The 72,089-nt window shown below is 40.9% G+C and overlaps 4 pseudogenes; 1 reads left to right on the top strand and 3 right to left on the bottom strand.

The window, feature by feature from the left end:
• Positions 1–379: 379 nt before the first annotated feature.
• On the bottom strand, positions 380–9,314 carry LOC139083203 (very long chain fatty acid elongase 2 pseudogene; annotated as a pseudogene).
• A 20,053-nt stretch (positions 9,315–29,367) lies between these two features.
• Positions 29,368–30,458, bottom strand: LOC139083202 (olfactory receptor 8K3-like; annotated as a pseudogene).
• Positions 30,459–41,200: 10,742 nt separating this feature from the next.
• On the bottom strand, positions 41,201–42,133 carry LOC103545091 (olfactory receptor 8J2-like; annotated as a pseudogene).
• A 16,139-nt stretch (positions 42,134–58,272) lies between these two features.
• Positions 58,273–58,751, top strand: LOC103542584 (small ribosomal subunit protein uS15-like; annotated as a pseudogene).
• Positions 58,752–72,089: the final 13,338 nt, after the last annotated feature.

Here is a 72,089-nt window from a genome sequence, read left to right as displayed (position 1 = left end):
GTAAATTAGAATATAACTGTATCTGGAAGATAACATTTTGGTTTAAACATTTTAGTCTGAACAAAACTAACATTTTATTTGATGACCTGCTGTGAAGAAAAATGCTCCCTGCTGCCTAGCTTTGTATGTGTATAAGGTGTTATAAAGACAGTTTCTGGAGAGGGGTTCAGTCTGTGTGGGGAGAAAGGGAGAAGGTGTACCAGTTCAGAGGTCTACAGAGTTCAGCATCAGCTCACTGTTGACCAAAGCATTTAGTTAAAATGTTAACCTAATAGCAATATGTTAATAATTCCAGGTACAAATGATTTATAAACTCAAAGGAAATTCTCCTAAAAAAACATGTAATTTTCAATTCAATCTTTCCTTTAAAATAAGCAATTCAGGCTGTATATGCTTTTTCTGTTGCTCTATTTGTATGTTTTTTTTTGCTCATCACTCCTTTAATTGTAGTTAAATAGGCTTTGGAAAAACTATTCTTAACTTTTTCCCTGCAAGCGAATCTCCCAAATCCGCCTCGTTGGCTTTTTTGGGTGCACTTCCCCATAAAAGCTTAAGAATAGAATGACTAATCTACGCCTATGAGAAGACTGAATGATGGCATAACAGAAGAGAAAGTCACAGGGTCTCGTGGCAGCACTCGTGATGTGCATGTTGGAGCACAAATTGGGCCAGTTGACCTGTGTGAGATGTTCCTGCCACCAAAGATACTTGTGCATAGATGGAAACAAAGAAAGGCCATGGCAGGAGTGTGCAGAATGTAGATAAAACTGTTCAGTGTGGGTCCAAACAAACTTGTCCACAAGGCATCTAGTTGAAAACACACCACTAGATGTTCAACATAGAAGCATAAAAAGTAATCTGTTTTTTCCCCCACAAAACAAAGAAAATCGTGTCCAGGAACTCCACTGATTTGGAGAAGTAGTACCACCAACACTTGGATATTGGCTTCCTCAGCTCTGGTAGGTTCTGACATGGTAAATTGTAGCCTCCCTCCCAACTGGGGAGAATAAGCCATCCATTCATCCATCCATCCATCCATCCATCCATCATCTATCTATCTATTGATACGGAGGGGAGTGTGATTCTGAGATTCTATAGGGTGAGGACACCTCTGAGAGAAAGCAAAGCTGTTCTTGATACCTTTGTTACTCAGCCATACTAAAAGCAGATATATTATAGTAAGAAAAAGTAGGAAGATAAGAGTCCAACATGAACCATCTTCTTACTCGAGAATCTCAAGGTCCAAACTATTGTGCAAAAAAACCCCACTGATTTCCTCATCAAACATCTCTGGATGCTCCGTGATCTGCCGTGGCTGAGGCACAACAACCTGGGAGGCTGTTGAGATGCCAGCATCTTTCTGTTGGGCATATTCACAGCACTCCCTCTACTTCCTTCCCACCTATACCCAGGCCAGTCTTGGATTCTGGGTGGAGAAGGGGAATGCCACCCCTCTGGAGTCAGTCAGATCTGGGCCTTGGACAAGTTGCTTTCTTTCTGTGGGCCTCAGTTTCCTCATCTGTAAAACAGGGTTGACAATAGTACCTTTCTGATAGATGTGGTTGTGCCAAACGCCTGGCACAGCACCTGACACATAGCAGGATCTCAAAAAAGGGAGTGTTTTCATCATTAGTTCCCTCATCTGCATTTCATTATCTCCAGCCAAGACCGGACCTTCCCATCTGGTTATAATAGCAATCTGCCAGGGAGGCCATGGTCGCAGGTCCAGTTTCCTCCAGTGCTGTGGACACCACTGCTGATGACATTGATGGGAAAGTACTGTTTGCTTCTTATTCCAGAGTCACACTCTTGGCCACAGGGGACAGGCACTTTGACAGCTCTTGTCACCCATGTCGGACAGCCACAGTGGTTCAGTGTCACCAGTGACCTGAGAATGTGCTTCCCACCTGGACAGGCTTCCCTTTCTGTGTGGGCCCATTAGTTGGGTCCTCAGCACGGGAGCTAGCAGCCGTTGAGCTCTGAGTATGTGCAGCGACACTTCAAGTGCAGTCTCATTTAACTTGTCTTCCTAATAATACATTTCACAGACAAGGAAACAGGCTCAAATGGTAACACTTCTCCAAGGTCGCTGGGTCTGACTGACCTCACAGGGCATGTTTCTCACCATTAAGCAGCACTGCCACCAACACAAGGCAGCCCTTCATTGTGATCCTTGGTGATCTCCACTCTTACCTGCTGCTCCCCAGTTCAATTAGGGGCTTCTCTCTCTTCCTCCAGGGAGTGTCTGGTTAGTTTCCTCCTCCAGAGGACTGATGGATTGGAGGGGCTCTATTGCTAGGCAAGGAAGAGGCAGACTGTGGTCTCACCTGATAGCCTCAGATCAGGTGGACTTCCACATGAACTGTGAAGAAGACAAAGGCTCCCTCCCCTCCTCTCCACTTTAGTCTTGGGTGTGAGGCAAAGTTTCCTCCCATGCAGAAGCCGGTGTGCCTGTTATGTGGGCGCAGAGGTGGGAGCCGGGGGTGCCTGCCGGAGGAAGCTGAGGTGTGTTTTGGGGGCTGTGCACAGCTCCAAAGTCCCCACTCTGATGCTCTGACCTTCCCACAGCTTCTGCTGGCAACCTAACAAACGCTATAAAAGCTCCTCTCCTTACTCAAGCTCCAGCGGTTCCTGCCGCTGCCATTGTGACTGAGAAGTTCATCTGGATCAGACACAGCCGAGGTTCTCCCTGTGACTCACGGACCTTAGATGTGCTTTCCTGACTGAGAGGAGAGAACTCCACGCTTGAAGGTAGAGTGAGCAGGCCGGAGGCGTGTGGCCTGCACCCTCTTCTGTCCTGGATGGCAGAGAGAGGCTGATTGGCTCCCAAGGCACAGCCCAGATTCTGAAGCAGGAGAGATTGGGACGGGGCCTTCCAGGCTCTTGGGTTCACTTCTGGGTACTGAGACTGTTTCTCTCCCTAGGGTTTCAGCCCCACTGACAAGGAGAATTTTGACATTGGAAACTGTTACCAATACCTTAAAACATGGGTATATTGGACCCAGAAATTTTATTTCTAGGGATCTGTTATAAAAAAATAGAGTTTTATGAATGCAAACGTTTCCTTTGGCACAACTGTGGGAGTGAAAATTGGAAATTGCCCAATGTTCAATAGCAGGGACTTCTAAGTTAATTATGATAGGCAGCCGCTGAAAATGTGCAACAGGAAGAGGACTGATTGGCCTGACCAGTGTTCATGTGTGGAGACATCAGGTTACAGAAGAGCTCATGCCTGTAGCCCTCCCCACCTGACACACACATGCACACATACATGCTGAACACACAGGTAATACAGTATTGTCACGTCCACACCCACACTGGGGAGGACTGGAAGGATGAAGACACGTTAAGGGCACCATTTCCTGTGGAAGGACTATGTTCTTTACTTTATTCTTTTTTTAATTGAAACATTATTGACATATAACATTGTATAAGTTTAAGGCGTACAATATGTTGATTTGATACATTTATATATTGCAATGTGATTCCCACCTTGGTGTTAGATAGCACCTCTGTCATGTCACATAATAATCATTTCTTTTTTTATGATGGGAAGAATTAAGATCTAGTGTCTTAGCAACTTTAAATTTTATAACACAGTGTTATTCACTATAATCGCTATGCTGTGCATTTAGCTTTCCAGGACTCATTTATTTACTTGTTCCAAGTTTCTACTCTTAAACAACATATCCCCAATTCTCTCAGCCCCAGCCTCCAGTACCCACCATTCATTCTACTCTCTATTTTTATGAGTCTGGCTATTTTAGATTCCACATGTAAGTGAGATCATACGGTATTTATCTTTCTCTGTCTGACTTATCTCACTCAGCATAAGGCCCTCAAGGTCCATCTGTGTTGTCTTGAATGGCAGGATTTCCTTCTTTCTCATGACTGAATAATATTCCATTGTATATGTATACCACAACTTCTTTATCCATTCATTAATTGATGGACACTTAGGCTGTTTCCATATCTTGCTTATTGTGAAAAATGCTGCAATAAACATAGGAGTGCATATATCTCTTCAAACTTCTGTTTTAATTTTCTTTGGAAATGTATCAAGAAGTGAAAATGCTGGATCACATTCTAGTTCTATTTTTAATTTTTTAAGGACCCTCCGTACTGTTTTCCATAGTGGCTGAAGTAATCTACATTCCTACCAACAGTTATATGAGGGTTCTCTTTTCTCCATATCCTTGCCAACACTTGTTATTTGTTGTCTTAAAAATTTATTTTTTATTTAAAAAATTATTTTATTGAAGTCACAGTGGCTTATAACAGTATATAAATTTCAGATGTACATCATTATATTTCGACTTCTTTATAGACTGCATAAAGTTCACCATCAAAAGTCTAGTTGCCTTATGTCACCGTACACATGTGCCTCTTTACTCCTTTTGTCCTTCCCTCACCCCCTTTCCCTCTAGTAACCACCAATCTGTTCTCCATATCTATGCGTTTGTTTATTTTCCACATATGAGCAAAATCATATGGTAATTGTTTCTTTCTATCTGACTTATTTCGCTTAGCATACAATCCTGGGAATCCATTGATGTTGTTGCAAATGGAAATATTTCATCTTTTTTATGGCTGAGTAGTATTCCATTATATATATATATATATATATACCATATCTTCTTTATCCATTCATAAGTTAATGGGCACTTAGGTTGCTTCCACATCTTGGCTATTGTGAATAATGCTGTGATAAACATAGGGATGCATAAATCTCTTTGAATTGTTGATTTTATATTCTTTGGATGAATATCCAGTAATAGGACATATATTTTTATTTTTAATTTTTTGAGGAATCTCCGTACTGTCTTCCATAGTGGCTGCACCAATTTACATTCCCACCAGCAGTCGTATGAGGGTTCCTTTCTCTCCACATCTTCTCTAATACTTGTTATTTCTTGTCTTTTTGATAATGGACATTCTGATGGGTGTGAGATGCTATCTCATTATAGTTTTTATTTGCATTTCCCTAATAATCAGTGATGTTGAACATCTTTTCATGTGCCTGTTGGCCATCTGTACATCCTCTTTGGAAAAACGTCTGTTCATATCCTCTGCCCGTTTTTTTTTGTTGCTGTTGGTGTTGAGTTGTATGAGTTCTTTATATGTTTTGGACATTAACCCCTTATCAGATATATGATTTGCAAATATCTTCTCTCAATTGCTAAGTTGTCTTTTCGTTTTGTTGATGTTTCCTTTCTTGTGCAGAGATTTTTAGTTTGATGTAATCTCATTTGTTTATTTTTTCTCTTGTTTCCCTTGCCTGAGGAGACATGATATTCAAAAAGGTGCTGCTAAGACTGATGTCAAAGAGCATACTGCCTATATTTTCTTCTAGAAGTTTTATGGTTTCTGGTTTTACATTCAAGTCTTTAATTCATTTTGAGTTATTTTTTGAGTATGGTGTAAGTAGTTCTCTATTTTCATTCTTTTGCATATGGCTGTCCAGTTTTCCTAATACTATTTATTTGGAGAGACTCTCTTTTTTCCACTGTATGGTCTTGGCTCCTTTGTTGAAAATTAGCTGTCTGTAGAAGTGTGGATATATTTCTGGGCTTTCAATTCTGTTCCATTGATCTGTGTGTTTGTTTTTCTACCACTACCATGCTGTTTTGATTACTATTGTAAATGGGCTTGTATTCTTGATTTCTCTTTCTCTTAGTTAATTGCTAGTGTATAGAAATGCAACTAATTTTTGTATGTTGATTTTGTACCCTGAAATTTTGCTATATTCATTAATTAATTGTAATAGTTTTTTTTAGTGGATTCTTCAGGATTTTCTATATATAGAATCATGTCATCTGCAGCACATAGTGACAGTTTTGCTTCTTCCTTGACAGTTTGGATTCCTTTTATTCCTTTTTCTTGCCTAATTGCTCTGGCCAAAACCTCCAGTACTATGTTGAATAAGAATGGTGAGAGTGGGCATCCTTGTCTTGTTCCTGTTCTCAGAGGGATGGCTTTCAGTTTTCCCCATTGAGTATGATGTTGGCTGTGAGTTTGTCATATATGGCCTTTATTATGTTGAGGTACTTTCCTTATATCCCCATTTTATTGAGAGTTTTTATAGTAAATGGATGTTGGATCTTGTCAAATGCTTTCTCTGCATCTATTGAGATGACAGGCTATAGCCTTCCATAGCATTCTCTTATAATCCTTTGCATTTCTGTGGTATCTGTTGTAATTACTCCTCTTTCATTTCTGATTTTATTTTTTTGAGCCTTCTCACTTTTTTCTTAGTGAATCTAGCTAAAGGTTTGTCAATTTTGTTTATCTTTTCAAAGAACCAGCTCTGAGTTTCATTGATCCTTTCTATTGTTTTTTTAGTCTCTATTTCATTTATGTCTGCTCTGATTTTTTTGTTTCCTTTCTTTTACTGACTTTCATTTCGTTTGTTCTTTTTTTCTAGTTCTTTTAGATGTAGTGTTAGATTGATTGTTTATTTGAGATTTCTTATTATATATTAAGGTAGGCCTATATTGCTATAAGCTTCTCTCTTAATACCACTTCAGCTGCATCCCATAGATTTTGGCATGTTGTGTTTTCATTTTCATTTGTCTCAAGGCATTTTTTTGATTTTCCTGTGATCCAATACTTGTTCAGTAGCATGTTGTTTAGACTCCACATACTCGTGACTTTTCCAGCTTTCTTTTTGTAGTTGATTTCTACTTTCATATCATGTGGTCAGAAAAGATGCTCAATATGAACTTTTGCTTCCCATCATATGGTCTATTATTGAGAATGTTTTATGTGCACTTTAGAAGAATGTGTATTCTGCTGCTTTTGTATGGAATCTTCTCTCTGTATATCTATTAAGTGCATCTGGTTCTAGTGTTTCATTTAAGGCCAATGTTTCCTTGTTGACTTTTTGTTTGGATGATCTATCCATTGATGTAAGTGGGGTATTAAAGTACTGTACTGATACTATGTTGTGGTGAATTTCTCCCTTTAGGTCTGTTAATAGTTGCTTTATATACTTTGGTGCTCCTATGTTATGTGCATATATAATAATAAGTGTTATGTCTTCTTGGAGGAATGTCCATTTTATAATTATGTATTGTCCATCTTTGTCTCTTGTTATCATTTTTGTCTTGAAGTCTGTTTTGTCTGCTATATGTATGGCTGTAACCAGTTTCTTTGGGTCGCCATTTGGTTGGGGTACCATCTTCCTTACTTTCACTCTGAGCCTATGTTTCTCTTTAGAGTTGAGATGTATCTCCTGGAGGAAGTATATTGTTGGATCTTGTTTTTTATTCCATCTAGCTACTCTGTGTCTTTTGACTGGTGAATTTAATCCATTTATGTTTGGGATGATTATTGATCTATGAGGGCTTAATACTGCCCTTTTATATCTTGCTTTTTGGTTGTCCTATATTTCCACTGTTTCTTTTTCCTTGTATTTCTGTCTGCCATTTCAGTTTTATGGTTTTCTGTGATGTTTTCCTCAGTTTTCTCTTTATTTATCATTTGTGACTCTGCTCTGAGTTTTTGATTTTTGATTACCTTGAGGTTTGTATAAAAGATCTCATAGATGAGATAGTCCTTTTGTTGCTGATAGCATCTTATCTCCATTAGCCCATGCAGGTTCCGTCCTTTTTCCGCTCCTAAGTTTTTGTTGTCACTAATTATCCTTTTTGTCTTGTGAATTTGTGCCCAAATTGAAGTGGTTATAGTTATTTTTTTTAAAGATTTTTTATTTTTTTTCCTTTTTCTCCCCAAAGCCCCCCAGTACATAGCTGTATATTCTTCTTTGTGGGTCCTTCTGGTTGTGGCATGTGGGATGCTGCCTCAGTGTGGTTTGATGAGCAGTGCCATGTCCACGCCCAGGATTCGAACCAACTAAACACTGGGCCACCTGCAGCAGAGCACGCGAACTTAACCACTAGGCCACGGGGCCAGCCCTGGTTATAGTTATTTTTAATGCTTTCTTTCCCTTTAGTCTCTGTGTTATAATTAAGTGTTTACTAACCTATTCTGATATAGAGTTGCAATTTTCTGCTTCTGTCTGTCTACTTGTTACCTTGCTCAAGCTTTATAAACCTTTGCCTTTTTGTTTCAGGTAGGAGGTCTCCTTTCAACATTTCTGGTAAGGCAGGTTTACTGGCAATGAACCCTCTCAGATTTTGTTTGGGAAAGCTTTTATTTCATATTTGAAGGATAACTTTTCTGGATAGAGTATTCTTGGCTGACAGTTTTTATCTTTCAGTGTTTTGAATACAGCATTGCACTCTCTCCCAGGCTGTAGGGTTTCTGCTTAGAAATTCATTGAAAGCCTGATGGGAATTCCTTTGTAAGTTATTTTCTTCTCTCTGACTACACTTAATATTCTTTCTTCGTCACTGAATTTTGATTGTTTTAATATTATATGCCTTGGAGAAGATCTTTTTGTGTCGAGATAATTAGGTGTTCTATTAGCTTCACATAATTGTATATCCAGTTCCTTCCCCAGGTTTGGGAAGTTCTCAGCTATTATTTCTGTAAATAAGCTCTCTACTCCTTTGCCCCTCTCTTTTCCTTCTGGGATACCCTTGTCCTTATGTTGCTTTTCCTAATTGAGTTGGAGATTTCTCATAGAATTTCATTTTTAAAAAATCTTATTTTTCTCTCCTCTTCCACCTGAATCATGTCTAGGTTTCTATCTTTCAGCTTGCTAATACTCTGTTCCATATGGTCATCTTTATTTTCAGTGCTTTCTACTTTATTTTTTGTCTCATTCATTGTGGTCTCCAGCTCCAGAATTTCTGTTTGGTTCTTTTTTAGAGTTTCAATCTCTTTGGTGAAGTGCTCCTTCTGTTCATTAATTTTTTTCCTGAGCTCATTGAATTGTCTTCTGAGTTTTCTTGTAACTCGTTGATTTTCTTCATGACAGCCATTTTGAATTCTCTGTCAGTTAGATTTTAATCTTCTGTGACTTCAAGTGGGTTTCTGGAGAGTTGTCATTCTCTTTCTGTTCTGCCATGTTACTGTAGTTCTTCAACGTACTTCCTGAGTTGCTCCTCTGCTGGTGCATTTGTGTAACCACCTTTCTTACTTGGGTAAGGCTTTGGTTACTTTGGTTCTGAGCTGCTTCTGGTTGTATTTGAGAGCCTGTACTTTCCACCCTCCACTGCCTCTGCTAGATGCATTGTCAGTGCCCCTCCTTGTGCTGCTCGTGTGTCTCTGAGGGTGCTGGTGCCTTGCTACTTATGAAGTCCCTGCAGTTTCAGGTGTCGCCACTGGGATCATCAGGCTGCACGCACCTCTGCTGCTTCCAGGGTCACCTGGGTCTCATGGTTCTTCACTGGCTGTGGGCTCTCCATGGGCTCGGATGCTGCTGCTCTGTGCACCACCTGTGCTGCTACTTTTGGGTTGTCTAGGGTTGATGGCTACACTGCTTCTGGGAGTGCTGAAAGATTGATATCAAGGGGTGCTGGGTTCATGGGTGTTGCTGTTGCTGCTGGGGGGACTTGTATGCAGCCCCTGCTGCTGGCAGACCTGATGTTGACGGTGTTGCCACTGGAAGTTTGGCCATGGGTTCTGCTGGGGTTCCGGAAGCCTCAGGTCAAATTTTCCACTTGCCATCTCTGGAGTGGGCAGGGGCTAAGCAGAGAGTGATTGTCTTTGCTTCTTGTTCATGCAGCCTCTGGTCACTGGCATGGGTAGATGTGTTTTGAAAACTCAAGTGAGCATGCCCTGCCCTACCTGGGAAAATTCACATGTTGTATATTGTCCCCACTGTTGGAAGGACTGGGCCACTGCTGTGGGAGGGGGAGGGGACTGGGTGACTGGCTCTGCTCTGGGTCCCGAATCCTAAGGACATGTGTGCCACCCGCCAATGCGGGGGTGGTGCAGGGGCTAAGCTGCAAGTGCCGTGTCTTCTCTTACAGTTTCTGTTAGCAGGCACAGTGTGCTGGATCTGCTGGGGGCGGGAAGGGGGGGCAGGGGCAGTGCTGTGTCTGTCTCTGCAGGCTTTGTTCACAGGCACATGTGCCAGTTCTGCATTATGGATTAGCTGCTGCTGGGGGAGGGAGCTGGGTCACCAACTCCATTCTGTGTCCTAAATCCTCAGGGTGTGTGTGCCACCCACCACTGCTGGGCTGGGGGGGGGGTGGGCAGGGGCTAAGCTGTGAGTTCTGTGTCTGCCCTGCAGCTTCTGTTCACAGGTGCATGTGCCAGTGTGAGGATCTGTGTTTTGGGTTGCTGTGGTGTGTCTGACTTGCTGTGTCACACTCCTTGTGGCATCTCTGATGGTGTGTAACACACTGCCTGTTGTCTCTGACTTCATGTGTAACTCTCCCCCTAGTGTCACTGACTTCGTGTGTCAACATGCCCACGGCGTTTCTGACTTTGTGCGTCACACTCCCCTGGGGTCTCAGACTTCATGTGTAACAATCCCCCTGGTGAGTCTGAGCTCATGTATCACACTCCCCATGGTGTCTCAACTTCGTGTTTCACACCTCACCTATGGGTCTGACCTTGTGAGTCACAATCCCCTTGGCATCTGTGACTTCATGTTTCATACTCCCCATGTCGTCTCTGACTTTGTGCATAACACTCCCCCTGGTATCGTTTTCATGAATAACACACCCCCTGGCCTCTATAACTTTGTGTGTCACACTCCCCCTGTCATCTCTGAATTCGTGTTTTACTAACCCCCTGATATCTTTGACTTCATATGTAACACTCCCCATCATGTCTCTGACTTTGTGGGTCACAATCTCCCTGTCTGCTCTGATTTTGTGTGTCACACTCTACCTGGTGTCTCAGAATCTGTGTGTAACACTCCCCGTGGTGTCTCTGACTTCGTGCATATCACTCCCCCTGTCGTCTCTGACTCCGTGTGTAACACTTCCCTGTGGTGTCACTAACTTCACATGTCACACTCCCTGTGGCATCTCTCATGTTGTGTGTAACACTCCACCTGTCATCTCTGGCTTCTTGTGTAACTCTCCCCCTGGCATCTCTGACTTCCTGTGTCACACTCCCCATGTCATCTATGACTTCTGGATAACATTACATGTGGAATCTCTGACTTCATGTGTAACACACCCTATGGCTTCTCTGACTTTGTGGTCACACTCCCCATTGTTTCTCTGAGTTTGTGCATCACACTCCCCCTGGTGTCTCTGACATCATATGTAACATCTTCCATGGCATCTCTGACTTCGAGTGTCACACACGACCTGTTGTCTCCAACTTCATGTATCACACTACCTGTGGCGTTTCTGACTTCCTGTGTTACACTATCCCCGGGCTTTCTGACTTTGTGTGTAATACTAACCTGTACTGTCTCTGGCTATGTGCATAACACTCCCCCATTCATCTCTGAATTCTTTGTCACAGTCTGCCTGGTGTCTCTGACGTCATGTGTAACACTCCACATGGCCTCTTCGACTTTGTGTGTAACACTCCCCCTAGTGTCTCAGACTTAGTAACTCTCCCCCTGGTGTCTATGATGTTACATATGTAACGTATGACTATGTTACACATGGTGTTCATGTGTAACACTCCATGTGGTATCTCTGTCTTTGTGCATAAAACTCCTTGTAGTGTTCTGACTTCTTGTGTCACACCCCAAATGTCGTCTCTGACTTTGTGTGTAACACTCCTGAGGTTGTCTGTGTTATCATGCAATACAATAACCCTGTTGTCTCTCACATGATGTGTAACACACCCCCTGGTGTCTTTGACTTCGTGGGTAACACGTCCCCTTGTCATCTGTGAATTTGTGTGTCACACCCCACTGTTGTCTCTGACTTCATGGTTCACTCTCCTGCCGCTGTTTTTGACTTTGTGTGTCACACTCCCACTTGCCTTACAGATTTCGTGTGTAACACACCACGTTGCATTTCTGACACCGTGTGTAACACTCCCCCTGGTGTCTTTGACTTTGTATGTAACACTTCACTTGATGTCTCTGAATTCCTGTAACAATCCCCCTGCCGTCTCTGACTTCATGTGTAACGCCCAACATGGCATGTCTGAATTAGTGTTTCATTCTCCTACGTGGCATGTCTGAATTGGTGTATCAAACTCACCATGTCATCTCTGATTTCATGTGTAACACTCCTCCTGTTGTCTCTGACGTTGTGTGTTACACTCCCTCTGGCATCTATGACTTTGTGTGTAACGCTCTCCATTGTGTGTCTGAATTCCTGTGTCACACTTTGCCAGGCGTCCCTGACTTCATGTATCACAGTCCCTGTGGTGTGTCTGACTTCATGTTTAACCTTCCCCATGGCGTACTTCCTTCAGGTGTCACAGCCCCCCTGGTGTCTCTGACTTCATTCTTCACAATTCCCCTGGCCTCTCTGACTTCATGGGTCACACTCCCTGTGGCATCTCTGACTTCATGTGTCACACACACCCTGGTGTCTCTGACTTTCTGTGTAACACTACCTCTGGCATTACTGACTTTGTGTGTCACACACCCCCTAGTGTCTCAGACTTAGTGTGTAACACTCCCCTTGTCATCTCTAACTTTGTGTGTAACACTCCATGTGGCGTTTATTCCATCGTGTATAACACTCCCCTGTGGTGTCTCTGACTTTGTGTGTGACATTCACTGTGGCATCTCTGACTTTATGTCACAATCCACCTGGTGTCTCTAACTTCTTGTTTCACACTTCCCTTAGCATCTCTGAATTTGTGTGTGACACTCCCCATGGTGCCTCTGACTTCATGTGTCAATCTTCCCCTTGTATCTCTTACTTCCTGTGTCACACACTCCCTGGTGTCTCTGACTTCCTGTGTAACTCTATGCCTTGTGTTTCTGACTTCGTGTGTCACAGTTGCCCTGGAGTCTCAGGCTTCTTGTGTAACACTCCCCGTGTTGTCTCAGAGTTCACGTGTAACACTCCAACTGGTGCCTGTGACATTGTGTGTAACACTCCATGTGATGTTTCTGCCTTTGAATGCTCCCATATGGTGTCTTGGACTTCTTGTATGACACTCACACTGGTGTGTCTCATTTTGTGTGTCAGGCAACCCCAGCTTCTCTCACTTCGAGTGTAACACTCACAGGGGTATCTCTGACTTTGTGTGTCACACTTCCTCTGGCGTCTCTGACTTTGAGGGTAACACTCACCATGGTACCTCTGACTTCATGTTTCACACTTCCCCTGGCATCTCTCACTTTGTGTGTCACACTGCATGTGGCGTCTCTGTCTGTCACACACACCTTGGTGTCTCTGACTTCCTGTGTAACACTACCCCTGCTGTTTCTGATTTCATGTGTCACACACCCCCTTGCGTCTCAGACATTGTGTGTAATAATCCACATTGTGTTTCTGAGTTTGTGTATAAACTCCACCTGGCATCTCTGACGTCATGTGTAAAAGTCAACATGGTAGCTCTGATTTTGTGTGTCATGCTCCACGTGGCATCTGTGACTTTATGTGTTGCACTCAATCTGGTGTATCTGACTTCATGTGCAACACTCCCCATGGCATCTCTGAATTCGTGTGTCACAATCTGCCTGGTGTCCCTTACGTCGTGTTTCACACTCCTCCTGGTGTGTATGACTTCATGTGTATCTCACTCCATGGCCTCTATGAGTTTGTGTGTCACACTTCCATTTTCATCTCTGAGTATGTGTGTCACAGTCCCCCTGCCATCTATAATTTAGTGTGTAACACTCCCACTGCCATCTCTGAATTCGTGTATAACGCTCCCATTGGTGTCTCTGGCATCATGTATCACATTCTGGGGTCTGTGACTTTGTGTTTCACACACCCCCAGTCATCTCTGACTTGTTGCATAACACTCGCCCTGGTATCGTTGTTTTTGTGCATAATACCCCACCCCCCCGACCTCTCTAACTTCATGTCACACTCCCCCTGTTGGCTCTGAATTCCTGTGTCACTAAGCCCCTGCTGTCTTGGACTCTGTGTGTAACACACCCTCTCTTGTTTCTGGCTTCGTGTGTAGCACTCCATGTGCTGTCTCTGACTTCGTGTGTCACACATCCCATGGCATCTTTGCCTTCGTGTTTCACAGTCATCCTGGCATCACTGACTTTGTGAGTAACACTCTCCCTAGTGTGTTTAACATCGTATGTAATATTCCCCTTGGGGTCTCTCACTTCATGAGTCACACTCACCCTGGCCTCACTGACATTGTGTGCCGCAAACCACCTGTCGTCTCTGACTCTGTTCGTCACTCTGACCCTGATGTCTTTGACTTCGTGGATAACACTCCCCTGTGGCTTCTCTGGCTTAGTATGTAATGGTCCCCCTGTTGTCTCTGACTTCGTGTGTACCTCTCTCCCTGGCGTGTCTGACTTCATGTGTAACACTCCACCTTGTGTCTTTAATTTCATGCCTAACAATCCCACTGGTGTCTTTCACTTCGTTTCTAACACTCCCCATGGTGTCTCTGACTTTGTGTGTAACACACTCCTGGGTGTCTCTGACTTCCTGTGTAACACTAGCCCTGGGTTTCCTGACTTGTGTCACACTCCCCCTGGCATCTCCGGTTTCTTGTGTAACATTCCCCGTGATGTCTCTGAATTCATGTGTCACAATGCCTGGCATCCCTGACTTTGTGTATCGCACTTGGCAACTGTTGTATCTGACTTCATGTGTAGCACACCCAGTGACATCTCTGACTTCATGTGTCACACTCCATAGTGTCTTTGAGTTAGTGCATCACACTCACCCTGTCATCTTTGACTTCGTGTGTCACACTCCTCATTGTTTCTCTGAGTTTGTGTGTTACACGCCCCTTGTTGTCTCTGACTTCATATGTCAAACTCTACCTGGCATCTTTGACTTCGTGTGTCACACTCCCCCTTGTGTCACAGACTTCATTTGTAACACACCGTGTGGCATTTTTGATTCCATGTGTAAAACTCTCCTGGTGTCTTCACTTTGTGTGTAACACTCCACGTGACCTTTCTTTCTTCGTGTGTGACAGTCCCCCTGGTGTCTCTAACTTCATTTGTAATGCTCCCACTGGCAACTCTGAGTTTGTGTCTAAGCTTCCATGGGGTTCTCTGATTTCTTGTGTAACACACCCCCTGGCATCAATGACTCCATGTGTATCACTCCTCATGGGCTTTCTGAGTTCGTGTGTCACACTCATGTTGTATTTGATTCATGTGTTACTCTCCTGCTCGTATCTTTGATTTCATGTGTCACACTTCCCCTGGTGTCTTTGACTCGTTTGTAACACTCCACCTGGCATCTCAGAATTCATGTCAAACAGTCACCATGGCCTCTCTGACTTCAGGTGTCACACTCTGCCTGGCAACCATGAGTTGGTGTATCACACTCCCTGTGGCGTCTCTGAGTTTGTTGTCACACACTGCCTTGTGTCCCTGGGCTCATATGTCACATTCCTTCTGCCATCTATAACTTCGTGTGTAACACTCCCCTTGGCGTTTCTGACTTTGTGTATAACACTCCCCTGGTGTCTCTGACATTGTGTGTCAGAATCCCCGTGGCCTCTTTGACTTCATGTGTCACACTCCGCCTGGAGTATCAGACTTTGTCTGTAACAATCTCAATGGTGTCTCTGAGTTCATGTGTAACACTCCCCCATGGCATCTCTGACTTCCTGTGTCACACTCACCCTGTCATGTCTGACTTCGTGTGTAATACTTTTGGTGTCTCTGACTTCGTGTGTCACACTTACCATTTTGTCTCTCTCTTTGTGTGTCACAATCCCCCACACATCTCTGACTTCATGAGTTACTCTCATCCTGTTGTCACTGACTTCTTGTGTCACACTCCAATTTCTGTCTCTGACTCTGTGTGTAACACCCCCTGTGGCGACTCATTCTTCTTGAGTAACACTACCCCCGTCGTCTCTGACTTCTTGTTTCATGCTTCTCCGTGTCCTCTCCATCTTTGTGTGTCTCACTCCCTGTGCCATCTCTGACGTTCTGTGTAACACTGCCCGTGTTGTCTCTTACTTTTTGTACAACTCTCCCCTTGGCGTCTCTGACATTGTGTGTCACCCTACCCCTGGTGCCTCTGATTTCATGTGTAAAGCTCCACCTAGTGTCTCTGACTTCGTGTGTAACACTCCTTGTTGCACCTCTGATTCACGTATAACACACATCCTGGTGTCTCTGACTTTGTGTGCAACAGACCCCCTGTTGTCTCTGAATTCATGTGTAACACTCCCCTGTGATGTCTCTAAATTCTTGTGTCACACTCCCACTGTTGTCTCTGACTTCATGTGTAACATGACACCTCTTGTGTTTGACTTCATAACACTCCACCTGTCATCTCTGACTTCGTGTGTCACACATCCCATTGTGTCACTGACTTCCTTCATAACACTCCCCATGGTATCTGTGACTCTGTGCATAACACTCCTCCTTGTCTCTCTGACATCATGGGTAACACTTCTCCTGATGTGTTTGGCTTTGTGTGTAACATTCCACCGTATGTCTTTGAGTGCATTCATAACATTCCCACTGGTGTCTCTGACTTCCTTTGTAACACTCCCCCTGTAGTTTCTAACTTTGTGTGTCACACTCCCCCTGGTGTCTCTGATTTCATGCATCACACTCCCCCCGGCATCTCTAACTTTGTTTGTAACACTCCTACTCGTGTCTCTGACTTCGTGTGTAACACTCCCCCATGGCGTCTCTGACTTTGTGTTTAACACTCCCCATTGCACCTCTGAATTCGTGTGTCACTCTCCCCCTCCACCCCGGTGTATTTGACTTCATGTCTAACAGTCACCCTGGAGTCTCTGACTTTGTGTGTCACACTTAGCCTGTCATCTCTCACTGCGTGTGTCACACTCCCCCAGTCTTCTCTGACTTTGTATGTAACACTCCAACTGTCATCTCTGACTTTGTGTGTCACACTCCCTATGGCATCTCTGATTTGGTGTTTCACACTAGTCCTCTCACCTCGGACTTCATGCATAATAATAGGCCTGTCGTCTCTGACTTTGTGTGTCCCACTACCCCTGGCATCTCTGACTTTGTGTGTCACACTCAACCTGTCATCTCATGTTCGTGTGTAACACTCTCCTTGGTGTCTCTCGCTTCGTGTGTAACACTCCCCACCTTCTCTCTCTTACTTCATGTGTAATGCTCAATGTGGCATCTCTGAATTCATGTCTAACTCTCCCCAGTGGCATCTCTGAATTTGTGTGTCACACTTCCCTCTCGTCTCTGACTTCATGTGTATCACTGCCCCTGGGTTCTCTGACATCATGTGTTACACTCTCCATGGCGTCCCTGACCTTGTGTTTCATAGTCCTCCTGTCATCTCTGACTTCGTGCATAGCAATCCCCCTGTTGTTTCTGTCTTTGTGTGTCACACTCCACCTGGCATCTCTGATTTCCTGTGTCACACTTCCCCTTGCTCTCTGAGTTCATGTCTCACACTTCCCCTGGCATCTCGGATTTCATGTGTAACACTCCCCTTGGCATCTCTGACCTCATGTGTCATACTCACCGTGGCGTCTCTGAATTCATGTGTAACAGTTCCCATGGTATCTCTGCTTCGTTTGTCACACTCCCCATGGCATCTGTGACTTGGTGTTTCCCACTTCACTTGTGGTCTCTGATTTTGTGTGTCACACTCCCCCAGGCATCTCTGACTTTGTGTGTAACTCACCGCATGGAGTCTGTGACTTTGTGTTTCACATTCCCTTCTCATCTCTGACTTTGTAGGTAACACTACCCTTGTCATTGCTGTCTTCGTGTGTAACACTCCCCTTGTCATCTCTGAATTCGTGGATCACACTCCTCCTGGTCTCTTTGACTTTGTGTGTAACACTCCTCCTTTTGTCTTCAACATTGTGCATAACACAACCACATGGCATCTCTGACTTCATGTGCAACACTCCCTGTGGCATCCAAGACTTTGTGTGTCACATTCCCATTTGTGTCTCTGAGTATCTGGGTGACACTCCCCCTGCCATCTACAGCTTTGTGTGTAACACTCCAAATGGCGTCTCTGACTTCGTGTATAACACTCTCACTGGTGTCTCTGACTTCGTGCATCACACTCCCCCCGGCACCAGTGACTTCGTTTTTCACATTCCCTCTGGCGTCTCTGACTTGGTGTGGAGCACTCCACCTGGTATTGTTGTTTTCGTGCATAACACACCCCTGTGGCCTCTCTAACTTCGTGTGTCACCCTCTCCCTGTCGTCTCTAAATTCATGTGTAACTAAACTGCTGGTTTAAAAAACCACTGCTGGTTTTAAAAAAACTGATGTTTTTTACTTCATGTGTAACACTCCTCCTCACGTCTCTGACTTCATGCGTCACTATCCCCCTGTCATCTCTGATTTAGGGTGTCACACTCTACTTGGTGTCTCTGACTCTGTGTGTATCACTCCCCATGGCATCTCTGACTTTATGAGTAACACTTCCGCTTTTGTCCCTGACTCCGTGTGTAACACTTCCCTGTGCTGTCTCTGACTTCATGTGTCACACTTTCCCTGACGTCTTTGAATTCGTGTTTCCCTTTCTCTGTGGCATCACTGATGTCGTGTGAAACACTCCACACGGCATCTGTGACTTTGTGTGTAACACTCCCCCTGGTGTCTCTGACTTTATGTATAACACTCCACATGGCATTTCTGTCTTCATTTGTAACACTACTCCGTGGTGTCTCAGACAATGTGTGTCATACTCCACATGGCGTCTCTGACTTCATGTATCGCACTCCCCCTAGCATCTTAGATTTCATGTGGAACAATCCACCTGGTGTCTCTGAGCTCCTGTGTAACACTCTCCTGCCACGTCTGACTTCATCTGTAACACTCCACCTGGCGTCTCTGAATTCATGTGTCAAAGTCCCTCTGGCATCTCAGACTTTGTTTGTCACACTCTCCCTGGCATTTGTGACTTCGTGTGTCACACTCACCCTGGCATCTCTGACTTCATGTGTAAAAGTCCACGTGGCATTTCTTCCTTCATGTGTAACACTCTCTCGTGGTGTCTCGGACTTCGTGTGTAATAATCAACATGGCATCTCTGACTTAATGTGTAACACTCACAATTGTGTCTCTGAATTCATGTGTCACAATCCACCTGGCATCTCTAACTTAGTATGTCACACACCCTCTGGCGTGTCTGACTTTGTAATACTCCCTGTGTCACCTTTAAGTTCATATGTCACACTCCCCATGGTGTCTCTGACTTCGTCTGTAACACACTCCTTGATGTCTCTGGCTTCCTGTGTAACACTGCCCCTGGCGTCTCTGACATCATGTGTCACACTCCATCTGGTGTCTCTGTCTTCATGTGTCACACTCAACATAGCTTCTATCACTTCATGTGTCACACTCCCCATTTCTGAATTTGTGTCACACTCCCCCTTGCATCTCTGACCCCATGTGTAACACTCACCACAGTGTCTCTGAGATTGTGTGTCACACTCCTCCTGTAGGCTCAAACTACATGTATCACACTGCTACTGCGTCTCTGACTTCGTGTGTCGCACACCCCTTGGCATCTTTGACTTCGTGTGTAACACTCCCCCACTGAATTCGTGTATAACACTCCACGTGGCGTTTCTGACTTCGGCTTTTAGAAACGCTGTGATGCCATGGACTTTGTGTAACACCCTCCTCTTGTCTTTGACGTCATATGTAACCCTACCCGTGTCATCTCTGACTTCATGCATAACACTCCCACTGGTCTCTCTAACATCATGTGTAACACTCCTCCTTGTGTTTTTTACTTAGTTCGTTACACTTCTCCTGGTGTCTGTGACTTTGTGCATAAACTACTCCTGGAGTCCCTGATTTCTTGCAAAACACTCACCCTGGTGTCTGTGACTTCTTGTGTAACACACCCCCTTGATGTCTGTGACTTTGTGTGTAGCACTCCCTGTGGTGTCTCTGACTCCATGTGTAACATTCCCGATAGTGTCTCTGACTATGTGTATAATAATCCACGTGGTTTCTCTGACTTGGTGTGTCACACAATCCATAGGGTCTCTGCCTCATGTGTAACACCTCCACTCATGTCTCTGTCTTTCTTTGTCACACTCCCCCTGACATCTGTGACTTCGTGTGTAACACTCTTCTGTGGTGTCTCTGACTTCATGCGAAACACTCACACTAGATCTCCCATTTCATGCATTACACTCCCCTTGGGGTCTATGACTTCGTGTCTGACACTCGCCCAGGATATTTTTAATTCTAGTGTCACACTTCTCATGGCATCTCGGACTTCACGTGTAACACTCCACCAGGAGTCTTTGACTGTGTGCGTAATACTCCTGGTCACATCTCTGACTTCGTGTGTCATTCTCCTGATATTGTCTCTGTCATCGTGTATAACACTCCCTCTCTTGTCTGTGACTTTCTGTGTAACAATCCCACTGGCATTGCTGACTTTGTATGTAACACACCTCATCACATCTCTGGCTTGATGTGTAACTCTCCTCATCTTGTCTGTGATTTTGTGTGTAACACCCCCTGGTGTCTCTGACATCACATGTAACACTCCCCCTGGTGTCTCTGACATCGTGTGTAGCACTTCCTCTGGCATCTCTGACTTCACGTGTAACACTCCCCCTGTGATCTCACACTTCGTGTGTTGGACTGCACCTGTCATCTCTGACATCATATCACACTCCCAATGTCATCTCTGTCTTCTTGCAAAACATTCCACCTATCGTCTCTGACTTTGTGTGTCACACTACCCCTGGCATCACTAAATCCATGTGTCATATTCCCCCTGGCATCTCTGACTTCCTTTGTAACACTCACCATGGTGTCTCTGACTTTGTGTCTCAAAATCTGCATGGCGTCTCCAACTTCAAGTATCACACTCCCCCTGGCTTCTCTGTCTTTGTGTGTAACACTCCCCATGGCTCCTCAGATATCGTGCTTCACACTTCCCCAGGTGTCTCTGATTTCATGTATCTCAACTCCCTTGGCATCTCTGACTTCGTGTGTAACACTCTGCCTTGTGTCTCTGAGTTTGTGTGTAACACTCCCCCTGGCATTTCTGAATTCGTGTGTCACACACCCCCTTGCATCTCAGACTTCAGGTGTCACACTCACTGTGCCATCTCTGACTTCGTGAGTCACACTCCCCCTGGCATCTCTGATGTCATGTGTCACACTCCCCGTTGCTTCTCTGACTTCATGTGTCCCTGACTTCATGTGTCTAACACCCCCTGGCGTCTGTGACATCATGTGTAACACACCCCTTTTCTTCTCTGAATTTGTGTGTGACACTCCACTTGACATCTGTGACTTCATGTGTCACACTTCCCTTGGCATCTCTGACTTTGTGTGTGTTACACTCCCCATGGCATCCTTGACTTCCTGTTTCACACTTCACATGTGTTCTCTGTCTTCGTGTGTCACACACCCCATGGTATGATGGGCTTCGTGCATAGTGTCTCTGACTTGCCGTGTAATGGTGCCCTTTTCATCTCTGAATTCCTGTGTAACACTACATGTGGCTTTTGACTTCGTGTGTAACACTCCCCTGGTCTCTCTGACTTCGATTATAACACTCCCTGTGGTGTGTTTAACTTCATACTTAATACTCCCCGATGGGATCTCTCACTTCGTGATTAACACTTCCCCTGGAATCTCTGACTTCATGTGTCACACTTCCCCTGGTGTCTCTGACTTCATGTGCAACACACCCATTGGCATCTCTGACTTTGTTTGTCACACTCCCACTGGCATCTCTGACTTATTCTCTAACACTCACTGTGGCATCTCTGACTTCATGTGTCACACACTCCCTCGTGTCTCTGACTTCCTGTGTAACATTACCCCTGGTGTTTCTGCCTTCCTGTGTCACACTCGCCCTGGCATCTCAGACTTCATGTCTAACACTCCCCGAGGAGGCTCTGACTTCTTGTGTCACGTTCTGCCTGGCATCCCTGACTTCGTGTATCATATTCCCCATGGCGTTTCTGACTTCATGTGTCACACACCCAGTGGCATCTCCGAATTCGTGTGCCACACGCCCCTTGTGTCTCTGACTTCATGCATCACACTGCCCCTGCCATCTATAACTTTGTGTGTAACACTCCCCCCGAGCATCTCTTGTTCCTTGTGGAACATGCCCACTGTTGTCTCTGACTTTGTGTGTAACATTCCACGTGGCTTCTCTGACTTCATGTGTAACACTTTCCCTGCAGTTTCTGAATTCATGTGTAATTCTCCTATGTGGCATCTCTGTCTTCGTGTATCACACTCCCCATAGCATCTTTGACTTCATGTTTCACACTGCCCCTGTAATCTCTGAATTCCCCCTGTCATCTAGTACATCGTGTGTCACACTGCAACTGGCGTCTAGGACTTCCTGTCTAATACTCCCCCTGCTGTCTCTTACTTCGTGTGTAACACTGCATGTGGCGTTTCTGACTTCCTGTGTAACACTCCCCCTGACATCTCTGATTTTGTGTGTCACACTCCACATCATCTCTCTGACTTCGTTTGTAACCCTCCCCCTGTCATCTCTGACTTCATGTGTCACACTCCTCCTGGCCTCTCTGCCTTCGTGTGTAGTGCTCCCCCTTGGCGTCTCTGACTCATGTGTAACACTCCCTCTGTAGTCTGTGACTTCGTTCATAAAACTCCCCCTGGTGTCTCTGACTTCCTGTATAACACTTCCCCTGGTGTCTCCAATGTCATGTATAACACTCTCCTGTGGTGTCTCTGACTTTGTGTGTAACAATCACATTGGCATCTCTGGCTTCGTGTGTCAGAGTCCCCCTGGAGTCTCTGATGTCATGTGTAACATCCCACGTGCTCTCTCTGACTTCGTGTGTAACACTCCGCCTGGCATCTCCGACTTCGAGTTTAACACTCTACCTGTAGTCTCCAACATCATGTGTCACTCTTGCCATTGTGTTTCTGTCTTCTTGTGTTACACTCTCCCTGTCGTCTATAACTTTGTTCTTATGGCTCCCAGTGGCATCTCCGACTTTGTGTGTAACACTCCCCTAAGCTTGTCTCACATCGTGTGTAGCATTCTCCATGTTGTCTCTGACTTCATGTGTCACAGTTGAACGTTCGTCTATGGCTTCATGTGGCACACACCTCCTGGCGTCTCTGACTTCGTATTTCACACTTCAGCTGTGGTCTCTGACTTTGTGAATCACACTCCACATGTCGTCTGTGACTTCGTGTTTCATACTCCCCATGTCGTATCTGAATTCGTGCATAACCTTCCCCCTGTCATGTCTGCCTATGTGTCACAGTCCACGTGGCATCTATAACTTCGTGTGTCACACTCCCCCTGACGTCTATCACTTTTTGTGAAACACTGCCACTGGCATCATGGACCTCATATATAATACAATCCTTGGCGTCTCTGACTGGGTTTGAAACATTCCCTGACGTGTCTCTGACTTCGAGTGTCACAGTCTACCTGTCGTCTCTGACTTCATGTGTCACAGTGCCCCTGGCAGTTGTGACTTCGTGTGTAACTCTCCCTGTTGCATCTCTGACTTCGTCTGTCACACTGCAAGTGGCGTCTCTGACTTCGTGTGTAACACTCTCTTTGTTGTCTTTGACGTTGTGCATAACACTCCCCAGTTGTTTCTCTGACTTCCTGTGTCACAATCCCCCTGTTGTCTCTGACCGTGTGTAACTCTCCCCCTGGTGTCTATGACCTCATGTGTAACACATCCCTGTGCCGTCTGTGACTTTGTGAGTAAGACTCCCCCTGGTCTCTCTGACTTTGTGTGTTAGACTCTCCCTGGTGTGTTTGACTTTGTGCACAAGACTCCCCTTGGTGTCTCTGAATTCGTAACACTCCCCCTCGCATCTCTGACTTCATTTGTAACACTCCCTGTGGCGTCTCGGACGTCTTGCATAACACTCCCCTTTTCGAGTCTGACTTCGTGGGTAACACTCCTCTGGTGCCTTTGACTTCATTCATAACAGTATCCCGTGGCATTTCTGACTTTGTGTTTCACACTTCACCTGTCTTCTCTGACTTCGTGTGTAACACTCCCCATCATCTTTCACTTCCTGTGTCACAGTCCCCCTGTTGTCTCTGACTTCATGCATAACACTACCCCTGTTGTCTCTGACATTGTGGGTTACACTCAACCTGATGTCTTTGACTCAGTGTGCAACACACCCTGTGGCATCTCTGACTTGGTGCGTCATGCTCCCACTGTCATCTCTGACTTCTTGTTTAACACTACCCCTGGTGTCTCTGACATCCTGCAGAACACTCCCCCTGCTATCTTTGACTTTGTGCGTAACAATCCCCCGTGGCATCTCTTGACTTCCTATGTAATGCTCCCCCTGGTCTCTGTGACTTCGTGTGTAACACTCTTCCTGGTGTCTCTGACTTCGTGTGTAACACTCCACGTGGTGTAACTGTTTTTATGTATTACACTCCCCCTGGTGTCTTTGACTTTGTGTGTAACTCTCCCCCATGGCATCTCTGACTTCCTGTGTCCCATTCCCTCTCGTCTCTCACATTGTATGTCACTCTCCCACTAGTGTCTTGACTTCATGTGTAACACTCCCCCTGGTGTCTGACTTTGTTTGTAACAATCCACCTGGCATCTCTGACTTTGTGTGTAATACTCCCCCTGGCTTCTCTGACATCATGTGTAACACTCCACCTGGTGACCCTGACTTCTTGGTAACACTGCACATGTCGTCTCTGACTTCGTGTGTCACACTCCACCGGTGATCTCTGAATTCGAGTGTCATCCTCCACCAGTTGTCTTTTTTTCGTGTGTAAAAGTCCACCTGGTGACTTCGGCTTTGTGCCTAACCCCCCCACTGGTGTCTCTCACTTCATTTCTAACACTGCCCTTGGCATCTCTGACTTCATGTGGAATACGCCCCCTGTTGTCTCTGACTTCATGTGTCACAATCCTCCTGTCATCTCTGATTTCTTGTATCACACTCCCTTGGCTTCTCTGACTTTTTGTGTAGCACTTGCCATGTTGTCTCTGACTTTGTGTGTAACGTTCCCCCTCCTGTCTTTGACTTCGTGCATAACACTCCCTGATAGCATCTCTGACTTCCTTTTTCACACTCCCCCTGTCGTCTCTGACATTGTGTGTAACACTCTCCGGGGCGTCTCTGACTTCCTCTGTAATGTTCCCTGTGGCTTCTTTTACTTTGTATGTAACACTTGCCCTGGGTTCTCTGACTTCGTTAAAAGCCCCTACTTTAAGTCATATTCCTATGGAAGTAGTTATGTCTACAAGTGGTACAGGATGAAAGAACTAACACACAACCTATAGAGTTGTATAAAGGCGGCGTATAAATAGGAAAATTGTAAAAGATCAGAGATTACATATCTTTATATAGGGAAATACACACAGGTTGAGAGAGTCTCTGCTATACCTGGATTTGTGGTATATACAAAAGAGTACTTTGGGCAAATGTAAGTTTTCTTAATCTCCATACACATCAGCAAAATCAACAGTTTCTTGAAGGGTTGTGGGAAGATAAGTGAAAATTAAATGTCTCAGTGTGTTTATGGTACCTGGAAATATCCCACAAATATCAAGTACATATGGGCTACTGTGTACGTTTGTTATTTTTTTAACTGGAGACAGTATGTTACCTTAAATGGGTTATCCTTACATATGTGAGTGTAAATTCTTCCTGTGTGAATTCACTCCTCTGTCAGAGGGATGACGATGCAGAGATGGAGCAGTGTGCTATCCAGGTAACTGTCCCCAGTGCGCCCGCCATGACCTAACTCCGTGATTACAACTGGAGCATCAATGTGCTGTCATATTGGATAATTTATCTCCTACCTTATTCAAAATATTTAGTGAAAATTTACCTAAAACCTAATGTAGTTCCCCAGATGCGTTTTCATTTTAACTGACATGTACTAAGTTGTTTGTAACACTAAGGTACATTTTGTCATGGAGGAACCTAGGCCAGCACTAGGAAATTGAGCAAATTGAGAGAAAGTGAGATCATTGGAATAGGCTTTATATAATGAACTTTCATAAACATACCCTTTAGATAAAGAGATTCTCTACAGAAAAAATATTTAAAATCACTGTATTATACAACATCATGCTAACAAGATAAAATACACAATACATTTATGTATTGAATATATACATATGGATTCTATGATGTTATTTTAAGTCTGCCTGCACATTAAGGCCACAGAGGATTCTTCCATAGTATGATATAGCATTTCATGTAGACATAAATAAAGATGGATATAAACATCCCTAACAACACACCAATTAAAAGAAATACCAGAGTAATACTAGAGTAAAATGAGGATGGCAGGCACAAAATTGCACCTATGCTTCCTTTAAAAAAAAGAAAGAAAAAGAAAGAAAGAAAGAGAATTGATCTTGGCTATGGGGAAAATAGCAGTGTCAGGAGTCTGAGTGAGCCCTAAGAGAGCAAACAGAAAAATACAGCATTTAAAACATTAAAGTATAAATGTGTTTACAGGAAATCTCCACTTTCTTACATAAGACGTTGCTTATAAGCTTGTGAGCTTCTGAGATCATATCCTGACCCCATGTCCATGCTTTTTAATGTCAGAAATACTGAACTACTGGTAGGAAAAGATGTTTTAAATCAATGGAATAAGAAGCAACATAAATCTTGTTTAGGCGCAACGACGAAAAGCTAAAGAAAACAAATCACATCGGTAAGCGCTGACTTCCTGTAAGATGAGGGCAGGTAGTGGGGTTTCTCGCACCAGCTTTAGAGTTCTATGGAAAGCGTCAAGTTATCTTTTCATTGCCTACTATCTGTGTTATCAGATTATTATTGTTTAAACCTATACTGTTTAAGAAAATTATATCTGCTTTCTGACAGATTCCACTGGAAACTGAACATGCGTACGTTGTACCATCGCCATGAAACTGGGCACTTCAAAGTCTCCTAATGTCCAAAAATTCCAAATGTCCAAATATCGCTGAGATAGCATTTGGATTTTCGTTAAACCCATAGATCCCTTTGGCAGAAATTGATACCTTTACCATATTTAGTCTTCTAATCTATAAAAGCAAAAATGTCTCCCATTTGTTTAGATCTTTGATTTCTGTATTCAGCATGTTGTACTTTTTGGCAAACGGATCCTATACATATTTTGTTAGTTTCTACCTAAGTGTTCCTTGTCCTTGGGGGTGGTTGTGGTGTTTTTTTATTTCTGTTTCATTGTTGGTTTGTAGAAACCTGAATGATCTTTGCTTGTTGATCTTGCATCCTGTTACCTTGCTGAACTCACCTTTTAGGTCTAAGGTTTTTTGTTTGTTTTTTGTAGATTCCTTGAGATTTTAGTATTATGATTACCAATATCATTAGGTTTGTCTATCACACTGTTGTTCACTTTCTATTTGTCCCCTTTTTGCGCTATTTTTCCTTTATTCTGTTCTATATTTTTATTGTGAACTGAAAAGCTATGACTTTTTTATTGTTATTTTAGTGCTTGCTTTAGAGTACTTAGTAAAGTATTTTACTTGTTCAAGTGTAATCATACACCTTCACTTATAAAATAGGAACTTAACATTTAACCACTCCCATCATGTCCTTTATACAATTTCATTATATACTTTTATTATTTTTAAATAATTAATCATCTAGGAGATTCAAATTATTAGAAATCCTATATGCAGCTATTAGTTCTGGCACTGTTCATTCGTTTGTCTCAATTCATGTTTCCATCTGGTATCACTTTCCTTCTGACTGAGGGCTTCCTTGATCATTTCTTACAGTGCAGTCTGCTGGCGATGGATTCTCAGAGCATTCGTACATCTGAAAAGTCTTTACTTTGCGTTCCTTTCTAAAAGTTCTTTTTCCCTGGGGACAGAATTCCAGGTTGACAGTTCTATTTTCGTTTCAGTGCTTTAATGATGTTTCTGCAATGACTTCTTACCTGCACTGATTCTGATGACAAACATGACATTATTCTCTTTGTCTCTCTGTACACAATGTACCCTTTTTATTAACTGCTTAAGGGTTTTTTTAATCACTGGCTTTGAGGAATTCGATTATGGTGTGGCTTCAAGCAGTTGTCTGCATGTTTCTTGTATCTGGGATTTATTAATCCTCTTAAATTTGAGAGTTTTAAATCTTTACCATATTTAACATTTTAACCTACATATTTTTGAATAACTTAATGCCCCTCTTTTTTGGGGAGTTCCATCAAATGTATATTTGGCTGCTTGAAGTTGTCTTCCAAGCTTATTTTTACTTTTTTCATTTTTTTAATTTTTTCACTCTGAGTTTCATTTTGGATACTTCCTATTGCTGTATTTACAGGTTCACTAACCTTTTCTTCTGTAATATCTAATCTGCATGAATACAACCCCATGCATCTTTCATCTTGAACATGGTACATTTTATTTCCAGAAGTTCAGTTTCTTTTTTTTAAGACCCTTCATGTCTCTACTTACCTTTCTGAAAATACGATATACAATTACAATAACCATTTTTTGTCCTTGTTTGATATTTCAAACATATCTGTGAGTTTTTGGTCAGTTTTGATTGATTAGTTATTCTGTTCATTATGGATCATGTTTCTCTGTCTTTTGTATGCCTGATAATTGTAAAATGTATCTCATACATTTTGCATTTTATTTTGGTGAATACTGGATAATTTTATGTTTTACAAATATTCTTGAGCTTTTTTCTGGGATAGTTATTTGGAAATAGTCTAATCCTTTCAGATATTGTTTTATAATTTCTTAGGTGGGTCCAGAGCAGTGTTCAATTTAGCATTAGTTATCCTCCTTTACTGGAGTAAGAACTTCTCGAGTGCTCTACCTAAAGTCCCGGGAGTACGAGTTTTTCTCCTCTCTAGGTAACAAATTGGCACAATTCCCGCCTCTTTGAGTTCTGGGCGCTGCTGTCTTTACTCCTTTCAGAGGATTCTTTCTTCAGCCTTGGATGGTTTCCACCTGCATTTGCTGATCAGCCATCTATTGAGTAAGTGAGGGGGATTCTCTGCAGAGATCCAGTGTCCTTTCTCCACGCAGCTTCTTATCTTTGGCACTCCGTCTTGCAAGCTCTGGCTACCTTGGTCTCACTGGACTCTCAACTCTGTCTCTTCAACTTAAGGATTCTTCTAGGCTTTGCTTGGGTTTTCCCTTCTGGCAGCACAGCTTGGAAATTCTCTTAGGAAAGTGGGGGCAATCATAGGACTCACCTCATTGGTTCTTTGTCTCTTAGGGAAACTGTCCTTCAATGCCTGATAACAATGGTTTGAATATTATTTTTTCTTACATCTTGTCTTTGTTTTTGTTTTGTTTTGTTGTACGTTTTTCTTGTTTTAATGGAACGTTAAGTCCAGTCTGTACTACTCTGGATTTGCTGGAAGCAGAAAATGGTATTACGCATACCTTAAGATGAGCTCTGGAATTAGACTTTCTATTCTTTTAAAATTCTTAAACTTTTTAAAGCCTTTTACAACTCACGTAAACATGAAAAACTATTACTGATATTTAAAAAATTATGGAATATAATCACTACTTATCCTCTGACAATCCTCGCCCTGGTTTACGCTGCCCACAGTATGGCTTTTGCCAAGTGGTGCCATGGCCGCAGCTGGGATCCGAACTGGCGAACCCTGGGCCGCCTGCTGAGAAGTGGAATGCACGAACTTAACTGCTGTGCCACCAGGCCCGCCCCCCTGTAGGGCATTTTTTACCTCATCATTCCTCAAACTGTAGATCATGGAATTCAGCACGGGTATTACCAAAGTCTAAAATGCAGAGACCATTTTATCAATATCAAAGGAATGACTGGACTTGGGCTGCACACACATAAAGAATAGAGCCACATATAATACAACTATCCCTCTCTGGTGAGATACAAAGGTGGAGAAGGCCTTGTGCTTGGCCTCTGCAGAGTTCATCCTGAGGCTGGCCTTACGGATCATAATGGAGGATGCAAGGACCATCAGAAGAGGTGAAATCAAATTAAACACTCAAAAGATCTGTATTATCAACTCAGTTTCATGTGTGCTTGAGCACAGCAAAGTTAACAAGGGAAGACTGTCACAATATAAATGACTAATGACATTATGGCCTCAGAAAGATGACATAAAAATCTTTATGGTGGTTATCAGAGAGAGAAAGACACTGTAGAGACAGCAGACGCCCACCATCACCCAGCCTACCCTTTGTGATATGACTACTGTGTAGAGCAGAGGGTTACATACGGCCACACAGTAATCATAGGACATTGCTGACAGAATAAAAAGTTCACCAGTGATGAACAAGGTGAAGAAAGCTAGCTTTGTAGTACCAATTATCAGGGATTGTGTTTTGATTAGCTACAAAATTCACAAACATTTTGGGTCTCACAGCTGTTGAATAACCAAGAGCAATGAAAGCCAGGTGTCTGAGAAAAACGTACAAGGGTGTTTGTAGCCTGGAGACCATCTTGGTGAGGATGATCATGTGCAAGTTGCCCACCACTGAGACCATGTAGATGATGAGGAAGAGCCCAGATAACGGAGCCTGCAGCTCAGGGTGATCTGTGATTCCCATGAGAATAAATTCTTTTAACACTGAGATTTTGTGTGTCCATCCAGGGCATTATGGAAAATTACTGTGGGAAGAACTATCGGAAGAGTTGTTGGGTTTCAGGAGCTATCACTTGTTAAGTAGTAGCCATTTTATTTTTATGACACATGGTAGTTATCACTACAAGATATATACAGTCCTTTTATGGTTCTGTCAACAATGTATCATTAGAAACCTTTGGACTAGAATGGGAACCCTGATATTTGTTCAAAAATATTTTTCATTTAAAGTGCATTGAATTAGTTAAAGCATATAAAATTTTAGAAGAAATTATAAGAAATAGTAATAGCTCTTTGTTTCTTACCCCTGCAACTTCAGTCCCAATCTCCAAAGAAAATCATAATTAATTCATTTCATAGACTTTCATTTACTTCTCTTCATTATGACTCCACATAGCTGAATGGTATTCTCATTCCACTATCCATTTTTTTAAAATTATATTCTCATTCCACTCTTTTTTATGAGTTTTGAACATTGTTTAATTATTTTTTGTAATGATAGAAAATGATTTAGCTACCTTGCAAAGTCCCCAACATGCCCACTCTAATGCTTATAAATAACTTTTTTATTTCCTCTGGAAGAGTGTACCTGAAACTTCAGCACTTGTGTGCTGATTTTTGAAGTTTCTGATTTTTGCTATGTTGCGTATCAATTAAGACCTGCATGTATAGTTTATTAAATCAGAGGAAGAATGATTAGTGGTCCTTCCCATATTTGTTTTGATCTTAGCACTAATATCTCTGAAATTATGGATTTAATATTATAGTTATATTTTTATAATACATTTTAAGACTAGAAAAAATTATTACGACATTTCTTAATGTACCACCTAAAATCATCTAGTAAACTACTATGAATATACTTGTCCGACAAAGAGCAGTATCACTCTAGAGAATGTTGTCTCAAATGCCTCAGGGGCTGGCAAACAATATCATTGCATGAAGGATAAGGAGGAAAGATAAAGAAAGTGATGAGGAAAAGGGAAACAAGATATTGCATGACTCATTTGAAACTCACTCAAATTTTACTTGTTTCAATGTACATGAACAGGACAGATAATTATTTGATTCACATAAAGCCAATAGGATATGTCATTGACAGAAATGGAGTACATGCATCACATTTTAATTTGAATACTATTCTTTTTTTTTTTTTTAAAGATTTTTTATTTTTTCCTTTTTCTCCCCAAAGCCCCCCGGTACATAGTTGTGTATTCTTCATTGTGGGTTCTTCTAGTTGTGGCATGTGGGACACTGCCTCAGCGTGGTTTGATGAGCAGTGCCATGTCCGCGCCCAGGATTCAAACTAACGAAACACTGGGCCGCCTGCAGCGGAGCGCGCGAACTTAACCACTCGGCCACGGGGCCAGCCCCTTGAATACTATTCTTATACCTTTATTTCATCTTTTATCAAGAATATATCAAATGTTTTGAACTAACACAATTTAACATAAGGATTGCATTTTCTTTACCTCTACTTCCCCAACTCCTTTCCTCTTCAGATTGTTTTACAGACAGGTGCTTCTAAACTTTCATGGAAAAATTCATCAATACTTATTGCAAACTCTTCCAGAGTTTAAAAAATGTGGACCATCCTACAACTCAGGATACTAGCAAATTCCTGATTAAAAATAAAAAGATATGATAAAAAAATGTATTTGGGCCTATCATTTCATTTATGGATATAAATATCCTAACCAAAGCTAACATAACTTTAATATCAATTTTAAAAATGCAGAAGAATTACAGTGTGTTATGTTCAAACCGGGTTGATCCCATGTTTGGCTAGATGATTTAATATTGAAAAATCTATAAATATAATTTACCACACTATCAGACTGAATTAGAGGAAAAATGTGAGCATTTGAATAGATGAAGAAGTAATACCATTTAGATGGGACGAAAACAATAAAAATTAAGAACAAAAGGGAAATTCCATAACTTGATAGACTATCTTGAAAACTAGACTGAATCTACTCTTAAAAGGAGAAAAATTACAAGTTTATTGATAAACATTGTAGAAGTCCTAAGTAAATTGTTGGAAATACTATGTTCCTGGATTACACAGCTTGGTGTTACAAAAATGTTGATTCTGCTCAAATGAATCTATTTGCTCAAAGCTTTTCCAATAAAAATCTCACTAGGGGATTTTGAGGACTTGACACTGGTCTAAAATATTTTTAGAAAGTGCAAATTATAAAGAATAAGCAAGACACTTTTGAAAGAATATGAAGTACCAGATATTAAAACTTACAGTGCTAGAGTCATTGAGACAATGTGGCATTGGCACAAGAACAGGCAAACATCAATGGAACAGAATAGAGAACTCAGAAATCTAAGACCCATGATTGCATAGAACTGTGGTGTATGACTGAGGTGGCATGTTAGGACAGTGAAGCAAAAATGGTCTATTCAATAAAAGCTGGAGAAAATGATTATCCCTATAGAAGATGATGAAATTGAATGTTTAGTTCATCCATATAAATATAAATCCTAGACTGATCAAGAACTTATTGTCCTGAGAAAATGTTTAAACTCATAGCCTTAAAAACTAGAACCTCTGGATGTTCCTTAAAAACCCCAGAAATGGGGCTGGCCCCATGGCTGAGTGGTTAAGTTCGCATGCTCCGCTGCAGGAGGCCCAGTGTTTCGTTGGTTCGAGTCCTGGGCGCGGACATGGCACTGCTCATCAAACCACGCTGAGGCAGCATCCCACATGCCACAACTAGAAGGACTCACAACGAAGAATATACAACTATGTACTGGGGGGCTTTGGGGAGAAAAAGGAAAAAATAAAATAAAATCTTAAAAAAAAACCACCCAGAAATCTCAAGAAAATCAGGAGAGAGATTCAAGATTAATTTGGCAGATTAATTCTAGCTTGCAAAATTTATCCAAAAATCTATTCACAGTATTAATAAAATATTTACAAAAAAGTAAAAATAAACATTCATTATCAGCAACCAAACAAGGAAAATGGCAAAGTCCAATTCCATAAGCTACAAAAAGTTATACCCAAAGGAAGGAATATTCCATAATACAGTTTGGCCAACTTCATCCCAACACTGCCATGTTGTAATTTTACTAATCCCTGGGGTTCCTCTGAAAGGCAACTGAGTTGATGCTTCCTGTGCTCCTCCTCTCATCACCCCTATGCAAGCACAGACTGGAAAGAAACAGGGAATCAGAACAACAGCACTGCTATCTGACGGGAGCACAATCCCAGAGCTGCCCCAGGATTTGGAGCAAGTCTCTGAAGCCCAAGGGTGTGCTTCTATCCAAATGCAAACACCCAATCACCACTAAGCATTCTAAAAGTTGTTGCAAATAGTTTCAACTGAGAAAACAGGTTGGCCACATTGAGAACATTGTCTTCCCATTCAAAGGATGAGAGAAAGAAAGAGGGAGGACAAAAGAAAGGAGAACCTGGATTGGTTTTAAAAATGTGTCAGGCTTAGAAGTCTTTGGGTGAGTTAGCATCAGCAGAAATATGTGCACCTATTATTTTTATTTTTTTTTTTTTAAATTATTATTTCTCCTTTTTTAATATTTATTTGAATTTTTTTTTTTTTTTTAAGATTTTATTTTTTCCTTTTTCTCCCCAAAGCCCCCCGGTACATAGCTGTGTATTCTTCGTTGTGGGTTCTTCTAGTTGTGGCATGTGGGACGCTGCCTCAGCGTGGTCTGATGAGCAGTGCCATGTCCGCGCCCAGGATTCGAACTAACGAAACACTGGGCCGCCTGCAGCGGAGCGCGCGAACTTAACCACTCGGCCACGGGGCCAGCCCCTGTGCACCTATTATTTTAAAATTATAAAATAGGACAAAAACCCATACTTCTCTTACCCAATACAGCTAACAAGGCCGTGAGTGCTTATATATGTTTCCATTCATTATTGTGCAAAATACACTGTATTATGTCCATAAAAGAAGACTAACTCTGCAAAAAAGTAGTATCAGTGAACGATATAAAATCAATATAAATCTTTTCTAATGACAACTTTGGAATCTGACAAAATGGAGTGTTTGGCCAATCCTACTTAGCAAATACTAAAATTTTGTAACTTAAGATGTGCAGAATTATACTCACTGGCTGTGGGATTCAATGCCAACCCCCAAACCACTATTATGTGGCTTTTTATGATCCTTGAAGACTTTTAAAAACTATACTTCTTCATTATAATTATATCCCATTATGCTAGATTCTCAAACACGTGGGCAAAATTCTCTGAGCTGAGTGACATGGTTTATGTTTTACCTGTGTCATATAACTGGGAACTGTGTATGGAAAGGTCTCCTACCCTCCTTGTCCCATCCTTCAAAAGTAATATTGCCTATTCACCTGTGGTATGTGCAATTTATGACATAAAGAGCAACAGATTCCCTTGCTGCCCTTAGCTTCATCATGAGAGATGAAAGGGAAAACATATGCCTTGAATGGTGAAGTGTTTAAGGTGTGGCAAGTCCACAAAAACATGTACCTGGCTAACAACTCTTCCAAGGATTCATCTTCCTTGTCCCTTTAATTGCACTGATCTTAAACTTGGTTTTGCCCCCACTATAAATATGTTAGGAGATCCTTTCAAGCCTTTAGCCTCACTATCCAAATGAAAACAAATTTAACACAAAGACAGTAGGGACAAAGACATGCTATTATTGTGGTGTCATAGACAGATTAGACAATTAAAAGTTTTTTATATTATTTTGGCTTTGCCATCATATTACTATTGGAAACATCATGTAGCAGACACCTCTGTCTCCCTATCCCTTATTACTTTGGGCCACCTCTGACTTGGCCTACAGTCATCGTAGACTTTTCCTGGCATGCTGGCAGCCTCGCATTTCACTTCTTTTTCTTCAGGGCAGAGTGTCTTGAGAGCTTGCTCAGACCATATGCAAGTCAGCTTGGAATTGCGTGAGATTTCATGTGTCAAGGAGCAGTACTCAACCAGTAAGGGACAAGAATGAATGGATAAGCACCGAAGCTTTCCTAGTCTTCTTTAAACAATTCCTAGAAGTGTAGAAGTGTTCTGAGGGATACTCCAAAGCATGTTGCAGGGGAGGAAGACATTTCCTCTACCCTCTCTGGGTTCGTCTGCCTGGAGAATGAATTAAATTCACATGGGACAGAATAGCAGGAGAAAATTAAACAAAGCTTTATAATATGTATACATGGGAGAGGTCAGGCAAGCTGAGCAGCTTGCCAAAATGGCTGAAGCCCCCACCTTAAATATCATCTTCAGGTAATGACAAAGGAGGATGTTGCGGGTGGAGGGGGAGTCAATCATGGGAGATTACCACACAAGCACAGTAAACAAATGCAGATTTAAGTCCTTGCCTTTGGTATTGATTAAGAGTTTCTAGAGATAAAGTCATCTCCTCTTCTTCCTGGTAGAGAAGGAGTTATCTTTACAGATGGAGATTTTCTTTACGATGTAAATGTCTCCTAACAAAGGGCAGGTAAATTCTACGTTTCAGTTGCTTTCGTGTCTGCAAAGTGACCAGCCTCAAATCCTCATGCCAAAGAGACATATCTTGGGGTGGCCAATTCCAGGTCCCCACAATCTCCAGTGATGGACCCTTAGTTGCTTACAGCAGTAATCTATATTTTATTGCACACTTCATTAACTTTCTCTCTTCTTGGTCTCATATTCTACATTCCCTCATTTTTGCTTTCTGGTATCGTCTACCAAATAAACATGATATACTCAAATCCTTGCTTCAGCGTCTGCTCTTGGGGCAATTTCCTCTCTGACAATCTTAGTCCCTTGTATGCTATTAGTAGAATGAGGCCACACATATCTGTAGCACAAATGACACTCTATGGAGGCATGATAATAAGACATAGTGATAATAGCATAATACTGGATAACTGGAAACCCTATCAGAAACCATTAACATCTAAGATACAGACACTCAGTATCAATATCCCTGACCTGACCATCAGCATCTTTGCTTAGACAACATTCTAGGTGGAGCTTTCAAAAAAATGCTTACTCTTCCTTCAGAATGTTTGTCTAGAATCATAGTATAAATATAGAAATAATACCAAACAGAAAGAAGGTTCCTTACTACCCTCAAAGAACATAATAATAGTGGTAAAAACATCATTACTCCAGAAAATGTAGTTATGAAAAGAGATTATTAATATGCATGTGTTGGCGAAAATAATCCATAACCAACCTATAAATGAAAATTTGGGTGAGTTTATTCTGAAGTAAAATGTGAGGACCATGGCCTGGGGCCTTTCTTCTTAAAGCAAGAAAGGGCACCAAAGAAGTGAGGTGTACAGAGTGGTTATATACCCCCAAAGAGGATGTTTCACATATGATTGAAATGTCCCTTTTATAATAGTCACAAGATTGCCCTGTCGGCACAGTGATTGATGGACACAACAGGTAGTAGGTCTGCTGTCTTGGTGGACACAGCAAGATGGCAGATCTGTTGTCTCAAGCTGGGTGGTCACAGGTGAGCACAGCAATCAGTTCCTAGCCTAAGGAAAAATGCTTATCCTTAAGGCAATGCCAATGTGGAGGGAAGTTGCACCTTTATATTAAGGGCCTTTGTTCTTGCCATAGGAAATGTTTAAAGCAGATATACAATGCATGCTCAATGGCTGTGTTAGGACGTTTTGGAAAAACAAAGTCAAGTCGAATTAGGTTTACACCAAATGGTTTCCTCATGTACTCCAATACATCCTATTGCTCGCCACTTCTATTTGTCACATGGTATTATGGACTCAGTCTGGTGTTAGTGACTATACTTATATCTATAATTTAAATTGAAGACAGGCATCAAAAATAGTCATCTAGTAATCATGCTAATCAGTGCCATTTCCTCACCTGAAATGAGGAATGAGTTCTGGTTCCCTCATGTGATTACTCACCTAACTGCAGCCAGAAGAATTTGTGAGTGTCTCTTCCCTTTGAGACACTCCCCTGGGGTCTTGAATATTTCTTGTTTATTCCCAAAGCATCTGAGAAGAGGAAATGCCACCACTGGTCTTTGCTAACTTGCCAGGGTACCTTTGATTTTCCTATTGAGGAAAAGTTCTTTTGTATAGAATTCACCTGCTTTCCTTTGTTATTATTTTTACTGCATCCACTCAAATGTAAGTACATTATTTGTTGAATACATGCTGTAATCATCAAGTTATTTCAACATTCACCATTTTCCCCAATGCCTTCTTCCCAAGATTTATGTCTGGGGATGAAGACAAAACTCTTTAAACAAGTACTATAGTGTTTTAAAAGATTCAGAAGGAGAAAAATTATGAATATATGTGTGTGACTTATTTTTATTTCTTTTTGTGATTTAGGGGACTAAATTGAGTTAATGATACCCTACTGCCATATCTCATAATCATCGTCAGCTCTCATTCCCCATTCCCACTTCACTTTCCCTTCCCCACATGGGTACCTCCTCTACAGAAGTTGTTATTTGCCCTTAGAAAGGAATACAGCCCTACAAAGTAAATATAATGTAGGTTTTAATGTGCACACTTATGTTGTTATATAACTCATTTTGATACCTAAATGTTCTCACTCAACTATATGCTTTTGAAGCATATTGATTTCATTACATACACACCAATATTTTGCTTACTTTTTTTATTGTAATTCGGATCTTCTTTCATTTAATGTATGTTTGTTCCCATAGTAATAGGCATTTAGTTAGTTACCAACTCTTGACTTCTACATGTATAACCACAATTAACAAGTTTGTTAATTGTGTGTGTGGTCCTCACTGATCCATGAATGAACAGTTCTGTGAATTTTCTCCTGGAATGGGTCCCTGATATGGGAAAAATAAGCATATTTAATTATTTAAGTATGGATCTATTTCAAAATTTCTTTTATCAATATACATTCCAGTATCAGAACAAGAATTTCATGCTCTGGACATACAACTTATAAATATGTACTGCTTATACATCTAGAAAAGGATTGCAATAAATAATTAAATCAGATTTAACTTCGTAGAACTAAAATTCTTTTACTTGTCTTAATACATTATTTAAAAAAAATAATCCAAATACTGATCTGGATTTGAAATAGAAGGAGGCACTAAGCACAATCAATGTCAACCAGAAAGTTCAGAGATTATAACAGAGACAGATAAACACCATTCTAATACAGTTTTAATATTTGAATGTCTATAATAGGGACAAGATAGACAACTGTGGATAATGCAGATGAAGCTGTTATTGAAGTGATGCAAAAAACTGACACACGCTCTGTAGCAGAGGGGACTGGCTGATCACCAATCTCTTTGCTTTTCCTCTTGGGCACATGGCTAGACTATTCCTCACCCTCCTTGCAGTCAGGTGTGGTATCACAGCCTCTTTCTCTCTCTAAACCATTCTCTCACCACTGTGTGTTTGTCCTGAATGGTGTTCCACAGAGCCTTTGTGTTTTAGAGCTTGTAGTTTCCTATCATTGAAACACCAAATGTTGATAAAGTGTTGAAAATTTGTGAGAGAGGAAGCAAACAATGAGAAAAGTGATGACAGCAGAAGTGAAGATGCCACAACCATCTAGGAACTCTGTTTTTAGCCATATTGCTTATTCAGTGGTTGAGAAGCAATATTTTAAGCATTCATATCTTAATATGACAGTTTCTTACTTAGATATTTCATAAAGAGTTTTCAATTAATATACTATAATCTCATGAATCTTAGTCACTTTTTATGATTGTGTTGATTTTATCATTCAGTAATGTATTCTATTAGGATATTTTTTGCTGAGGAAGATTCACCTTGAGCTAACATCCATTGCTAATCTTCCTCTTTTTGTATGTGAGCCACCACCAAAGCATGGCCACTGACAGACTAGTGGTTTAGATCCACACCCAGGGACCAAACCTGGGTCACTGAAGTGGAGCATGTGGAACTTAACCGGTAGGCCACTGGGGCTGGCCCTAGATCTTTGAAATATATATTTTACAAAGTTTTTTTTAATTACATCAATAGTAACCTTTTCTGACCATTGTAGCTCAAGCTGATTTGTGGTTATAATTGTTTTTTAAGAAGTAGATATTTTGATATTTAATTATTATTATATATTATATTATATATTTTAATATTGTTTGATATTTTAGTTAAGCCAAATTCATGTACATTTTGTGAGATGAGATAAAGAGTTTATCACACCTGTCAACAAAATTGGTCCAACCCAGATAATGGTTTTTTTTTAAAAAAAAGTCTTTATAAGTATTTGACAGAGTCAAAACAAATCCTGAACAGAAGCTCAGAATAGAAGGTGATGACTGGGATACAATATATGGAAGGGTCTCAAGCTTCATAAATAGCTCTATTTAATAGAAGGAAAGAATAGTTTTATAACCTTTAATTGAGATGTTGAAAGAAAAGAAAGGAGAGACAAGGAGTAAGAGAGAGGAGCCAGTATAATGGTTTAAGGCTGGGGGGACGTATAAAAAGGGCAAGTGAGAAATCCTTTTGTGTTGCAGAGTTGTTACTCTAAGAACAAGGAGGCCTGATGCTGTCATATAAACCTGTATTTTGTCTCTTTCCACCCACCTTTGCAGTGAAGTTTACTTTTTTTGGCTGATTTCTTTGAAAGGACTTTTTCATTTCCATGGATGTGGCCTGTGGAAACAGCCGTTTGGAAAGCAGAGGTGAGAGGTGTGACCTATGACAACAGAGACAACTGGAGTGAAGGCCTGTGGGCTCCCAGGAGGAGGACATTGGCTGCTCAAACCAAACTTATTTGGACATTAAGGGACAAGAAATTCTCCATTGGAAACCTTAAAATTCCTCAGTTTTACTTTTGAATTTAAAGAATTCTGAACTCCTGCCAATTTCTGTTATCTTTACTTTGCATGTCATGCCCACTCTCCCTCACTCCATTGTATTTTAGTAGTCTTTTACACATACAGTCAGAGAGATGGCTCATAATAACATTTTTTTTGGCCATGAGTGTCCTTGAGAATCAGTGTCACTTTGAGAACAATGAACTTTTTTTTGTCTAATAACATTTCACTCCAAAAGAAGTAGTCTTGGTTGTTAAGGATTTCAGAGCAAAGACAACTAACTCTATATAACAATTTTTAAGATAAGCATATAATAAGAAAAAATTAATTATACATATTATTTGGATAAATATCAACATTTCGATTTGTGAACATGAGCCAGGTGAGAGGGATCAAAAAGTGGAATCCTTTTTTATATACTGTTTCAGTCTTTTTTGCCACGTGTCCTATTTCCATGTATAGCTCAGTATTTTCTGTTTAGTTTTTATTTTCTCTTAAAAGTTTACTTTTTCCTGTGGTATAAAATTATTTTAAGTGCAAGATAAAAATAGGTTCAAAAACGTTGAGAAATTGATGGATAAAATGCTGCAAAATATAAAACCTTTAATAGTTGATCAAAAATATCTGTGGCAAGGAAGATGATCCGACTCTTGACCACATTCCAAGAAATGACTCCTGCAACTTCCACCGCCAGTCATCAGGCTTTCTCTCCTGGTTTAGAAATTATATAGTAACTTATATTTTCTCTTAAAAGGTGTTTACTTTCAAATTATTGTTTATTACTTATATGTGTGTGTTCTTGGTCAATTAGTGCATTTTTCTGTAGAGAAAATTGTATATTTCAGGTTGGGATAAAAAGGACTAATATTTTTCCCATTGAAATTAGTGGCATTTTTAACTATTTTCTGCCTCTTAACTTAGTAGGATTTTCAGGAGTAAAGGAAAACCCTTAAATGAAGACAGTTGTAGTTTTAAATTTACATTAGTTAGAACAATTGACATGGGTTACCAGCAGTGTCTTCCATGCATCCTTCATGTCCTTGTTCCTTAGGCTGTAAATGAGGGTGTTCAGCATTGGTGTCACTAGGGTGTGGAATACTGAGGCCATTTTATCAGTAGCTAATGAGTGGTTGGGCTTTGGTTGCAAATACACAAAGAGAAAGGTCATGTAGAACACAATGACAGTCATCATGTGAGAGGCACAAGTGGAAAAGGCTTTTCCTTGCCCTTCTGAAGAATGTATCCTCAAAATGGCAAGAACGATGTTGAAGTAGGATATTAGAGCAATAATCATAGAGAAAAATAAATTGGTCCTCAAAGAGGTAAACACAGCTCTTTCTGAAATGTAAGTATCAGAACGGGATGATACTAACAAAGGGGCATTATATCACAGTAAAAATGGTTGATGACATTGGAAGAGCAATATGACACAGAGAAGACAAGAAGAGATAGTGCTGTGTCCAGACACTGGGGGGCTGTGAGGGATGTCAGCAGAAGCAGACCTGTGGTGACACTGCCACCACGTAGAGCAGGGGGCTGCAAATAGTGGAGTAGTGGTCATAGGCCATTGCAGCCAGCATGAAAGTCGCAGCCACAATAAAAACTATGAATCCACCCAGTTGCACTGCACATCCATAGTAGGATATGGTTTTCTTTGAAACCAAGAAGATAACCAGCATTTTAGTGGCAATGACAATAGAATTGCCAAGACTGATGATAGCCACGTGCTGGAGGGAAAAGTACATGAGGGTTTGAAGTTGAGAATCAACACTGGTGAGACTGATGATGCTCTGGTTCCCTAACACGGTCAGCCCATAGATGACTAGGAAAACAAAGAAGAGAGGCATCCGGTGTTCAGGACAGTCTGAGGCTCTTGTGAGGAGGAACTTGGTCACCTGAGCAAGAGTCCCTGGCGCCATTTATGCTATTGCTTTTATCTTTTAGTGAGGAAAATGGAAAGAGATCGACAGATGGTAAAATTGCTTTTTCTGTTAGATGCTAGATTGTTAAATGACTCATCTGAAATCAGTACATTTTTGTTCACAAACACTTAAAAGTTTCAGATCTTAATTGCTTTTCTTTCCATCCTTTCCCAAAATTCAGAAATACAAACTCTCCACAGATCAATTTCATATTCTTAGAACTCTGTGACAAAGCTATTAATTTTTTATTCATTGTTGGATAAAGTTTATATTGGATGAATATACAGTTTATTATAATAGTATATTAATTAATATTTATATACATATATTAATCATAATATATGATACTGTACGAATAGATATACATGCATGTATATATCTTCCTGTGTATATTTACATATGTTCACACATGCTTCTGTGTACATGTCTGTTTCCAATGATAAAAGAGAGCTACCTATAAGAAACTGATGGGTCAAAGTGACTTCTAGGATTTTTTCCTTAGCTGTCACAGGCCTTCTTTTAGCCCCTATTTTGTCATCATCCTTGAGAATTTCAGTATTTCTATGGGAAACACTTTTAGTACCCTGGGTTTTCCTTATCAGTTTCTACCACTCCACTATGCTTCAGCTGCCCACAAACAGACTACACCTCCATACTCTTCCTTCTTAGTATCATTCAGAAACCCTGAATATTCTTTATTTAATATTTCCTTTCTTCTGCCAAGTAAGCCAGTCCTGTCCCATCACTCTGACTTCTACTTGCTCAGACGCCTCTATTATTTTATTCTCTCATCCCTTCCTTTCCGTTCCAGCTTACAGCTCTTTCCTTTAAATTGTTTAAAGCCTGTTTTGATTTTTTAAATTGGTTACTTACAGTTTTGATTTGTTAAAGTTTGAACACTTTGCTGTACTTGGATAGAGAAATGAGTCGGGGAGAAAGCTAGCATTATTTACTGTTGTCTCCTCTCGGTGTTACTGAAAGTTAGGTCTCTGATCCTGATGTCAATCCAAATAATGAGAACAGAGTCTTGGGAGAAAAAGAAAAGCTTTACTTTGCCAGGCAGAGGGAGCAAAGCAAGGGCTAGTGCCCCAAAAGTTACTTGCTCCCTGTTAAGAAATGGGTAGGGGTTTTTATTTGGGGTTTTAGGTAGGGGAGGGGAACAATGTACTTCTTGGTCAGCGTTTTCCCATAAGCCTGTGTCTGGGGTTGCTTCCACCAGAGGAGACAAAGGATTCTCAGATGAGTGTGCTTGGCTGTGTATCTCCATGGTGGAAGGTAGACTCTGACGTCAGGAAGCCAAGGAGTCGGGCCTGGGAAGCTTCAGTTTCTTGATATTCCCTGGACATTAGTTTCTCTGTAAAAGAACTTCAAGGACCTGGGATTAGCTGCAACTTTAGTGGGAGCCCAGTTTGAGGCCATCTGGGCTTTAATAATTTGTAAGTTCTATTTGGTTGTAAAGCTCAGGGATTCAGAGAGTAAAGTAATAAACATTTACACACGAGTGTAACTAAAGACCCAGGGAACTAGAAATGCAGGTTTTTACTTTTAACCCCATAGATGCCAGGTTCACTGAAAGGGAAGCAATATCAGGGCTGATATTAACTAAGAGCTGGTAACATCAGAACTATGCTGGGCACTTTTTAAATAATGATCTCTTTATTCTGAAGAAATATCCTGGAAGATGTATATAATTACTTCTATGTCTGAAAGACAATTGAGATTCAATGAGGCTAAGTTACTCAAAGGATGTTGGTTAATGGTATGGTTTTATGGTTTTTGCTTGTTTGATTGGCTAGTTGGTTGGCTGAGCATTAGTCTATCAGTTATTAGCTGTGTGATTTCTATCATGTATTTGTATTCTTGTGTTGTGTGAATTAAATGAGATAATGCACATATACAGGTTAGTTATTACAGAGCCTAGTAACAATGAGTGCAAAATATTTCATAGCAGTAGTTACAGTTATTAGCATGTTTTGAATGATGTTTTTTAATGTGGTTTCTTACTTGAGTCACAGTAACTCATTCTACCTCACTGAGGGCTTTTATAGTTGAAATAGAAATAGCAAGTGGACTACAATTTTCATATTCAGAAAACTGGGACACATGACAGCTAGCTATATACTCAAAAAACAAATCAGGCTCTGCTCTCCAATGATCTGATTCTCTCTTAAATCTGTGGTGCTTGTTTGTTTTCATTTAAAGGTGTTTTATTCCATGCATCAGATATGTGTCTGGAGTTGATCTCATACTGTTGCATCAATTATCTTGTATCTTTTGTCTCCTACCACATCTAAAAAGAACTTCCCTAGCACACACAGTATGAAAACTGACAGACAAGTTGTGTGGTTCCCTGACCAGAAATGAACCCAGGCCACAGCAATGAGAGCACCAAATCTTAACCACTAGACCACAGGGCTGGCTCTATTTGCAAAAATCATTACCCATTAAAATTCCCTCTTCTACAGAAATATAACTGATGGTAAAGCTAGGGTTGCTTTTTGTTTCAGTAGCTATATGTCCCTGAAATAAAGATTCTGTAGAACAACCCCAGTTTTCTCCTGTTTCTTCAGAATCTTGTTTGATTTTGCATTTGTTCCTGATGTGTTATTTTAATTTTTTACATATAGTTTTTTTTCAAGTTTATTTCTGAAAAGAAATATTTTATAGGTCTACCAAAATAATAAATTCTCAGTAAATAAAACTGTAAGGGTTGGCCCCATGGCCAACTGGTTATGTTCACATGCTCCAGTTTGGTGGCCCAGGGTTTTGCTGGTTCAGATCTTGGGCACGGACATGGCGCCACTCCTCAAGTCATGCTGAGGTGGCATCCCGCAGAGCACACCCGGAGGTGCTCACAACTAGAATATACATCTATGTACTGGGGGACTTTGGGGATGAGAAGAAGAAGGGGGAAAACTGTAAAAATTGTCTAAATGTTAATCATTTTATGTTACAATTTTGGGTGAGAAATAATATTGCAAATTAATTTTTAAATAGCTTCTGAAATGATTTCAAGAGTAGCCATTGGTCTCTAACTGTAGAATTTGTCTGAAACTTATTTAAAGGTGGGTTGTATTAGGGAAAACTGCATCTCGACATGAGCTCTCCGTGTCCACCAGCAGCATAGAGACTGACTGTTGACCCCAGGAATCCTTCTGTCTTATGATTTATCACTCTGTGAAAAATGGAAACTTGTTTTTATTGATGTTAAGTCATTTAGTAGGTCTTTCTTGGAGATAGAGAACCTTATATTTTAAAGACACCCAAGAAGCTTCTTATCTGGTCTAAAAGATCTGTCAATTCTACCAATTCAAAGGCAGATGACATCCTTTTTTATACTTAGGTGAAATACACTCCCTGTAATGACTATTCGCTATTCTGCATGAGTGCTCAAGGAGTCTAATTTATCGATGGGAATGCTGGACTTATTGTTTAGGTCATATTATCTTCACTTCCACTTAGCAATCAGTGAGCAGAGATTTGAGTCTAGGAAAAGAGAAAAGTAGCAGATATCATTTCAGTCCTGCGTCTGATTTGAATTGATAAAACTTTCGAGGTACTTGGTCTTCATGTCTAGAATTAGTAATAAGTAAATTATTGGGTTTAACCTACTTGTACACAGAGATCTGGTGAGACTCATTCCTGAGGTTGCTGCATGAAGCATGCAAAATGGTTTTATGTGTCTGAAATCCCTGAAGACCTTCACATGGAAATATGTTTATTTATGCCCCATTGCCTGAATGAAAACTAGAATTTCCAAATAAAAGTCTCATTCCCCAGGGATTGGTATGTTCAGATTGTCTGTTTCTACTTGACTCAGCTTTGGGAGGTTTAAGAGTCTCAGAATTTATCCATTTCCTCTAGGTTATCCATTTTGTTAGCATATAGTTTTTCGTAGTATTCTCTTATAATCCATTGCATTTCTGTGGAGTCTGTTGTAATTTCTCCTCTTTTATTTCTGATTTTGTTTATTTGAGCTTTCTCTCTTTTTTTCTTTGTTAAGTCTGGCTAGAAGTTTCTCAATTTTATTTATCTTCTCAAAGAACCAGCCTTTTGTTTCATCGATCCTTTCCACTGCCTTTTTTGTTTCAATAGCATTTATTTCTGCTGTGATTTTTATTATTTCTCTCCTGCTGACTTTGGGCTTTGCTTGTTCTTCTTTCTGTAATTCAGTTAGGTGTAGTTTAAGATTGCTTATTTGGGATTTTTCTTGTTTGTTAAGGTGTGCCTGTATTGTGATGAAGTTCCCCCTTAATACAGCTTTTGCTGTATCCCATATGAGTTGGTATGGCTTGTTATCATTTTCATTTGTCTCCAGGTATTTTTTGATTTCTTCTTTAATTTCTTCAATGATCCATTGCTTGTTCAGTAGCATCTTGTTTAGTCTCCACATCTTTGTCCCTTTCTAGCTTTTTTCTTGTAATTAATTTCTAGCTTTATAGCATTATGAATGGAGAAGATACTTGTTATTATTTCAATTTTTTAAAATTTATAGAGGCTTGCCTTGCTTCGCATCATGTAGTCTATCCTTGAGAATGTTCTCTGCAGACTTGAGAAGAAGGTGTATTCTGCTGTTTTTGGATGAAGTCTTGTATATATGTCTATTAAGTCCAACTGTTTTAGCTTTTCATTTAATTCCACTGTTTCCTTGTTGATTTTCTGTCTGGATGATCTGTGCAATGATGTGAGTGGGGTGTTGAGGTCCCCTACTATTATTGTGTTATTTTTAATATCTTCTTTTAGGTTTGTTAATAGTTGCTTTATGAACTTTGGTGCTCCTGCGTTGGGTGCATAGATATTTATAAGCATTATTTCTTCTTGATGGAGTGTCCCTTTGGTCATTCTATGTTGCCCCTCTTTGTCTCTCTTTACCTGCCTTACCTGGAAGTCTACTTTGTCTGATAAGAGTATTGTGACACCTGCTTTCCTTTGTTCACCATTAGCTTGGAGTATCATCTTCTACCCCTTCACTCTGAGCCCGTATTTGCCATTGGAGCTTAGATGTATTTCCTGGAGGCAACCAATTGTTGGATTTTGCTCTTTAATCCATCTTGCCACTCTGTGTCTTTTTATTGGAGAGTTCAATTCATTTACATTGAGGGTGATTATTGATGTGTGAGGGCTTCATGCTGTCATTATATCACTCGTTTTCCAGTTTTCCTGCATTTCCTTTGTTTCTTGTCCTGCGTCTTTTGGTCTATCCATTGACTTATGCAGTTTTTTATTCTGTGTTTCTTAGATTTTTCCTTATTTATTTTTTGTGTCTCTGTTCTGCTTTTTAGTTTAGTGGCTACCCTGAAGTTTATGTTCAGAATCTCGTGAATAACATAGCCCATTTTCTGATGGCCTCTTGTTTCCTTAGTCTAAACTGATTCAGTCCCTTTCCTCCTCCCCTCCTAAGTTATCCTCATATCTTATTCCAACTTGTGTTGTGAGTTTGTGGTTAAAGTGACAAGATTGTCTTTGTTTTTGGTGTTTTCTTTCCCTTTAGCCTAATGTTATAGTTGAATATTTGCTATCTTATTCTGAGTCTATCTATTTATCTCCTTACTAAGTGTTTTGTGACCCCTTTCTCCCTTTTTTCTTTTTTCAGGTATGAGGACCTTCTTGAGGATTTCTTGCAGGGGGAGTCTCGTAGCTATGAAGTCCCTTAACTTTTGTTTGTCTGGGAAAGATTTAATTTCTCCCTCATATCTGAAGGATATTTTTATTGGATAGAGTATTTGTGGCTGAAGATTTTTATCTTTTAAAATTTTGAATATGTCATTCCATTCTTTCCTAGCTTGTCAGGTTTCTGCAGAGAAATCTGTGGAAAGTCTGATAGGGGTTCCTTTGTAGGTTATTTTCTTCTGTCTTGCTGCCCTGAGTATTCTTTCTTTGTCATTCATTTTTGCCAGTTTTACTACTATATGCCTTACAGTAGGTCTTTTTACATTGACAAATCTAGGAGATCTGAAAGCTTCCTCCTCACACATTTCCCTCTCATTCCCTAGACTTGGGAAGTTCTCTGTTATTTCTTTGAGCACACTTTCTGCTCCATTCTTCTTCTCTTCACCTTCTTGAATATCTATAATTCTTATGTTGCATTTCCTCATTGAGTCGGATAATTCTTGGAGACTTTCTTCATTTCCTTTTAGTCTCAGTTCTCTCTCTTCCTCTGTCTGGAACAATTCAACATGTCTATCTTCAATTATGCTGATGCTCTCTTCTATGGTGTCCACATGAGCATTCAGGGAATCTGTAATTTGTTTTCTCTCTTCCATTGTGTCTTTCATCTCTAGTATTTCTGATTGTTCTTTATAGTTTCAATCTCTTTTGTGAAGTAACTCCTGAACTCGTTGAATTGTTTCTCTATATTCTCTTTTACCTCATTTAGTTTTTTGATGAGAGCTATTTTGAATTCATCATCGTTTAGTTTACTTATATCTCAGTCTTCAGGACTGAATTCTGGGTATTTACTTTCTCTCTCTTCTGGAGATTTGATTAACTGCTGATGCTGGAAGAACGAGTTTTTCCCATTGTGATATTATTCGCTTGCAGTTACAGCCTATCGACACTAGATGGGGGTTGAGAGCCACGTATTCTGAGCCCTCCACCTTTAGCTAAGATGGCGCTGCATGGCGTAGTGTGGTGCAGGTGATGGTGGGGGGCGTTTTCTCCTGCATGCAGTGCTGGGTTTCCCAATCAGCTCTCACTATCTGGTCTCCTGGGGTCTTGGCATGATGAAGTCACCCTGCAAAAAAGCTTTTGCCTCATTAGAAGGCTTCCCTGTAGGCTGTAAGGGCCTTAGGGAATCCAGGGTGATCCTCCGGACACACGGCCCCTCCACCGCTCCTTCTCTTATGGAGCTTCCCATGGCAGTGATCCCAGTCTTTAGGGGAGGGAGCGAAGTTCTCTCTTACCCCATTCCAGCTCCTCCGAGGAGGGCTCCAGCCTCTCCACCCTTCATCATTTGGCTGCCATGACTCTCCAAGGATTCCTGTGCTATTAGGATATTTTCTGTTGGAATATGGTTGTTCCTTTTTGTTGTATGTTTGAGGGGAGAGAGTCCTGGGAAAGCTCACTCCACCATGACACTGATGTCACCACTGCATTTGACTTTTTTATGTTGATTTTGTATCCTGCAACTTTACAGTATTTTTTGATTATTTCTAATAGATTTTTGGTGGATTCTTGAGGGTTTTCTATATTTAAAAACATGTCATCTGAAAATAGTGACAGTTTCACTACTTCCTTTTCAATTCAGATTCCTATTATTTCTTTTTCTTGCGTAATTGCTTTGGCCAAAACCTCCAGTACTATCTTGAATAAGAATGGTGAGAGTGGGCACACTTGTCTTGTTCCTGTTCTCAGAGGGATGGCTTTCTGTTTTTTCCCATTAAGTATGATGTTGGCCATGGGTGTGTCATATATGCCCTCTATTATGTTGAGGTACTTCTCTTCTATACCCATTGTATTCAGAATTTTTATCACAAATGGATGCTGCATCTTATCAAATACTTTCTCTGCATCTATTTTTATTCTTCATTTTGTTGGTGTGGTGTATCACATTGATTGATTTGTGGATGTTGAATCATCCCTACATCCTGGAATAAATCCCACTTGAATGTAGTTTGTGTTACTTTTCATGTACTGTTTTATTCAATTTGCTAAAATTTTGTTGAGAATTTTTGCATTTTTGTTTATTAGTAATATTGGCCTGTAATTTTCCTTTTTTGTGTTGTCCTTGTCTGGTTTTGGTGTCGAAGTAATGTTGGCCTCATAAATGGAGTTAGGAAATGTCCTATCCTCTTCAATTTTTTGGAAGAGTTTGAGAAGAATAGGTATTAATCTTTGATCATTTGGTAGAATTCACCAGAGAAGCCATCTGGTCCTAAACTTTTGTTTTGGGGGAGGTTTTGATTACTATTTCAATCTCTTTACTTGTGATTGATCTGGTCAGATTTTCTGTTTCTTCTTGATTCAGTTTTGGGAGGTTGTATGATTCCAATAAAATATCCACTTCCTCTATGTTATCCAATTTGTGGGCATATAGCTCTTCATAATATTCTCTTATAATTTTTTTTTGTATTTCTGTGATGTCCATTGTAATTTCTCCTCTTTCATTTCTGACTTATTTATTTGCATCATCTGTATTTTTTTCTTAGTGAGTCTGGCTAAGGGCTTGTCAAATTTGTTTATCTGCTCCAAGAACCAGCTCTTAGTTTTATTGATCCTTTCTATTGGTTTTAGTCTCTGTTTCATTTATTTCTGCTCTGGTCTTTATTTCCTCCCTTCTACTGTCTTTGGATTTTGTTTGTTCCTCTTTATCTAGTTCTTTTAGGTATAGTGTAAGACTTTATTTGAGATTTTTCTTGTTTCTTGAAGTAGGACTGTATTACAATAAACTTCCATGTTAGTATTGCTTTTGCTGCCTCACATAAGTTTTGGTATGTTGTGTTTTTATTTTCATTTGTCTCCAGCTATTTTCATTTTGATTTCTCCATTCATACGATAGTTGTTCAGTAGCATATTGTTTAGTCTCCACATATTTGTGACTTTTCCATCTTTCTTCTTGTAGTTGATTTCTAGTTTCACAGCATTGTGATCAGAGAAGATGCTTGATATGATTTCAAGCTTCTTGAATTTATTGAGAGTTCCCTTGTTTCCCAACATATGGTCTATCTTTGAGAATTTTCCATGTGCACTTGAGAAGAATGTGTATTCTGCTGTTTTTGGATGAAATGTCCTATATGTATCTATTGAATCCATCTGATCTAATGTTTCATTAAGGCCACTGTTTCCTTCTTGACTTTCTGTCTGGTTGATCTATCCATTGACATAAGTTGAGTGTTAAGGGCCCCTACTATTATCGTGTTGCTGTTAATTTCTCCCTTTAGGTCTATTAATCATTTCTTTATATACTTTGGTGTTCTTGTGTTAGGTGCATATATATTAATGAGTGTCATGTCTTCTTGGTAGAATGTCCCTTTTATCATTATATAATGCTCATCTTTGTCTCACTTTTTTTTGTCTTCAAGTCTGTTTTGTCTGATGTAAGTATAACTACACTCACTTTCTTCTGGTTGCCATTTGCTTGAAGTATCATCTTCCATTCCTTCACTCTGAGCCTGTTTTTCTTTAGAGCTGAGATGGGTCTCTTGGAGGCAGCATATTGTTGGGTCTTTTCCCTTAATCCATCTAACCACTCAGTGTCTTTTGATTGGTGAATTCAATCAATTTACATTTAGAGTGATTATAGAGGGCTTAGTACTGCGATTCTAGCTTTTGTTTTCTGGATGGTCTATATTTCCATTCTTTCTTTTTCCTGGTATTTCTGTCTGCCATTTCAGTTATGTGGTTTTCTGTGATATTTTTCTCCATTTTCTTTTAATTATGATTTGTGACTCTGCTCTGATTTTTTGCTTTGTGGTTACCATGAGATTTGTATAAAGGATCTCTAGATAAGATAGTCAATTTTCTGATAGTCTCTTATGTCCATTAGCCTATGCAGGTTCAGTCTTTTTCCTCTTCTCCTTCTATGTTTTTGTTGTCACAAATTATCCCTTTTTGTAGTGTGAGTTTGTTACCAATTGAAGTGGTTATAGTTAATGCTTTCTTTCCATTTGTTTTTATGTTATAATTGCTTAGTAATATATTCTGATATAGAGTTGAAATTTTCTGTTTCTGTCTATTTATCTCCTTGCTCAAAGCTTTGTAAAGTTTTTCTTATTTTTTTCAGGTAGGAGTGCTCCTTTCAACATTTCTTGTGGTCAGGTCTAGTGGTGCTGAACTCCCTCAGCTTTTGTTTGTTTGGGAAAACTTTAATTTCTTTGTCATATCTGAAGGATAATTTCACTGGATAGAGTATTCTTGGCTGATAGCTCTTGTCTTTCAGTATTTTGAAACGATCTTTCCACCATCTGCTAGTCTGTGATTAGGAGGGATTCTAGGGATTCTGCTGAGAAATCCGCTGAAAGCCTGATGGAGGTTCTTTTGTCAGTTATTTTGTTCTCTCTTGCCCTTAGTATTTTTTCTTTGTCATTGGCCTTTGACAATTTTAAGATTACATTCCTTGGAGAAGTTCTTTTTGCATTGATGTCAGCAGGAGTTCTATTATCTTCATGTATTTGCATGTCAATTCATCCCCCTGGTTTGGGGATTTCTGTGCTATTATTTATTTGAATAAGCTCTTTGCTCCTTTCTCTCTCTTGTCTCCTTCTGGGATACCTATAATCCTTATGTTACTTTTCCTAAATTGACTTGGATATTTCTTGAAGAATTTCTTCATTTTCTAAAAATCTTAGTTCTCTCTCCTCCTCCACCTGAATCATTTCTTGATTTCTATCTTCACACTCACTAACTCTCTCCTACATATGCTCTGCTTTGTTTTTAATGCTACCTACATTATTTTTCATCTCATTAATTGTGTTCTTCATCTCCAGAATTTCTGTTTGGCATTTTTTTTTAGAGTTTTACTCTCTTTGGTGAAGTACTCCTTCTGTTCATTAATTTTATTCCTGAGTTCACTGAACTGTCTTTCTGAGTTTTCCTGTCACTCGTTGAATTTCTTTATGACAGATACTTTGAATTATCTGTCATTTAGATTGTAATCTTCTGTGACTTCCTGTTTTGTTTTTGGAGAGTTGTCATTGTCTATCTGTTCTGCTGTGTCACTGTAGTGCTTCATGGTGTTTGATGAATTGATCCTCTGCTGGCACATTTGTGGTAGTAGTCATCTTTTCTTATTTGGGTATGCCTTTGGTTACTTTGGTTTGGGGCTCCTTTTAGTTGTATTCAAGAGCCTGTACTTTTGACCCTCCACTGCTTCTTCTAGAAGTGTAATCAGTGCTCTCCTTCTGCTGCCTTGTGCCTCTGAGGTTGCTGGTGCCTTGCTGCTTATGATGTCACTGCAGTCTCAAGTGTTACCAGTGGGGTCACCAGGCTGCAAGCGCTTCTGCTACTTCCAGGGTCTCTTGGGTCTCATGTTCCCCCTCTGGCTCTCCACAGGCTTGGATGCTGCTGCCCCATGCACTAGCTGCAGTGCTACTCCTGTGTTGCCTGTGGGTGCTGCTTGCACCACTGCCAAGGTTGCTGGGTTTGTGGGTGTCATTGTCACTGCTGGGGGCCTGGGGAACCAGGGATTTGTATGCATCCCCTGGTACTAGTGGAGCTGGTGTTAGGGGTGACACAACTGGTGGCTGGATCATTATTCAGCTGTAGTTACTGATGCCTCTTGTTGGAACCTGCAACAAGACCCACTGCTGGGCCTTTTTTTCTGCTCTTGCCACCTCTGTGCACAGTCACAAGAGCCACTGCTTGAGGATCCACACCCTGGGTCACAGTCACATGGGAGGGAGAAGGGGCCACTCTCCTAGTTCCACTGCCTCCCAGGAGTCCAGTCTATCCACTTTCACATGTATAGATGCATGGATGTGTTCTGTTGTGATGTGTAAGGAATCCTCTTTTGGTTATGGATGTCCAATTGGTTGTAACTTAAAAGGGAAAAATGGGAACAACTTACTCCTCCATGATGCTGATATCACCTCCCTTTCTTTTATTAGTGATAATAAATTCTCATATTCTAATCATGTAAACTTATTCAACTTTCTTGTGTTTAAGTTCTGTCTTCCAATTAGATTTCAAACCATAAGTAAATAAACCATTTTTAGTAGTCCTTTGTATCTCCTACAACACCTAATTCTAATGCTTTGAAATCAGTAACTCAATAAATTTAATGAGCTTATGAGAAAGCTAACAAAAGCTTAAGTGGCTTTTTCCGTCAGAGGTTACAGGTATTATTTTGTATTTTGTATTCAGAGACTGTGACCATCCTTTGTCTATAAATGTTATTTATAAATATTTATCTTATATTTAGTCAGAGAGTCACCTAGAATAAAAAAATAGTTGAGAAATCTAGAAGTTACTTTCTACTGTGCATGTTTGATTTTTCAAATATATTTTTAAATTATAGAACTACTCTTTAAATTTTGTCCCAGGCCTAGTCCCTTCCCAGTTTTTCTGCTTAAACCAATGCAAGGTCAGCTGGGTATTTTATAAAGAGCACCCTTACTGATAACTTACAGGGTTTACAAATGTGGTAGTTTTCTACCCCATGTCTGACAGCTAAGTCCCTAATACTTGGCAACACAGATAATGATGTTGAAGATTATTCACATAATGAAGCCTGGACATTTACTTCTGTGCTGGTTTTTATTATTTCCCTCCTTCTACTGAGTTTGGACTTTGTTCTTCTTTTGCTAGTTCTTTTTGTTGTAGTTTAAGATTACTCATTTGAGACTTTTCTTGCTTGTTGAGGTAGGCCATTATTACTATAAGTTTCCCTCTTAGTATCACTTTTGCTGCATCCCATAAGACTTGGTATCTTGTGTTTTCCTTTTCATTTTCTCCAGCCTTTTTCCGATTTCTCCTTGATCTAATGGTTGTTCAGGAGCATGTTGTTTAGTCTACACATATTTGTGTCTTCCCCAGCTTTTTTCTTGTAGTTGATTTCAAGTTTCACAGCATTGTGGTCAGAAAAGATGCTTAATAAGATTTCAATCTTCTTAAATTTATTGAGGCTTGCCTTGTTTCCCAACATATGTACGATCCTTGAGAATGTTCCATGTGCACTTGAGAAGAATGTGTACCCTACTGTTTTTGGATGGAATGTTCTATATATATCTATTAAGTCCATCTAGTTTAATGTTTCATTTAAGGCCACCGTTTCCTTGTTGACGTTCTGTCTGAATGATCTATCCATTGACACAAGTAGGGTATTGAGGTTCCCTACTATTGTTGTGCTGCTGTCACTTTCTCCCTTTAGTTCTGTTAATGGTTGCTTTAAATCCTACTGTTGGGTATTTATCCAAAGAACATGAAATAAACAATTCAAAGAGATTTTTGCATCCCTCTGGTCATTGTAGCATTATTCACCATTGCAAGGTGTGGAAGCAACCCAAGTGCCCATCAATGGATGAATGGACAAAGAAGATGTGGCATATATCAGTGGAATACTACTTACCATAAAAAAGGCAGGCAAAATCATGCCATTTGCAAAACGTGGATGTACCTTGAGGGTATTACGTTAAGCAAAATAAGTCAGGCAGAGAAAGACAAACACTGTGATTTCACTCATATGTGGAAGATAAACAAACACATGGATAAGGGGAACAGATTAATGGTTAAAAGAGGGATAGGGAGTGCAGGGAGGGCAAAAGGGGTAAAGGGGTACATATGTATGGTGATGGATAAAAACTAGACTATTGGTGGTGAACATGACACAGTTTATACAGAAACTGATATATAATAATGTACACTTGAAGTTTACACAATTTTATAACCTAATATGGTTTCAATAAAACAATTAAACAAAAAAACAATCTAGGACACCTACCAATTCCTAATGCCCAGATCTTTAGTGTACTCAAGTTTCCTCCATCTCCCCAGGGCACAAGTAGCCAGTGAGATTCCATTCCGTACTGTGTAGACCAGCCTGTGTACACTACTGGCTTGTTCTTATCTCCACCTCTCTCTTTGCTTTTTTCTTTCTCTTCTCTTCTCGTTTCTCCTCTTTTCCCTCTGCTCTCCTTTCCCCTTCCCTTTTCTCTACCTCCCTTGCCCCCTCTCTCATTCTCTTTCTTCTTTATTTTATTAATCAAATATATATTAACACTTACTATATATGGGGCCCTATATCAGGCAATGGGAACACTATGTTAGAGTTTATGGTTGAATAGAGAGGTGAATATTAATAAAATGATCACAAATTGTGATATGTCCTATAAAGGTAAAGAAAAGAGAGATATAATAGTAGGGTCCAGAGACCTGGTCTGATCTGGAGTGTTTGAGAACACATCCCTTGTTTTAAACTTATATCTGAGAGATAAGTTGAATTTACTAACTTATTCCCCTTTTCTCTTTTCTGTTTCATTTCTGAGAAAGAAATCTCCCCATCCGCCAGCTGCTGACACATGTGGCCCAATGTAATGTTTTTATATCTTCTTGCTATGCTAGAATTTTCCCAATAATCAATAAAATTTCCATGAAACTAGGTTTTGGACATATATTTGATATTTAACAAGTCTAAAGATGGTATCAGTAAAAGTTGACCTGATTCTCCCCCATTGACTGGTGCCCCCATGGACCTCTGTCTCCCTTGCCCTTCTTGCACATCCCCTTGGTCTCCACCACTTGGTTTGGGGCTGCCTTCCTCTGGAAACCCAGACTGGATTCAATCTCTCTAGCTTCCCCATCCTTGTTTCTCTTCCTGTTAATTTTTCACTAAGTGAAACAAATAAAAAATCTTATTGAAGAAAATTTCCAATGTCACTGATGTACTTACCATATTCTAAGGCAGAAAAGTATATTCTAATCATATTTTTAGTAGCAAGGTATGATTTAAATTAATTTTACCTGATAAAGCTGAATGTTGGCAAAGGTGTGGAGAAAATAGAAATTCTAATTCAATGTTACCAACACTCAAATTTGGAGGATTCATTGGCAGTGTCTACCAAGATTTTAAATGTACATGCTTCTTGACCCAGCAGATCCTCTCCAGGACATACTTGTACAAATTTTGCAAAGATGAATGTAGAAGAATGTTCACTGCTTCTCTTGTAATAAAAATTTAAAACAACCAAAAGGTCCACCACTGGGGATTGGAGAAATAAATAGTTCAATCATACACAAAGAATCTTGCTGCCAATAAAAGTAATGAGATAAATCAGTATGGACTGACATGGAAAAATGTTCACAATATACTGTTAAGTGGAAAAAATCAAAGTATAGAACGATGTAGGAGTATGATCCTATTTCTGAAAACAAAAATTAGAAATAGCAGCTCTGAAAGAATAAGTGAATACTAGTCATCTCTGGGTGGTAGGATATCTGGGTACGTGCATTTCCCAATATATCACTTCTGTAACGTTTGAACTTTCACAATGAGCATGTATTATTTTGTTAAATAAGTAATCATGGCTCTATAATATTATTATATATTAATTCACAGTGGAGTTTTCCCACTCCTATTCCCTACCTTTTATTTGAGCAGTTTCTGTCCTTAATTTCCTCAAGGAATGTAACAGAAAATTTTTAAAAAATCCTTTCCAGTCTTTCTGGCTTTTGCCTTTAGGAGAAGAGACTTCATTATGTGCATAAACAAAATGTTTTAATCAGCAGTAAGAGGAATACAGAATCTTCTTCATCCTAAGAAAAGATGCCACCTGACTGAGGTGAGAAAGGAGAGAGAGCCCGAGAGGCCATCAGAGGAAGAAAGACAACTTTTAATATCCTAGAGCAGAAATAACCCACACACTGTTCTCAGTAGGCGGGCCCAACAGGAGTAGGGGCCCAGCATTGGTGGGCCTTTTGATTTTTTCCTTATTTTCCCCAAAGCCCCCCAGTACATAGTTGTATATTCTAGTTATAGATCCTTCTTGGTTGTGCTATGTGGGATGCTGTCTCAGCATGGGCTGATGAGCAGTGCCATGTCCGTGGCCAGGATCTGAACTGATGAAACCCTGGGCTGCTAAAGCAGAGCTTGGAAACTTAACCACTCGGCCACAGGGCTGGCCCCTCTTTTGATTTTTTACATCAAACCTTAAGTTAAAAACTCAATTTTTAATTGGCTCAATTGTGCAGGTCAAACTAAGTGTATCTAAGTACATTTGGGCTGCTATAACACAATTTCATAGACTGGGTGGCTTATAAACAACAGAAACATTTCTCACAGTTCTGGAGGCTGGGAAGTCTAAGATCAAGTCACCAGAAGATTCAGTGTTCGGAAAAAGTTCCTGTGTTCCAAACATTGGTCAAGGACAAGGAACTGTGAGCATCTCTCTCCACAGGTGCCAGTGTAGACCAGGACCACATGCTCCTTCCCACCCCCGATACCCTGCTTAAGACCAAGAACCATAGATGTTAGATTAAAGAAGATTAGAGATGAGGAAACAAGAAACCCAAGGGGACCTGATATGATGCTTTTTATCTGCTAATATAGGTGAATGGAGACACAGAATCATAAGTGAAATTGGGTAAGAAAAGAATCATTAATAATATAGATTATTTTTTGTAACCCTTGTAGGAAAAACAGGTGCTCTGCCCAGCCCCCTGGGGAGCCAGCTTTTTCTTAAGAACCACAGCCCTGGGGCCTTTTTTGCTGCTTGACCACCGCCATCATGGGTCACATGCATGCTCCCGGGAAGGGCTTGTCCCAGTGGGCTCTGCCCTTCTGCCACAGCATCCCCACTTGGCTGCAGTTGATTTATGATCTACAAACTGGCCAATAAGGGTCTGACTCCCTCACAAATTGATGTGGTCCTGAGAAACTCACATGGCACTGAACAAGTATGTTTTGTGACAGACAAAAAAATCTTGAGAATTCTTAAGTACAAAGGACTCAATGTCTTAAGTTTAATTTTAAAAAGCTGTTGCAGTTTGAAGGTATCTTGAGAGGAACAGAAAGGATAAGGATGCTAAATTCCATCTGATTCTGTTTGAGAGCCATATGCACCAGTTGGCTAGATATTATAAGACTAGATGAGTCCTCTCCCTCAATCAGAAATATGAGTCATCCACAGCCTCTCCCTGGTTGCATAAATTTGTCTATATACTCAAGCAACGAATAATGGTTTAACTAGAAAAAAAAAGACAACCACAGCCCTGGGCTGGCTTTGCCTGACTACTCCTGCTATCTCTTCCCACCAGCTCCATACATGATTCTTTCTCTTCCTGCCCAGCCCATGCCAGGAAGACTCAGTGCCCCATCTTCTACCACTGTCATCAGGACACAAGAGAAGGTTAGGCCCATGTAACTGGGGTTGTTAGTGAGAGTCAGAGGGATTTTTTTTCCGGAATTGTGAGAAAAATGAGTTTCTGGATACCAAGCTGGAACCCAGAACAAAGAGAAACAATGTAATAAGGAAGGTTTTGTTTCTTCAATGCAGTGAATAGTATAAATTGGCCATAGTAAGCCATGTCATGAGAGCTGGCCTGGAAAACTAAACCAACTCTTAATTAAAAAATGAGATATTGGGGGGCCTGAGCCCATGGCTGAGTCTTTAAATTCCTGCACTCTGCTTCAGTGGCCCATGGTTTCACCAGTTCAGGTCCTGGGTGCCAACCTAGCACCACTCACCAAGCCATGCTGAGGAGGCATCTCACATAGCACAACTAGACGGACCTAAAACTATAATATACAACTCTGTACTGGACGGCTTTGGGGAGAAGAAGAAGAAAAAAAAGAAGATTGGCACAGATGTTATCTCAGGTGCCAACCTTTAAAAAATTTTTTTAAATTTTTAAAAAATGAGGTATTGGGGAGAGGCATTTTGAACTCCACTAATCTACAATCAAACCTCAGGTTCTTTTCACCACTGTCCTCTCTTCCATCTCTATTTTCTCTTCCTTATTTTGTCCATTGATTCTTACAGCTTCAGTTCATACCTCTACACAGATGAGTCAAAACCTAGATTTCAGTACAACTTCTCCTCCAAGCACCAGACACACTATCTGCATCCTTGGGTGTGTCCCAGCCTGGGCTTTCCAGAATGTTTCCCAGACACTTGTGGGGATTTTAATAAGGAGCTCCCTGGAGATGGGGGGGTGAGAAAAAGGAGGAGAAATGAAGGCAGGTACCTGAGGGGTACAGTAGATATCAAACCAATTTGCTGTTTTTCCTGTTTAACTTGAGGGGTGACTCAGAGGTCTCAAGGATTTGTGAGCTTGTTTTCCAGAGGATTTACGAGCTTGTTTTGCAGAATAAAGAGAACACCTTTTGGGAGGTCATGATCACTGAATGGCCAGCTCTCAGCAGCCCTGGAAGCCCAGAAGTCAGATTGCCCATGGATTTATTGGGAGTGTCTCATTTATTTCCCCAAAGCTCCTCCCGCAAAGTCGCTTAGCTCCATAAAACCCCCGTTTCTGTCCTAGGGAGCTGGATTTGAGGGAACCCAGGCTCCCACCACTCTTTTTGACAATTCAAATAAATCTTTCTCCATTTCTAAGCACTGATGTCTCACTGTTGGCTTCCTGTGAATTGGGCACACAAATAAGATTAAGAGGTTTGGTATCAATTTTGGCAAGCCAGTCAGGAATCTTTTGCCTGTGGCTGGACGGCCCTGGTGAGGGTTCCACTGGTTGGTGGTCCCCAGAAGCTGTGGGAAAGTCTTTGCCTGGGGGACTTGCTCTCCTGCTCCTCCCTCCCTGCCAGTATCTGCCACCATAGGTGCAACGCTCCCTTGGATTGGAGAAACAGGTTGGGCTTTTGTCCTTGTGTGTGAGTATGTATTTGTCTTATATGTGAGTCTGTTGTCAGTTGAGTTGCCATGACATGTGCAGTTGTGAATTCCCTGTCTCTCCATTTGCTTTTGTGTGAGTGATTCATTAGAAAGGAGAGTCTATCATTTGGGAGAGATCCAGGGTTTTCTTGGACTTCATCTTCTGTTTTTGTCCTTCTGGAGTTGGTTTTGCATTTGCTTGATGAGTTATTACAACACTCCCAGTTGTCAATCTTTGTATCTCCATTTGCATTTTGAGTGTGTGAAAGCAGACACCTTTGTTTGGGAGAGATCCAGGGGATTGTTGGACTTCACCTTTTGTTTTTGACCTACAGGAGTCGGGTTTGTCTTTGTGTGGATGTGTTTGTCTTTTGTGTGTGTGTTTGTTGGTTTGATTGAAATTGGCATGTCCTCAGAGTTATTGGTAGTGGCGGTGGCCCAGGGGGAAGGCAGTGTGGATGGGAAGGTGGTGAGGAAGGCGGAGAGGGGCAGCCCAGTGCTCCCTGCCCTGTCATGGTGGTGATGGGAGGGGTGGCCTGAGGGCAGGCGGGCTCCTCTATGCTCAGCCAAGCCTGGCTCAGCCCAGGGGCCATGAGCAGCAGTGGTGGGGACAGTGGTAGAAGAGGTTGGGTGCCCAGTCACTTTGCTGTGGGCTGCACATCAGGCTGGAGCAGAAAGAAATATGTCCCTGGGTCAGAAGTTCACAGGCCTCATGAGAGGGCTGTGCTGGAGACTAACCCTGAGTGGAATCCCAATAACCCTGATGATCAAGAAAAGCAAGGATATTTTTGGAGTCTGCTTTTGAAAGCCACACAAATAGTAAGCCAGCCAACTATTAACTGGTCTAAATTAGGAGAGGTCCAACAAGGCCCTGAGAACAATCCCTCTGCCTTTCTTTCCAGAGGCTATGGGACTGCCTTGGGCTATAAACCCTGAGGCCCAGGGCAGTACAGTTAATAGCTATTGTTGGGGCCCAGGACAGGCCACCCCAAAAGATCCCACAGTGGCTTTATTATTTTGAATTGAAGTTACTCCTGAAGTTCAAAGGGCTTTCTGACCCTCCTGTCTCTGTTCCCCTGAAAGCAGGAAATGAATCTCCTATGTGAAAGGTCTTCTCCCTGCATCCTTATCACCAGAGCTGGGGGACTGATGGCTGAGAAGCTGCATAAACAAACCTTGCTAATTTACTATCTCATCCTAAATTCCCCACTAGTTACATGCCCCACACGTAAGTTTCTTTGTCCTGTCAATTTTTCACAAATTTACGTTTCTTGGCATAAAAGATGTATATCCTGCCTGTTTTCTTCACTCTCTGAACATCACTTCTTTATGGTCTCCAAAAGGTATGTAGTAAACTCGGTTTTTCTCTTGTTAATCTGATCTTGTGTCAATTTTACTCTTAGTCCAGCCATAAGAACCTAAGAAGGGAAGAAAGGAGATTTTCCCTGCCCTGACACTGTCCTGGCTGTTGTGAAGACTTTTAAATCTCTCCTTGGAAGAAGTCCCTTCACAGATACTGGCAGCCGAGTTCAGCAGGAACATGATTTCATGAAATAGACGAGACAATCTGAATGAAGCCTCAGAAATACAATGTGTGAGAAGGCACTTAGAAGGACGATCCTAACCAGCTACAAGCCAGAGCTTTTCTGCACAGTGTACTTTCCTTGAATGGATGCTACAGATATTCTCCCCTAGCTGTAGTAAAATGTTAAAAATCTCTCCCAGGAAAATGTCACCTCCAGCTCCTGTCAGGGTGAGCTCCGCAAGAGTTTCCCTTCATCACATGAGAGTGAGCGATTCTGTGTAGACTGAATGCCATGTATGAAAAGTCAATTATGAAGATGTTACTGAAGAGCCACAAGCTGGAGATTTTCTACACAGTGTAACCACATCGACTGAAAGGTACATATAATCTAGCCCAGTTGAAGTGAAAATTTTTCAATCTCTCCATTGAAGCAGCCCCTTCATAGCTGTGGGCATCTGAGTTCAGCAGGAGCATGCTTCCACGACATGGGAGAGAGCCTGAGGGAAGGCAGTGAACCGCAATGTGAGCAAAAGCACTTACCAGGATGATCCTGAAGTGCTAGAAACCAAAGCTGCTCTGCACAGCGGACATTCCAAGAGTGGATGTTCTAGATGTTCTCTCAGCTGTGGTGAAAAGATTAAAGTTTCTCCCAGGACGATGTCACTTCCAGCTCTGGCAAGCTGAATTCAGCAATAGTTTTCCTTCATCACATGCGAGTGAGAGCCTCTGTGTAGACTGAACAGCAAGGCATTAGAAGTCACTATTCAAGATGATCCTAAAGAGGCACAATAAAGGGTGTTTCTCCCACATAAACTCTCATAAAACAGATGTTACAGATTACCTGCTCCCAGTGTAGTGAATGGCTTTCAGTCTCTCCTTGGAAGAAGTCCATTCACAGCTTCGGGCAACTCAGTTCAGCAGGAGCATGCTTTCAAGACACAGGAGATAGAGCCTGCATGAGGGGTGTGAACTGCAATGTGTGTAAAGGAACTTACCAGGATGATCTGAAACAGCTACAGGTCAGAGCTTTTCTGCAAATTGTACTTTCAATGAATGGATATTATAGATCTTCTCTCCCAGCTGTAGTGAAACGGTTAAAAGCTCTCCTAAAAAATGCTACTTCCACCACCTGGCCACCTGCGCTCAGCCATAGCTTTCCCTCACCAAGGGCCTGTGAGAGCCTGTGACTAGACTGCTCAGGCCTGAGTTAGAAGACAATTATGAAGACGATGTTAAAGAGCCACAAGCAGGAGTTTGTCTAAACCATGTACCCTCACTGTACGAAAGTTACAGATAACCTGTCCTAGAGGCAGTGAAAGGTTTTCAATCTCTCCTTGGAAGAAGTCCCTTCACAGCTATGGGCAGTGGAGGGCAGCAGGAGCATGCTTTCATGTCATGGGTTAAGAGCCTGAGGGACGGCCATGAATGAGACTCTTACCTACATGATCTGAAACAGCTAGAAGCCAGGACGACGCTGCACAGTGTACTTTCCTTGAATGGAGCTTATAGATAGTCTTTCCCAGTTGTAGTGAAACGTTTAAAAGCTCCCCTAGGAAAATGTCACTTGTTGCCATTGGCAAGATGAGCTAAGTAATGGTTGTTCTTCATCACATGCATGTGAGAGAGCCTGTGTGTAGACTGCTCGGCATGGAATTAAAATTCATTTATGGGGGCCAGTCCCAGGGCCCGGTGGTTAAGTTTGTGTGCTCCATTTCAGTGGCCCAGGGTTTCATTAGTTCAGAGTCTGGCCACAGACATGGCACCACTTGCCAAGCCATGCTGAGATGGCATCCCACATGGCAGAGCCAGAAGGACCTACAACTAGAATATACAACTATGTACAGGGGGGCTTTGGGGAGAAGAAGAAAAAAAGTCACCTATGAATATGATTTAAAGAGCCATGAGCAGGGGTTTTTCTAAAGTGTGTACCCTGTATGAAAGGCAGAGATACTCAGTCCCCATGGTAGTGAACACTTTTCAATCTCTCCTTGGAAAAAGACCCTTCACAGCTATGGGCATCAGAGTTCAGCAGGGACAACCTTGCATGACAAGGGAGACAGAGCATCAGTGAACGCCATGAAGTGCAATGTATCAGGTACTTAACTAGATGATCTGAAACAGCTTGAAGCCAGGGCATTTCTGCAAACTGTGCTTCCCTTGAGTGTGTGTTATAGATATTTCTCACAGCCGTGGTGAAATGCTTAAAAGCTCTTCTGGGAAAATGTCACTTCCCCCACCTGGGATGGTTAGGTCACCAATAGTTTTCCTTCATCACACGCATGTGAGAGCCTCGATTTAGACTGCTCAGCATTGAACCAAAAGTCACTTGTAAAGATGACATTAAAGAGCCCAAAGCAGAAGTTTTTCTAAGCCATGTACCACATTGTGTGAAAGTTACAGATAATCATTCCCCGTGGCAGGAACAGCTTCTCAGGCTCTCGTTGGAAGGAGTCCCTTCACAGCTATGGACTGCTGAACGCAGCAGGAACGTGCTTTCACGTCATGGGAGAGAGAGCCTGAGTGAAGACCCAGAGCTGCAATGTGTGATCCACTCACCTGGACGGTCTGAAGCTGCTGGAAGGCAGGGCTTTCTGCACAGTGTAGTTTCCTTGAATGTGTGTTAGAGATACTATTTCCCAGCAGTAGTGAAATGTTTAAAACCTCTCCTGGGAAAACGTCGCTTCAACCCCTGGCATGGTGAGGTCAGCAGTAGTTTTCCTTCACCACATGCGCTTGACAGCCAGCGTCTTGACTGCTAGGCATAGAATTAAAAGTCACTTAAGAGAATGATACTAAAGAACCACAAGCATTTATTATGCTCAACCACGTACTCGTATTGTCCGAAAGCAACAAATAATCTGTCCCAAGGGTAGAGAAATGTTCTCAGTCTCTCCTTCGAAGAATTCTGTTCACAACTACAGACACTTGAGTTCAGCAGGGAAAATATTCCATGACAAGGGAGACAGATGCCTGAGCGAAGGTTGTGAACTGCAATGAGTGGGTCGCTTACTTAGATGATCTGAAATGGCTGGAAGCCAGGGCTTTTCTGCATGGTGCACTTCCCTTGACTATGTCCTGTAGATATTGTGTCCCAGCAGCAGTGAAACATTTAAAAGCTCTCCTAGTCAAATGCCACTTGCAGCTCCTGGGAAGTTGAGCTCAGTAATAGTTTTCCTTCATCACATGCTGCTGAGAGCCTACGTGTCTGCAAGACTGCTCAGCATTCGGTTAAATGTCACTTATGTAGACCATATTAAAGACCCACAAGCAGGAGTTTTTCTAAATCTTATACCCACATTGTAGAAAATTTACAGATAATCATTCCCATTGGTTGTGAAAGTATTTCGAGAACTCCTTGGAAGAAGTTTCTTCAGAGCTATGGAGAGTAGAGTGCACTAGGAACATGTTTGCCTGTCCTGGGTTAGAAATCCTGAGTGAAGGCCGTGAACTGCAATGTGTGAGGCTCTGACCTAGCTGATCTGATACAGCTAGAAGGCGGGATGATTCTGCACAGCGAAGTTTCCTAGAAGGGAGCTCATAGATATTCTCTCCCAGCTGTATTGAAATGTTTAGAAACTCCTCTGGGAAGACGTCACTTCCTCCTCCTGGCGCGGTGAGGTCACTAATGTTTTCCTTCATCAAATGCGTGGGAGAGTCTGTGTCTAGACTGCTCAGCAGTGAATTAAATGTGACTTTTGAAGATGGTATTAAACAGCCACAAGCAGATTTTCTAAACTGTGTACCTGCCTAGAAAACAAGTTACATATAATCATTCCCAGAGGCAGTGAAGGCTTTTCAATCTCTCCGTGGAAGAAGTCCCTTCATAGTGATGGAGAGCAGAGTACAACAGGAACATGTTTTCATGGCGTGGGAGAGAAAGCCTGAGTGAAGGTCACGAAATGCAATGTGTGAGGCTCCGCCCTAGGTGATCTGATACAGCTGGAAGCCGGGGCTATTCTGCACAGTGTACTTTCCTCGAATGGAGCTTATAGATATTCTCTCCCAGCTGTACTTAAATGCATGAAACGTCTCCTGGGATAATGTCACGTGAACCTCCTGGTGTGGTGCTGTCACAATAGTTTTCCTTCATCACATCCGTGTGAGAGCCTGTGTCTAGACTGCTCCGCACTGAATTCAAAGTCACTCTTGAAGACGATGTTCAAGAGCCACAAGCAGGAGTTCTTCTGAACCGTGTACCCGCATTGTATAAAGTTAGAGACATTCGGTGGCTGCGCTAGTGAGCAGTTTTCAGTCTCTCCTTGGGAGAAGTCCCTTCACAGACACAGGCAACTGAGTGCAGTAGGAACCTGCTTTCATGACATGGGACAGAGCCTGGGCGAAGGCTGAGAACTGCGATGTGTGAGGCACTTACCTAGATGATCCAAAAGAGCTAGCAGCCGGGGCTGTTCTGCACAGTGTACTTTCGTTCAATGTGTGTGACAGAAGTTGTCTCCCAGCGGTATTGAAATGTTTCAAAGCTCTCCTAGTCAAATGGCACTTGCAGTTCCTGGCAAGCTCAGCTCAGAGATAGTTTTCCTTCATCACATGCCTGTGAGAGTCTGTATATAGACTGCTCAGCACTGGATTAAAAGTCACTCATGAAGATGATGTTACAGAGCCACAAGGAGAAGTTTTTCTAAACCATGAACCCACAATGAATGAAAGTTACTGATAATCTCTCCCAGCGGTAGGAAGGGGTTTTCAATCCCTCCTTGGAAGAAGTCCCTTCACAGCTGTGGGCAGATGAGTGCAGCAGGAACACGCTTTCACGCCATGGGAGACAGCCTGAGGGAGGCCATGACCTGCCATGCGTGGAAAGGAAGTTACCAGGATGATCCTCAGAGCTACCGGCCAGGAGTTTTACACACAGAGCACTTTCCTTGAATGTGTGAGATAGAGACGCTCTCCCAGCCTTGTGAAATGTTTAAAAGCTCCCCTGGGAAAAAGTCAGTTTCACCTCTTGACGTGGTGAGGTCAGCAGGTTTTCCTTCATGACGTGCATTTGACAGCCAGTGTCTTGAGTGCTTGGCATAGAATTAAAAGTGACTTAAAAACTATGTTAAAGAGCCACAAGCAGTTGTTCTAAACTGTGTACCCACACTGTCCAAAAGTAACAGCTAAACTGTCCCAGAGAGAGGGAAAGGTTTTCAATCTCTCCTTGGAAGAAATCCCTCCACAACTATGGGCATCTGAGTTCAGCAGGGACAGTCTTTCCTGACAAGGGAGGCAGAGCCTGAGTGTAGGCCGTGAACTGCAGTGTGTGAGGCCCTTACCTAGATGATCTGAAACAGCTGGAAGCCAGGGTTTTCGGCACAGTGCACTTCCTTACACAGTGAAACAGAATAAAGGAAACCTCATTTTAAATGAGATTGGGAGGCAAGAAGGGGGAGCCTTCATGCACTACCACTTGATATCAATTACAGAAAGAATCATCAATTACAGACCCCAACAGGAAAATATGTCCATTGCATTCCCAACAAGAAATTGACTACCCCAGCAACTCAGCCCAGGAGAAATCATCACCACCGTGAACTCTCACTTACTACAAATGGCCTTTTGTTCAAAACAACCCCTCCCAACTTACTCCTTTTTCTCTATAAAATAACATTTCTCTCCTTTGTGTGCTGAACTTGCCTATGGCTTTTGCTATAGTTTGTTTGTCCTGAATTGTAATTCTTCTGCTATTCTTTAATAAACCCCTTCTGCTGGTGAAATAACAGGCTGTTTTATTTGCTTAGGTCAACAGTATGTAAAATGGAATAGTCTTAGAAAAGGAAATTCTTAAAAAAAGGAAATTCTGTTATGTGTTAAAACATAGATGAACCTTGAAGACATTATGTTAAGTGAAAGAAGCCAGACACAAAAGGACAAATATTGTATGATTCCACTAATATGAGGTACCTAGAATAGTCAAATTCAGAGACAGAAAGTAGCACAGTGGTTACCGGAGGCTGGGGGAAGGAGAAGATGGGGAGTTAGTGTTTAATTGATACAGAGTTTCAGTTTGAATGATGAAAGTTCTGGAGATGGATGGTAGTGATTGCACAACAAGGTGAATGTATTCAATGCCACTTGACTGTACACTTTAAAGTGGTAAATTTTATGTTATGTATATTTTACCACACACACAAAATACCTGCCTCTCAGCTTCTGTAGACCAGATTTGCTCCCAAGACCCAGAGTCAATTCTGAAATACGTTTCTGGATTCACACTTTCTCATCATTTCTGGCTTCTCTAGATTTTCTTTGCTTGTCCCATCAGAGTAGTAAATCTAATTTTTTCTGTATCCATCATTTAGGAAAATCTTTATTGGAAGGATATCAGAGGAAATCTAGTCCCTCATATTGCCAGAAACAAAAGTCCCTTTGCATGAGTTTAAAAGGGAGGTGAAATAGTTATATTGGTATTTTTAAACAATCGTGCCACCTGTTGACAGTAAGTGTAAGAGAGTTGAAGCAGAGAGGTCAGAAGATGCCTCTGTGGTTTTTTAGAGATATGATGGTCCCTGGGACTAGCCTGGCAGTGTTAGCATTAGAGGGACGTGGTCATTTTGCAGATTTAACAGGTGAGATATATTGAGTAGATGTGGCGGACGTGGGAGATAGAAGAACCATGGTTACTATCTGTATTTTCATGGATGGTGGTACCATCTACTGAGAGGAAAATTACCAGAGAGTAGTAAGTTGGGCATGGGAGGAATCTGGAGTTGTTTTTCTCATATTACATTGGAAATGCATATTTGATGTCCTTGGAGACAGATGGAATGGTTAATTGGATGGGTCTGCAGCTCCAAAGCTGGAGATGTGGATTTGGACATCATTAGCACATAGCTAATGCACACTGCTAACCATCTGACTGGGTGAGGTGAGCTAGACCAAGTATGGAGACAGAGAAAGAAGGGGTCCAGGTCAGAGCCCCGAGTACCTCCAAAGCTTAGAGGAGCCAGAAAATGGCACTAGTTTCTTTCCCAGATGCACTCCCAAGCACAAACACTGATCCTTCAGATCAGTTTTATGAGCACATGCATGTTCTTAAAAATAATTTTTGACTTTTTATTGTGTGATTGACATTTGTGTACTGACTTACTCTGCAGCTTATTTTTTTTGACTCAATAGTATGCCTTGTAGATCTTAACACACTTATTCTTGTATCAATACAATAATAATCTTAGAATATTTTTTCATAACTTGTATTGCAGAACCCTCTTATTTTTGTTCACTCCAAGAATTCTTTGCTCTCCTTGCTCTTTCACTCTTCCATATGTAGTTAAGTATTAGCTGGTGAAGACTCATGAAAAATGCTTTTCTTGGGAATTGCATTCAACTAACATTAATTTAGAGACAACTCATGCTCACAATAACATTCTCTTCCTAGTTACTTAGGAACACTACTCATTTTATTTTGTACTATTTTATACACTTTTTTGTTGTTTCAGAGTTTTTGCCCCACAAATCTGACATATTTCTCATTCAGCTTCTTCTTGGACCTTTTGCATGATTGCTTGTTATTGCAGATGATAGCTTTTTTTTTTTTTTTTTTTTAAAAATGATTGGCACCTGAGCTAACAACTGTTGCCAATCTTCTTTTTTCTTTTTCTGCTTTTTCTCCCCAAATCCCCCTAGTACATAGTTGCAGATTTTGGTTGCAGGTCCTTCTAGTTGTGGCATATGGGATGCCACCTCAGCGTGGCCTGATGAGCAGTGCCATGTTCGAATCCAGGATCTGAACAGTTGAAACTCTGGGCGAACTTCACCACTTGGCCATGGGGCCGGCCCCAGATAATAGCTTTTTAAAAAAACAGTAGAATTTTTTGGGGGCAGATTTAGGTTTATGGAAAAATTGAGCAGAAAGCACAAAGAGTTTCAATATACCCCATTGCCCTCCCCCCATTTCCCCTTTCATTAATGTGTTGCATTACTGTGGTACATTTGTCACAGTTTATAAGCCAGTATTGATACATTGTTTTTAACTAAAGTCCATAATATACATTAGGGTTCACTCTTTGTGCTGTACATTCCATGGGTTTGGACAAATATAGAATGAGATATATCCTCCATTACAGTGTCATACAGGATAGTTTCACTGCCCTAAAGATCCCCTGAGCCCTCCTCTTCACCCCTCTCTCCCTGAGAACCTAGCTGATCTTTTTATTGTCTCCATAGTTTTGCCTTTTCCAGAATGTCATCTAGGTGGAGTCCTATGGTACGTACCTCTCTCAGATTGGCTTCTTTCACTTAGCAACATGCATTTAAGGTTCATCCATGTCTTTTTGTGGTTTGATAGTTCACTTCCTCTTAGCACTGAATAATATTTCATTATGTGGTATGGCTATATCACAATTTGTTTATCTCTTTACGTACTGAAAGATATCTTGTTTTTTTCCCCCTGTTTTGGTAATTATGAATAAAACTGTAATTATGAATAATTATGATAATTATGAGTAATGGCTCTAAACAGAGTAAAACAGTAACTGAGTGTAACTGACAAAAGACTTTAAAAAAAGGCAATGGGTAAATACAATTGACAAGAAAATTTGGGAATTTTTGTGACAGACATTTTAGATAGTAACTAGAATTATAGTTAATAACATTATATTAGCGCATATCAGATTTTTAGGAATTATATGCAATGCCTACAACATTTTAGTAACATTCACCCATACAATAAACCTAAAAACACTTATTATTGCTTATTTGACCATGTTTCTCATGTAATTTGACATACAAAATAAGCCTAATTAGTGTAACATATCTCTTTTTATAAGAAGAGGGAATAAATCTTTTGAGATGTCCCAGGTGCCACTTGGAAAATCCCAAAGTTACATCCAGGCTGAAAAAAAGTTCATTTAGAATTTGAATATTTTGGGAAGTTTGTCAAAATACCAAAAGGTTTGGACACTTGACCAAATAGGATCACAGATCAATGTAAGATAATACTTAAGTATATATTTGACCAAAGTAACAACAACAGGTTTCAAAGGCAAATAAAAAAGGTCACATGGCTATAAGCAAAACTCAACTCCAACACTAAGACTCAAGTTTTCCTAAGAAATTAGAGACCAAATTAAAAAAAAAAGCACAAGAAATCATTTTGATAAAACATAAAATCTCTGTTTTCTAGGCATATTACCTAAAGGCAAGGAAGCTTTCCAAATCTGTTATCAAGAGCAGACCAATCGCCCAAGAAAACCTTGTCCTTTCCAGAGAAGCGGAGGCCACATTGTAATTGTGCATCATCTCATTTCAGCATTAAAGCTCGTTTTAAGAAATTCATTTTAATCTTAGCCAGCTTGACCTCACATTAAAATGATTTTGTCAATATTCTTTTCCACAAACCCTCTACAGCTTTCTTTTTACATTTAGATTTTGTCCTATGTTTTCCTCTTTCCTATTCCAAAATAACCAGCTTCTCTTTAAGACAAAATTACATTCTTTTCCCTCAATAAAATGCATTTGTAATCCTTATAGCTCCTTTTACCAAAAACACATCCTACTTCCCTTGCATACAGGGATGTTTCCCTATTTATTTCTTGTAGCTTTAGTTACATATATTAGAATTCTTAACCCTTAGAATCCACAATTTCTGGTAAAAATTAAGAAGTAAGCAATTGTGAACTATATTAGCATTTTGTGTCTTGACAAACTTAAAATACCTTTTATAAATTTCTAGAAACATTGCTGTTTTTCATAGAAAATGTCTCAGCATGGCATAAAACACATTCAGTAATAGACTCAAATATCTTTAGTTTTCTGCAATAGGAAGCCAAAATTAGATAAACTTATCTTCAGTAATTAATGTTTTCGTATTTTATCTTGTTTGGAAAATGATTTAGGGATTCGATGACTATCCATTATTTAGTTTAACTTAGTATAAACTTTGGTCTCATTTACACTTATTTTAATTACCTGCTTTTAGCAATCATGCTTGGAGTGGACATTAAATAGCCAACCATCACCCTGTTACTTTCTTGCTGACAAATTTTGTAGCAGAGACAGCATGAGCCTACCTGACTCGTGAACCAGGCAGAGAGAAAAGCTGCACATTTGCGTCACGCCCAACTAACCACTCTGGAGACATGCCTGTTTTTAATTTATACCAACGACCTTCAGCCAGCTGTTATTTACTAAAGATTAATCCTAGATCACATAAACTTGAAAAGCATTTGAGTTG

The sequence above is a fragment of the Equus przewalskii genome, chromosome 5 (genome assembly GCF_037783145.1).
Source record: "Equus przewalskii isolate Varuska chromosome 5, EquPr2, whole genome shotgun sequence".
Taxonomy (NCBI): domain Eukaryota; kingdom Metazoa; phylum Chordata; class Mammalia; order Perissodactyla; family Equidae; genus Equus; species Equus przewalskii.
This window is presented reverse-complemented; position numbering and strand designations above follow the sequence as displayed.